Consider the following 72,089-nt stretch of genomic DNA (forward strand, 5'->3'; position numbering starts at 1 on the left):
GTTTCTCATTTCACTTTGTGTGCTATATTGTAATTATTTTCTACAAATTGAATATTTTTTTTTTTCATTTTCCTATTCTTTTTTACTTAATGTACTAATTTTGGTTTTCAGCCTCCACATTCATTTTAAAGTCCTCAAATATGACTTTTTTATAACTTAAATTTTTAAACTCTTCTGAAATACCTTAGGTACTGAGAAACACATATCAAGATCCTTTCGCCATTAACAGTAAAATTGTATTTTAAATCTGTCTAGGCACCTCTTTACTTGTAGTTTTTCATCCAGTCTTCAACTTATCTACATGTTGTGATACAAAGTTTCTTAGTAAGTGCAAATTAGTCACATATCAGGGTCTCCACCCGACCGTGAAACTTCACGTGAATTTAGCTCACCGTGAAAACTTCTGAAATAAGCCGTGAATTTTATGTACAAACCATGAATATGTCTACAACTTGCAATTAAATGGATCAACACGCTTCATCGCAGTGACTCTCTCGTAAGCCCTGGTTCACACGTGAGCGAGGATAGCGCAAGCATAATCGCGACAACTCGCGGCGATCGGTCTTGGCGCTATTTACTAGTGTACCAGATTAGATGGGGCAGTTTACTCGATCGAGCGCGAGCTGGCCGACCGTTGCGTGTAGGAGCGACGATCGCAAACAATTGCTAACACTACTAAATCGCAGCCGACAGCGGCGTGTCGCAGTCCCGGCGACATAGTAGCGTTGGGGGAGCGTTGAACGCTTTTCACTGGCTACTTACTACTGGTCGTTGCAGTCGATCGGTCAACCTCGTGGACGTGCCAATTTTTCTCGAAATATTTATATCGATGGATTTCGTTGGAGAGGAGTCCATCGTTTTTTTTTTATTTGCAATATTTCATGTGATATTTGTAGGCTAACTACTAAATCAGAACTTCGATTTATTTTTATTTGATTTTCTTTTGTCATTTATAATCAGATAAATCGTCTTAGAAAAATATACCCATACTTGTGAATTGTTTTTGTTTACTTGACAATTTATTATTGTTATTTATTTTACAATTATAGTACTTTATAACTGATTTTTTCCCACCAGTAGTATTGCATGACAAGAAAAGTGCATTTGATTTGGTTATTTTACTAAGGGGATCATGTCAACATTACGCCTAAATTTGTATACTAATTCGCGTGATAAAATGTTATGTTTGCTGTTAAAAAATATTACTGAAATATAAACTTCTTCCTTTTCTAGTTTAACATACAAATTAATTAATTAATGCAAAATGCAATTACTTTTTCTGATCAGCTAAAAGAGTAAATTACTTTCCCCTACATCCAATCCGAATCATAATATAGTTTAAATAGTATCTACTAAAGATTTGTAATAATGTCATTTATATTAAAACACTTACATGAATAACCTGTCATTGTCAACGATGAGCCCTACCTTTTTGTTTTTTTTTATAAATGTTTGTTGTTCATTTACCCGTATATATTTTTAGTACAATGTTATGAGATTACAATTGTGCTTAACTGCAAGAGTAATTAATGTAGCTTACTATTTTCTGTATTAAAAATATGGTAATTTTTTTTATTTAGTAGTTTTCTACATTTTAGTGTTGCTAATAACGCAATATATAACATTTCATCCTATATAAAAATAATATAAAAACGAATATTTATTTTAGCGGACAATTAATAAACGTAATAATATTTATTGATACGAAACATTGATAATTGTGATGTCCAAGATGCCAAGAATGCCAAACACACCGGCATTCATATTACAAGAAGAATAGAGTGTCCACCACTATCGGCGATCGACTGGTAGCCTCTCTGAATCCTTCCAATGCTCCCACATATACACTACATCGCTGCTGTCAGCTGCGATCCTGTAGTGGTGGGCGGTTGTTTATGATCGTCGAGTCTGCACGTTACGGTCGGCTGCGATTGGTCAGCTCGCGCTCGCTCGTGTGAACCGCTCCATAATGTGATTTAATACACTGCTTAGGCAGGTCTCATACGGGCCAAAAACGCCGAACTCAGCTTTTCGATCTCTATCGCCGACTGCTCGCCTGTTGGGTTTATGAAGTTGCAAAAAATGGATATGGGCATCGGTGCTTTCACATAGTGTGGCCGATTTCAGTGTTTCAGTACCAAAACGCGCAACGAGCGTATGCAGTGGCCCAGCACTCAGCACTTAGGGCGTTGCCGGTTCCAACGTCTCAACTCAGCTTGAATACAGGTTTGTTTGATATTAACATTTGTTTGTTGTTAAAAATGTGCTACTTAAATTTTGAACGGCTTACAATAAAAGTAGAGTGTAATCCTTTGTTGTGGAATCAAGAAACTAGTTAATATTCCACACTTGTTCGTTTAATAGTTTTTCGGACATTTGGTAATAAGTTTTTTTTTAATTCTGGCGTCTGCTCTAAGCTATAAGTGCATTAAGTAACTCTGACTTGATAAAAACCAGGAACTCAAAGACTGAATAAACTCTAAACTACTTGGTACTTTTAAGTCTCTTCTGTGTCGTCTTAAATCACGGACCAGCGAAGCATTATGAAAAATATTCTTCAATAATGTTTCATCAAGAGACTACTACTGAATGAGGCGGGGAAGAGGAACTTGAGTCGTAGTAGAACGCCGAAACTTGCATTGGCCGTCTAAAGCACGACGCCCACTGCGACCGGCCCAGCCCACTCCGGCCTACCTCCGCCCACTACGAAGGGCCCGGCCCGGCCCACTGCGACCTGCCCGGTCAGCCCTTGTTACGTCATCGCCGTGATATATACTCCATGTGCACCAGCGCAATCAGTAGTCTCTCTCTAACTTCACACTACGTTGATTTATCGTTGTGAAATCACTGTTACTACTTCTAGTCGTGTTTTACTAAACATGTTAAGTTGTGAAGATACAAATACTGACGAAGAAGACATTATGATAGCTGTAGCTTGCTATGAACTAAGCAAAAGAGAACCGAGTAACTGGATTCACGATATCAATCTAAAGAGGGTAGCATGTGGTGAATTTGCTTATGTCTTCCCAGATCTCTTACAAGATTTCGTCTGAATATACGCAACTAACCATTTTCCTAAAGGGATCAATACAACGACCGGCACTGCTGAGGGTACGTTCGGAGAATGGAAAAACTCTAGACAGATAAACACCATGTAGAAGGGGTATCCCAAACCCACCATACCATCACCTCCTTTCCGGCCTTCTCGAAATGTCGAAATGCATGCAATCAAATGGACACCCGCCCACTGCGACCGGCCCGGCTCGATCTCGGTCGGCTCTTGGGGTGACTATGCTGGTGCCGTGTGGGCCGAGTCCGCCCGGACCGCTCGCAGTGGGCGGGTGTCCATTTGATCGTATGCATTTTGACAGAGTATAAGACAGGTCCGGGCTGGGCCGGTCGCAGTAGGCGGGTGTCCATTTGATTGCGTGTATTTTGACTTCACATAAAGGCCCGCTTCACTCCGGCCTACCTTCGCCCACTACGACCGGCCCGGCCCGGCTCTGTCAGCCCTTTCTACGTTACCACCGTGATATCTACTCCCATTAGCTAAGGGTTTAAACAGTTTGGCATTTCAAGAGTAGTAGTGTACTGCAAATATGAATGACAATAATATCAATTATTATATTTCACTATACATCGCATCAGTGTCAAAATCAATCAAACTTGATATCCTTTATATTACATTAACAGTGATATAGGGTATAATTCAATTATTCCTGATGATCAAAATAATTAATATACGCACACACCCAATATTTTGCTGTCTTGATATTGTGAAACAGAATATTTACAAATCTGACGAAAAACAAAGGAGGCGAGCATTGTAAGAATTACTCAATAAGCAATTTCTTCCATGACTATCATTTTCATGATGGAGGTATAAACTTTATAACTACGAGCCGTATAATTTTATTTGAACAAGCATACTTCAAAGTAGGTTAAATAAAAATGAATGAATCAGCCTGGATATGTGTACCAGCACTGGAGAAACGATAACTAGTTCTAGGGTTTAAATATTTGGAACTTACCAGTGGCATTTCGTGAAATTGCTATTTCCTCCCACGATTTTTCTTTCGTTGCCCACGAGTCGTGATAACTTTTATGTGCTGGATTGTATAAATGTATGCAAGGCGCACTGTTTTATAAGTTTTTCGTCTGAACACACGCAACTATCCATTTTTCTCAAAAGGCCAAATACAACAATCTGCATTGTTGTAGGTTCTTTCGGAGAGTGGCAAAAATCTCTGGGCAGGTAAAGGATACCATGTAGAAGGGTTATCTCCCCAACACAACATACATCACCACCCTTCCGGCCTTTCTTGAGATGTCAAAATGCAAACGATCAAATAGACAGCCGACCACTGCGACCGGCCCGGCCTCGGTCGGCTCTTGGTACGACTGCCGGTGCCGCGTGAGCCGAGTCCGCCGGGGCCGGGCCGGGCCTCTCGCAGTGGTCGGCTGTCTATTTGATCGTATGCATTTTGACAGAGTATAAATGGCCGGTCCGGGCTGGGCTGGCCCAAGCCGGTCATCGCAGTGGGCGGATGTCCATAAGATTACGTTTATCTTGACATCCTACAAAATCCTGGCCGGGCCGGGCTGTTCCGTTCGCAGTGGGCGTCCTGTTTAAAAGAGTCCCGCGATATCGCTGCCACAGCCACCGGCTTTTCTGCGTTCCGTCGGCGTTTTGTGGCCCATGTGAAACCTCTCTAAATCGCGCCAGGACCGATCTCCGCGAGTTGCCGTGATTAGGCTTGCGCAATTCTCGCTCGTGTGAACCGCTCCTACGGGCCGATTAATAGTAGGATTTCTGACATGATTCAAGCGGCAAATGTTATCCCTCTGTGCTCATTATTTAGCAAACCATGCCGTTGGACGTATACTGCTCCCTGCTTGTATCGTAGCCAAGAGCGTAAATGAATTCCTCCTTTTTAGATGCATCCGTCCATTTATGCACAAATCGTCGACATTCTTAGTGAAATAGGAAAAGTTTTAAGTTATTATATTATTTCGCCGCGTCTGAGAAACGAAACACACTGGTATTGAAGCTGAGTTGAGACGCGAGACCGGTAACAGACGCCAAAGTGCTGAGGCCTAGGCCACGCACGCAATCGTGGCACGTTTTGGCGTTAGATATTGAAATCGGCTACTCTGTGTGAAAACACTATTTTTTTTTATTTGTATAATGTCATAAAACTATCGACCGTGAAATTATTATTTTTGTACCGTGAGAACCTTGAAAGAGCTTGAATTTGATAATTAAGATTGATTAGGAACCCTGGATGATAATGGAGAATCTTTTTTATTCAATTGTAATATTGATAACTTTTTAGGCCTACTCAAAAAAAGGAGACAACAGGTAGAAACAATTAAACCAGATTGTTCGCTTTAATTACACTTATTTTGATCACAGTAACAATATTTTGAAATTCATATACATATTGTTAAAATATGCAAAAATGCTTCAATTATATCCATTGTATAATTGAAGTACAAAATGGCGTAATCTGTATAAAACATTTTAACAAGAAATGCATTGAATCGGCTGGTCAGATACTTGGCAGAGAAGAGGTAGCCAAAAATATCGCAAGCAGTGGGACCAAGGAACCGATGTAGCCCTGACAGTAGCTGCCTACTCGCCATGCTGTTGTAGTGGTGCTTCGTCCTATCAGTGCTAGGTTATAGTGAAACCCTTCCTAAGATGGCTTCTCGCAGAAGACCTCCCGGTAAATTGTTTTTGTATTCATCCAAGTCAGTATAGTTTCCAGAGCCATTAAATCAAACAATGTACAGTTAAATTGGTTTTATAATTTCTTCTATTTTGTGAGTCTATTTAAAAACTTTTAGTTAGTTTTAGGATTCCGACTAGAAATAATTGATATATACACTATGTATATATAATTCCAACTATTACATAGGCTTTATTATGTAGGATAATGTCTTGTTTTTTTATATATTAAATCATTTATAGGTAACTTATGCTTTCTTAATGTTATAACTTTTATAAACATTTCTATTTTAAAAACTTTCAACATGTCTTTGAAACTTAAGTCTAATTTCACTTAGTCTTCTTAGTAGACTAACAAGTTATGTAATTTATCCATCAGTAACAAACACAATTATCATTATCATAGCTCAGTTCGACATTTGTTAGTACAGAGCACACATATTAATTGTTGATGAGGCTGTGTGGGTAAGGTGTCCATGATCTGTCATGTCCTACTGAAGACAAGTTCATTGATATCTCACTATTGATTTTTGATGGCTATATGTAAAATGTTTCTGTAGTTGTGAAGTTTATATATTAATTATAAACTAAATTCTATATTACATTCTACTTACAAAAATATAAATTTTCTGATTGGAATGCATATATATGAATAAACTGGCTGGGCACTAGACATGTGCATTCCAATCAGAACATTTGAATTTTGTAAGTATAATGTGGAATACGGGGGATCAGTGAATCTTTTTTTGCTTCCAGTTCTTCTCTCCTATTTCCAATTTCTACTATACAAGTAACATTACTTTATCTAAGAAGAAAATTATAATAATTGAGATCAGATTCTTAATATAAACTAAAACTCCATTTACAGTACACCACATTATGGGAGAACCTTAGAAATAAAATTTATAAAAAAATAAAATTATCAACAAAACATTTGCTACAGTCTCTTAGTGTGGACTATATTTTTTGTAATGATTATTATAACATGAAATTAACCCTTTACATAGCATGTATCCGTTTAGCATTTATGTATCCATAGCATGTATCCCCCAAAAAAAATATATATATATACTGCCATGAAAAGAGTTAAAAATTTCCAGGAACTATAATTTATTAATTTTGAAAACTAGATTTTCTTACATAAAATAATGGCAAAGAAATATAATGAAACAAAACATTGAGAATCTGTATATTGTAATTTAAGCAAAAATTAAAAAAGTCAGAACATGCATCAATTATCAAATGAAAACTTGCTGCAATATCGTTAGGATTTTTCATTTGAAGTCTTCAGTATTTTCAATTATAGCTAAAATACAGGTGTAGTGTTTGTTCACTGTGTATTTATTATTTGTTACATAACATAATCATTAAACAAACAAACTTGTAAAACAATGGAATCACTCGTGACAGAGGCCTTGAAGATTTCTAGAGAAATTATCAAAATTCTGTATACTGTATAGAACTACATATGATTCTTTACATGTTAATTGAAATTTGTACATTTCATCTGCTCCAATGCTCACACAACCATGGTTCAGGAGTTAAATAATTTATATGGACTCAACACTCTGCTAAAAGTGATAGTCTTCTTACCGTTTCACTACCAGTCAAACTATTTCCTTTATTTTTATGTAAATGTTGTCATATTAAGACAAATAACTAACATATTTTATGTAATAGTTGTGTAGCTTAAAATTCTGTACTAAATGTTTTAAATAAAATACATTTCAAGTCAGACAAATTGAAAATCTAGCAATATCTTTTCTTAAAGTTTGTCTTTTAAGTCAGGAATCACCTCCTGAAGTTTGTTGTAGTGGCTCCTTATACGCTATTAAATTGTCTGTATTTCAATCATACATAAATACTCATGATCTTTTAGTGTTTATCAACTAGTACTAGTATGATGATACAACACACAAATTTCTTATAATATGTCTTTCAATTTTGTTTTTCAATGTTTTGCTAGTATGGTTAGAATCCAACAGCTTGGTTTTGCCAATTGCATTTGTTGTGTTTATATCAATGTCTATGTGTGTTTAATTAGATATTTTTCTGTTATTTTACAAGCAAAATATTCTCTTTCTATTACAATATATACATAATAAGTGACAACGAATCATTCAAGAGAACTGTAAAATGAATCAGAAGGGAGTTTTTTTTTTTCGGCTAGATGTTAGCCTTGTAATTATCTTTTCAAGATTGGTTTTTTTTAGCTGTAGTGAAATGTGAGGTGCAGTGTTTACTATATTGTAATACACATTTTGTATATTTTAGAACATAACAGTAAAACACTATAGTTTATAATCAACCTCATGAACATGTTTGCAAATTGTCAATTGTATATACATTTTTGATTCCGAGGTATAAAATGTTTACGTTCTTGTTTTATTCCTCTAAAGTAAATATCTTTTGGGGTAAAGGAAAAAATAAACTCAGTATAGTATTGTAGTTATTAGTGTTTATTAAGGTGTTTTGTTATTTTATTAAATTTTGCAAGGTTCAAAAATTAAAAACACATTTTATTTAACTTTGAAACCCGGTTTATGTTTTACAGCATTGTGAAAACTGGAAGATTTGTAAAAAGAAACAGAGATGAAGAGAAATGTACACAAATTTAATTGATTTATAAAAATATTAGTATGGCACTTTTTGCTTTGGCACAAATGTTTAAAGATTTTCTGCACATTTTTATATAAATGTTTAAAATTTGGATTACCTTTATTGATGAAATGATTTCACAGGCCACTTCCAATACGATTGTACTCCAGTATAAGGTGGCTTGGGTGTTTACACAGACGGATGTGGAAAGCACGCTGCCAAATCCAACTGAGAAGTATTGGCCTTCCTCCATCTTTCTATTGTAGCACTTTTGGAATACTTGCCCGGCCGCAATCTCAACTGACTCACTCTCATTTGTCCAATTAAGTCAATCATTAAGCTGACTATACCAGTAAATATGATGCCTCCTCTTCATGTCTTTTAATCAGTTTCAAATTGTTTGAAATAGTCAAACAAAACAAACAGAATAGATTGATATGAGAATATGACCTTAAGTATCTATACATTTTTGAAAGCACCTTACTTTTCATGTTTCACTCGTAATTCATTGATAAATTATTGTATTCGTTAAGAACCCAACAGGACCAATCTTATAATCGTCCATCTATCTGTGTAATAACTCTTGCAAGAAAGGTCCTAGAGACTTGGTATATAGGTCCTCTTGATCCAATTGATAACTCTTTTTGTTTTAGGTAAAGGACAGGCAGTCTGTTCGAAAACTTTTAGTACTTTCTATCAGGTCCTGCTATACTCCATACTTCCATTTTATAGGTTTATTAGCATATGAAAGATCTTAATTATTGCCAAAGATCTGTGTTATAAAATTAGTGTTATCAAGAAATTGTTAATAGAGAAATTTTACTGCTTAGTTTTTACTTTGCTCTTAAGTTAATAATTCATAATTTTTGAAAATAATTTTGATAGCTACCTTTAAATGACAAGAATGACAGAGCTCTCGTGTTGATTAGAATACACACTAAATGTATAATTTATTTTGTCTACTTTTCATCTAAATTCGTTGATTGCAGTTTTATATGGCAGCGAATATATTACAATCACAAGTAGATTTGAACATGATATTACTGTGTAAAAACCAAAACGAATATTAATGTTGTTTGTTTTTTAAAGTGTCATTCACCTCTTGTTAGTTCACCATTGTTCAATCAATGTTTGTTATATATTAGTATGTTTTAAAAATATTGTAATGTTAGTTGTAAAATTGGTCTCTTCTTCTTTTGTAAATTACATTACTATTTTGTAAGTTAAGAATTATATTTAAAAACCAATACAACGTAAATAGCATATAACATATTTTTATTTAGCTTCAAAACAAAAATAAGACATTATGAATTATTTTTTGCTTAAAAATATAAAATGCTATAAAATAAAATAATCTTGAATTCATTCAACAAACAATAGTCAAATTTATTTCATACAAAATTAATAATTTTAACAGAACAAATTTATATAATTTTTGTTCATAAATAAACAACCAAGAACAATTTTTTGCAAAATAAATAGGAATCCTTTATGTAACCTGGATTGCCAGCACAAGTACAAAAAGAAAAAAATAGAACCGCAGATACTTATTATATTCTACCAGGATAAAATAAACATATTTACCTTAATAAAACAGTAAACTCCTATGCGAGTTCAAACATATCCTGATTTTATAAACATGACCATTTGTAAACATCACTACAAACACAACATGGCCATAACACAATTTTTTTAAGAGACCATGAACAAAGTTAAATTATATCTCATTGTAAATTTTTTTTCGTGAGCAACAGTTGTAGTCATAAATAAGTTTATGTGTGTATTCCTATTCACAAGAGTTATTACATAGCATGGTTAACTTTTTTCAGGTGGTTTTAAAGTCAAAATCAAGGAAAAATTGTCCTTTTTAAAATTATGCCACTTTTTGTTTTAGGTGGCAAATTGTTAGAAATGTTATAAATCCCATTTTTATTAAAATTGGTATATATTAAATATCCAAATATGTTTGATTTTTTAAATTGGTCAATTATTTCAAGGCATAGGATTGCTATCTTGATAGCCTTGTCACAAGCAATTAACTTTATTAGCTGTTGCATCCATTACATGTATAATTATCATTATTGTATCAACTAGATAATAATGGTTACTAAGATATGATTTCAACTTTTTAGAAATGTTATTTCAAAATTTTAGTATTCTATATGGTAAATTCCTTCTTAGCTGCCTATAGATCAATTGATCTTTTACCTAATTGTTTATGTTCTTAGAAGTAAGTAATACCCAATTTTAGTTTACCTTAGAGAAATCGTGGAGAAAATTATACTTTTACTCCAATATACTAGTTGATGTAATTGGTTTATCTCAACCAAGTATTTCTTGAATTGCTTTTTATCAACAACTTAAGGATTTTGATATCTAATAAGGCATAGTATTCATATAATGTAGAGATGAGGAATTAATTATTAATTAACTGCCCTACCAATATTTCTGCAGTCCAGCGAAATTCCAAACTCAGGTAAGGTGGGTTAAGGGAGTACATACTTTATTTATTTATTAGTAATTTACTGTATTTGGTTCTCAGTCAGTGTGGATTTTAAACAAAGATTTTGTTGTAACAATATGGTAAACATAAAAATAATTTTAGGAAATAATTATTTTCCAATTCAGATAAATATAAAGCATCCCAGAAAGTGATCATAAAATCCTTACAAATTACAAAATAATAATATTCTAAATCCTCTAAAGATGGCTATGACTTGATTAGAAGTGAATGTTGAATCCGAGACGGATCAATCATATAGATTAAGAAGAATTACGTATGCAAACAGGATAGCACCAGGGGCTTTCACCTGAGTGTGAAGTGATGTAACGCAAACGCAATGGAACTGCTGTGGCAGCAGGGGGAATCAGAGGAGATATTTGAAGGCCGGGCAGGTCATTAGTGAAGGCAGTGCCTGTCTCAGCCATGAGGTCACGGTTAAGTGTAGGTCTTACTCTGCCTGCATGTCTGCCATCTATTGCTCTTGCCACAGTCTGAATTATTATTCTGTGGAAAAACCAAGCAGTTCTATGCTCTTCATCTTGGGAGTTTTTTTTTACTTGTATTTAAGGAAGGGCTGTGTTGTTTTTCCTGAGATTATAGGGCTCAGTTTAAAGAGTAAGCTCTATGGCTAAATAGATTGCCTATTTTACAAAATGTAATCAGATAAAAATAAATAGCATACAACACTAGATACATGTTTAGTAATTAATATTATAAGCAGTGAACACAGGTGACATACAGCTAATAATATTAAAACTAACTACTAACTAGAAGAAATTAAAATGTGATATTAAGAACAAGGTAACAAAAACTTTTCTATAAATGTTGTCAAGATATTTTTGTATTTTTCTTTGAAACAATATTCAAATAATTTTGTATGTGCTCTAAATATTTGTTTAATATTAATTTTAATTAATCTTTTGAACATTCTGGTGATATTTTGCACAGCAAAGACATGTCTAAGCTATTAGTTACATTTTAAAAAACTGTTCCAAGACTGTCCCAAATTCTGCATCACAAAATCATTTCATAAGGGCTAGTACCCTACGCGGTTCTAATACTTTTCTGAGTTTTGAGATTTTTATGATTATATTAATCCTTGCGAAGTCACAGTTGAAACTTTCTGAAATGGCGAGACAGTTTTAGATATTATTTTTGGCATACTTTAGAAATATATTAAAAAAAAAATACTTTATAACTATAAACCTATATGTATTATATATATATATATATATATATATATATATATATATATATATATACCTGTATAATTAGAGTGTATAAACATAACACTATAAATAATAAGTATTTTTCTCCCAGCCAAATAGTTTAATTTTGAATGGTGAGACTTACACCCAAAATAATCATTGCAATAAAAACCTGAGATAGCATAAATATTATATAATTTTAGGAAAATACATAATGTTGTATGTTTTATTGAAGAGAAATTTGATGTTAGTCAGTATATGTACCTACAAAAAGGCTAAGTTTGTTACAACATTTATTTTGAATTATTCACTAAACATTTCCTTTTTACACTACATGTGTGAGTCATAACACAATGGGGGGGATGTCCAAGATAAGATGTAGTACCATAACATGTACCAGAAGTAAACATAATCATGCATATAATTATAATTTCATAGTTAAAAAAAGAATTACAACACTACAATAAATAGCCTAAATTTATACATGCTTACTAATCACATAATTTAAAAGATTGAATCGCTCAGGAATTCACTCCTTAAAAGCTGTGTGTGTGTGTGTGTGTGTGTGTGTGTGTGTGTGTGTGTGTGTGTGTGTGTGTGTGTGTGTGTGTGTGTGCACTCACGCACGCTTGTCGTAGAAAAGCACATATTTCAGTAACTATCTTCACAGTTAAAACTACTCTCTAGCAAGACAATGTTAAACACACAAATAGATAAATGATAGTGTTTCTTTTCACCTATACCTGATCGATGTGTTAACAGTGATAAAAGTATAAAAAATGACACCTATGATCATCATTCCATTAAAAATAAACATTAAGGAAGGCTTACATTAAAGCTCAGTAGTCATGTCATTCATTATAATACAGTTATTAAAACGACTTCAATTTATTTTACATCCGATGGGCATTGTTAGAACAAATTTTTTGTCCGTAAATTCTAGCAAAGCCATTTGCACAATACTTATGACAAAAGTTATATAAGATTTAATAATACATTTGACTATTTTATTATAAACATCGTAAATTAAATATATCAACAGGTGATCAAGTTTTGTCCACAATTCTATTACTTCTAAGAAACATATTCCAACTATCCATTTTTTTGTTCCTTTTGTGATGTTTCGTCAAATATGGTAATATTTGTCAAACTATTCATGAATGATGGTAAATAATGTTGGTAACAACACAAAATGGTATAAACTTAATAAATACAATGTTGAAATCTTTAAACAAATTATTTTTACTAACTTTAGAGCAACGGAAAAGATAGAAGATGAGTAAAGGTATCAGATTAATAGTGTTATGAATCAACTAAACTAACTACTAGGCAAATCAAATATAAACGGTAATTTTCTTAATTATATTTATTGAATAATATTATACAGAAACTATACCTTCAACATTTTCCAATGTAGTCTCCTGCATTATCTACACACTTCTGCCACCGATTTGGAAGCTTGAATATTCCATGTTCATAAAAAGATTGAGGGCGAGTTGTTAACCAATCGCGCAAGTGCTTTTCGACGTCTTCATTGTTTTCAAATCGTTTTCCTCCAAGTGATTCTTTCAGGGGCACAAACAAAAAGTAGTCACAAGGGGACAGGTCTGGACTGTAAGGAGGGTGTTCGAGAGTTTCCCAGCCCATTTCTTCCAATTTATCCCTTGTCAACTATGCGGTGTGAGGCCTTGCGTTGTCATGGAGAAGGATGACATCTCTAATGGGCACACCTCGTCTTTTGTTCCGGTAACTGGTTTTTGCTGACTGTAGCACCTGGCAGTTGTAAGCCGCAATCACTGTTCGTTGATCGTGAAGAAAATCAATGAGTAGAACTCCCCTTGAGTCAACAAAAATTGTTGCAAGAACTTTTCCGGCTGAGAGACGAGTTTTGGCTTTCACTGGGCAGCCTTCATCCTTCCTTCGCCACTCCTTACTTGCCATTTTCGATTCGGGAGTGTAATGGTGGACCCACGTCTCATCACATGTGACGATGCGCCTCAAAAAATCTTCACCTTCTTCTTGAAATCGTTGCAGGAGTCTCCCAGCAATCTCTGACCTGACCTGTTTTTGATTTCCGGTCAACAACTTCGGAACCCAGCGAGCACTAATTTTTCTGAAGCCAAGATGGTCTGTGATTGCAGACTGAACACTCCCGTAGCTGATACTAATTTCCGACGAGATTTCTTGAACAGTTAACTGGTGATCACCTTCAATAAGCTGTCGAACCGCACTAATGTTGTCATCTGTAAGACTTGACCTTGGGCGTCGACCGTGACTTTCGTTTTCAAGCATGTTCTCGGCCATCCCTAAATTCTCTGGCCCACGTATACACTCGATTTTGAGACAGAGTAGTGTCCCCAAACTGTGCCTGCAAACGAGTAAAAATTTCCGAAGGCTTAACACCTTCATTTTTTTTTAATTTTATGACGATGCGTTGCGCAACAGATGGATGTACCTCTTGCTCGGTCATGGCTGTACTGAAGGCAGAACACAACGCTAGTGTGAAGCAAGCAGTTCCCCCCACTCCTATTAAGAAAAAACGACAATCGCCCACAACCGCATCACGTCCACAGTACAGTCAACAGCAAAATTACCGTTTATATTTGATTTGCCCTCGTAGTTTCTCAAGATTTTCCATTTTGAACACTGTACAAGCACATCCCCCTGCGAAGCCACCCGCAATTGTGTGTAACATTCTGAGAATTTGATTGAATAGCTCCTACAATTTCAGTAAGATTTGAACTATGTTAGACTAATGTACATGAACTCCAAAATTGAAGTTCATACCTTTCTTAGTGAAACCACTTATGATGTAATACAATAGGGTCCTATGAAATTTTAAAAAATGGAATTAGTCATCAGGTACCCATTTTTCAGTGTTCATGATTAAAGAGGACCAAAGGTGAAGCAAAATCGTGAGTTATTTTTTATTTTAGGTTTTCTACTTCTATTTCAAATTAATTATATTTAAAATGCAAAATTGGTGTTTTACATTTTGTACCAAGAAACACATATGTACCTATATATAATTTTGTAATTAGGTTGGATTCAAAACCTTACAGTTTTCTAAATTGTACGCATATAGATAGTTATTGAAAACTATAATCAACATCAATAATTATTATACATTTCAATACTTACACTATGACAGTTGTCATCCATATGTAAATATGAAACATGATGCAGTAAAGTTCTTGTCTCCCAAGCCATGTTTGCTATATCATACTATTTCCTTGATCCAGTCTAGGAATTATATCTGTATTTATATACCTAATCAGTATCGTATACCTCTTCAGTGGGAAATGGATGTAATGTTCCCTCGACAATTGTCTGTCATAAAAATTGCGTTTAGTGTCTTGTGTATTGCTTTGTGATTCTGCTTGTTATAATCACGGTCTCACTGCGCTCGCTTGTTTCCTTAAATTGTAGTCACGGAGCGAATGGTTTGTTAAATCATGTAAATGCTCAGTCCCTCCATTTTTATTCCTTCAGCTACTGTAAATAACCGTCTCACAATGTCTAAGGAAACCAAATTCAGTACCTTACATTCACAATTTTGTTCATTAAATAAAATCCAGAATAAATTAATTGGTTTGTCTTGTTACCACGACGTTTAAATAAGATGTGTTTTTACTATCAAACTTACTTTATGCTTTCACTCTATAAATGTGTGAACAAATTAAAAATAGTGGTTTAATTAATTAAACATGTGGTTGTGCTGTCATATTGCAATGTTTACACAGAACAGTTGATTAGATTTAACAGGCTCTTTCAATTAATATTTCACAACTTTAGAGACCAAGATGGGATTTTTAACTGCTTTAGAAACCAGTGGAGCGTAGCCCGGAGATATTTTCAAAATAAGAATAGGCCTGTATTATAGATACCCTAGGAATGTCCATGTAAAATTTCAGTACAATGGGTTAAATCATTTATGTGTGAAAACAAAACAAAAAATCAAAGGAACTTTCACATTTATGACATTAGTGAGATTGGAACATTTTCTATTCTACCACATTCTTAATTCTTTTTATATTTTTGTTAATATAAATATTGCATTCTATTACTAATTATCATCACTACTTAATTACTTATAGCTTACACTACTTATCATTCTTAAGTTTGGTCTTTATTAATATTTGTGGTTCATACACAATGATTATAATTAAAATAATTTATCAAATAGCTAGGAAAACATGAAGGAGGTATTTCAGGTCTTTGTTATCTTTGATAATGTGATTACTGATCTGAATCTGTGATAATGGGCACTGGCCTGTCTCTGCCAGTCTTTAACTGGTTGTTAAACAGGCAGGATAAGGCAAGTTCAACTATTTTCTGATTTAGTGAAACAGAGTTCTATTAGATTATTTTGTTTGTTTAATTGAAATTTTTCAATCATGTTATTCATGGATATTTGTTTAGAAAGATTCATTCAGTTTGCCAAGACTGGCATTTTGGGTAAGTGACCTAATTGACTTATCAATTTGCAATTTTATACTAGAAAATAATGTTTTAGCAATAGATATTTTTTTAATCAGGCATTATTACACTTGTTAAGTTTGGATTCAACAGTTTGATAATTGGAAGTCTATTGAGGTTTTAAAATTTAAAAATCAGGTTTTATATTTTTATTATGATTATCACGAGACTAATTTTATTTCACTGTTTCAACTTTAACAGTGAACTCAGCGAATTGTTCTGGGTGGCTGAAATATTTATAAACACCAGTTGTTCCATTTTTAACTAAAATACAGGCAAATGAATAAGCAAAATACTACAGTTTTTTTAATAATTACATTTATTGTCACTGGTTTTTATCATTATTATAATATTTGTTGTAACTTGCTCTTTTAAATTGATGCCAAGCCTATTGTATTGGCAGTGTTTTTAGTATCAGCTATTAAGTATTTCATTTTCATTTTAAAAATATTTCAGTAGTAGTTGTGTATGTTTAGCTATTTTTCCAGACTTTCCACTTAGAATATTGTTTAAATTGTAGTACACATTGTAACATAGTGTTCCAATTCCATAAGACTCATAAGTTGTAGTGTATTTTAAATAAGAATTCTGGGTTAAAATTTTATAAATAATCAAGAGGAGTACATGCAAAGTTTTAAATCAGCTGTTCATAAGTTTTTATAAGTAGGGAATGGATATGTGCCAAAAGAACTGGAACTAGTTCAATCAGAATGGACCTGGAACAGTTTACTTCTTCGGAACTCGATGTTTTGTCGAAATGGTTAAATAAACGTGTCAAGAAGTTCCGGGTCTGTTTAGCAGATCACACAATATCTCAGCAACAAACTTATCTATAGCCTTAAAGTTTTGCATGAAGCTTCATTTCTATGTAAACAATATCAAGTTTGATAATGGTGCATGTCAGTCAATGGGATTTGGCTGAGCATTAACTAACATTTTTACATTGATCTCATTAGTAAACAAAATTAGTTCAGTTATTTGACGTGTCAACCCCTTTAATTAGGTTACTTTGTTCAACTGGTCGGTACAACTTGCGTTACATTTTGTATCGGTTTATTTATATATATATATATATATATATATATAGACAAAACAGAGATTGATGATGGTGCATGTCTCTCCATGGCTTTGGCTGAGCGTTAACAAGGCATCTTGAAAATTGAACTATAAACTTGAAATTTTATTATTAAAGGTTTTGGTAAAACTTTTCTTCTATCTGTTTGTCCACTTATATATTATGTTTTCCACTGGATGTTGAAATTCTGTACATAACTTAATTGATACTGGCAACATGCCCTTTATTACATTAAAGAAATCCCCTAAAATTAAATTTCTCATAATACAACAAATGTATTGTCATTGAGTGTTTTATTTTGGGCATGGCAGAAGTCCTATGTTTTTGCACAAGTTTAGGATCTTATAGTTCTCAGAGGCTTGGTTTCTGAATACACAATAGGGTTTGTTATTCCCTCTAGAATACACTGGAACTTCCCCTGACATTAGTTTTGAACACCCTGTATTATATTATCAATTTTGAATGTAAGTAAAATACAATTATTACTAAAATAATTTTCACACTATGACAAAATTAATGTTACATGTATCGATAATTATCACTAAATTGTTATATAATGGTATCAAGACCTGAAAGCTTTTAATCTAAAATGATAAGCTAGTGAAGTTGTTAGAAGTGCAGTTTATTGCTCATATTCTCTTGACAAGATAACATATATGTGACATATTTTCTGAATTAATTTCAGACACTTTAGAGCAGTAGAAACATTCTAGATATTAGTTTTGGTTCAAATTAAAACATTTACTTATTTTATTACACATTATATATTGTATGACAATTTAATATTGTTTTGTTCTTATTGCAACAATACAATATGTTCTTTCATCACAAAAATGTAATTACAGAACAGGTTCAAATGTCATAACTTATGCAGGGTGACGCAAACCATCCAGCCGCGATCTATAGCGGCTGAACTGAAGAACCTACCTTTTTCGTTTTAATGAAAACACCCATATTTCAACCTTAAAGTTTCTGATCCCAATTTTTAAACAGTGTTACCAAAGAATTGTTCTTACTTTCTAAAAATGTTACAGGTGTCACTTTTCAGAAAATTTTCAATGTTTTAAATAGTTCAATTTTAAGATATTTAAAACTTATAAAACCTAAAAAATTACAGTAGCAAGTACTACACCTTTCACTTTCATTAAACAGGTCATACCAATGAAAGTCATACCTTGTCATTTGAATTTTTTAGGTTTTGCAAGTTTGAAATGCCCTACAATTTAACTATTTAAAAAAAAAAATAAAATTGCTGAAGTGACAAGTATTTTATATTTTTATAAAAAGTACTGCTTTGGTAACCTTGGATAAAAATTTTGATTTTGGCTTTTTAATCACCCTGTATACCATAAATTAAATAAATTAAAACCTGTTTTTCAAAATGATTAGTGAAAGACATAAAATGCGGTTTGGTCAACCTATCTTTACATTTGAAAACCTTTTAAAAAAATACCCCTGTGCAACTCCCCCCTAAAAGAAAGTTCTATTTTGGGGTAGTTTTAGGTGTTAAAAACTATTTTCATACATTATTTGAGGTCAAAATATAGGGGTTTTTTCGTTAAAACAAAGACGGTAGATTTCTCTGTTCAGCCGCTATACATCACAAACGGGTGGTCTGCCTCCAGTAAGTTTTGTAGTAAGTGTTGACACTTACAAGACTCAAACATAAATAAAAGTATTTTCCTTATATGAATTTACCAATAATAATATTAATAATCGACAGTCCATAGCAGAACATATGGAAAATTTTCATTTATTTATCAAATGTATCCAAATAATGTTTTCACATATACTGTAAAGTAAGAATTCGTTGTTCAGTGGCCATTATAAATCACTGAAACAACTTAAATCAATTAGGCTTATCATACAATCAATGATATTGAATAAACAGAGCTTCAAATTATTCTCAAAGTGAGTAGTAAGATTTCTTTATAAATTTTACTTATGAGAAGTTTTTTATATTAATTAGGTAGATTATTGTAGTTTCAAACCCATATATGAGTATTATGGACTTTTTTAAATTTTAAATTATAAGAGGGTAATTTAAAATTTATTTGATTTTACATTTTATAATTATGATTAAATTTGTTTACATGAAGTTCGAAGCCTCGAGTTAAAATTGTTCTTATTCTCTTGTGTAATAATAAGACAAATGCAATGCATAATTTTACACTATATTTAAAATAGTGTAATTGAGTTTATCAAACCTAAAGTGTAGACTACTTGTATAGGTGCTACTTTTTAAATCCAGAAAGATTTTGATTGATTCTTTAGGTTTAAAATAGTAAATATATTTAGAAAGAGTCCCAAAAATGTGAATTTGTTTTTCTAAAACATTTGATATACGTAAGTTTTATGTTTTTAAGAGGCTAAAGGAATTGATGCAGTTTAGCAGTTGTGTGAAATATTTGGGGCCTCACAGAGCCCTTTCATTTTCTTTTTCCCTATGCAACAGGATATTATAGCTATACATTTTTTTATTATACACATCATTTGAGTTTAAAAAACATGGAAAACATTATATGAAAGTCTTTTTTTTGCGTTTAGTTTTGGCACTATCCACCATTTTCTATTCACACAGTGCCTTCAAAAGGTTTCTAGGCTGTTTTTTCATACTGACACTTACAAGTGATGCAATCTTTCGGAAAGGTTCTGAATTACGTAGCTTAAATTTTTATCTGCGTTCACAATTTTTTTATCTGAATGGAAAGCAGTAAAATTGATCAATCAATTAAATTTATTTGTTTACTACGAGAGTGGTGTCAGTTTTTGTAAAATGGAACAAAGATCTGCAGCTGAGTTTTGTTTTAAATGCAGTAATACTGCATCAGAAACACAAAAGATTATGCATAAAGCATATAGTGAAAAGTCTGAGAATATAGAAAAAACTTTTGAATAGGATTGCATTACTCTCTAAAAATCAATGACTCAGCATTAAATTAATAGCTAAGCAGGTTGGTAGTGCCCTCAATAATGTACGTAGTGTTTTGGGGAAAGAGGAAATCGTGTGTAAAATTTGTTCCATATTTTTTTATGTAAGAGCAGAAGGAGTAGATAGTTTAGGATTCAAGTAACTTTGAAGAATGGTGCTGATACAAATCCAGAATTTTAAAAAATTAATTGTAATTGGTGATGAATTGTGTATTCAGTACGATTGATCAACTAAACTGGAGGGATCCATGTGAGAGATGTGCTTGCTGTGAAGTCAAAGGTAAAAAACTATGCTGATATCATTTTTTGAGGAATAAGGAGTTATTCACCCGGTTTTAATTAAATAAAAACAAAAATCAACTATCTGTAAAAATTTTAATTAATAAAAAATGTTAGCTACACCAAAAACTTTTAGGAATACAAATCCCCATTGTTTTTTCTAATATCCTGTATTACCCCTTTGCTGCAATAACAGCCAAGGATAGCCTCCTCTGCATCCTTTTGATCAGGTATTGGATGTCTTCCTGTGACAAGTTTTACCATTTTTCATGTACAGCTATTTCCAGCTCAGCAATGTTTTCTGCAAGCTCTATTGAGGTTGTCGCAGATGTGTTAAATCAGATTTAGATCCTGGCTCCTAGGTGGCCAATCCAATGCTTCAATACCTTCATTTCGTGGAGGTCTGCCACTGAAGCTGCAGAGTACCAGGCATTATAATCCATTAAGGTGAAATCTGGATCTATGAAGGGTGCAAAGGGTTCCACATTAACTTTCAAGGTCGTCTGTTCATAGCTCTATACGATCTTCAAAATTAACACCTGCCCAAATCATGAAATATCCATAACAAAAGTCACTTTAGAAGAAATGCAGATTAGAGCATACCTCTCATTTCGCCTTCTCCAAACTAATTGGTATCCATCTGAGGTATTTAGACTTATTCTTGTTTCGTCTGTGAAGAGAACTTATGGTTTTTGTATAACATGGCTTGTGGAAACTATAATCTCAAATAAAGCCCAAACAAGTTGAAACGGTACAAAAACCGATCTTGTTAAATGTTTCAGTTAAGTTTGTTTGCCATCTTGGTATTCCATTTTGTTTTAAACGTGACGTTTGATCAAACTTTAAAATTTCACAACTCCATTATTTGTGAACTTATAAAGAGTTCTTTTAATGCTTATAACATATAAACATTTTGTTATTAACCCTACATCGGGCGCTAAACGGAGTTTTCCTCCGTGTATTTTTTATTAAAAATAGTACTACTTTTCTGATGTTGGCAGACGTTTCCCGCAGTGTAATTCACGAGCATTTTTCAGGGAAGCGAAACAATAGCCTCCCGCTTATCTTTATCAAAATCTGTCAGTGTGAGGTCTACTTCCGTGCGAGACTGGACGATTCCTCCGTGAGCGCCCGATGTTGTGTTTGTAGTGCTTGGACGAAATCTCCGTGAGCGCCTTATTGTGTTTAGTTTTTATGGAGTAATAATCCGTGTGCGCCTAAATGTGTGACCTGTGATAGTTTCTTTTTAAGTTTTACAATATATTTTATTTGAATTTTGTGAAATGGAGAATGAAGACGAGAGACTTGTCAGTACAGTACCAGTGCGCTAGGGAATATTTCAGTACTGTTTATGGAGTGAACATTTTCGTTATAAGAACCAGAAGGAAAATGTTTTGAAACTTTGTGTAGTGTTTAAAAAAATTTTAGTAAAGAATACATTTTTTTTTTTTTTTTTTTTTGTCAGAGTAATAAGTGTCATTACAATTGTATAATATCTCAAAAATTGAAGTAAGTTATTTTTGTAAGAAGTTAAAAACTAAATTAATTTCCATTATTACAGTAGGTTAAATATTTTTAAAATTAATTGCATTATTCCTTAAATTAAATCATGTTGTTATAATACAATAACATTTTTTAAGATTTTGAATTTCTTATTTGGAAAATTCATTACATAAAAGAGTAATTTTTATTTAATTTCTAAAAATGAATATATTACATTGTAATTAAATCCGTATGAATTTTTAAACAAATAAAAACAGTTTAAACGACTATGATATCCATTATTCGCTAACCTGGAGGAAACCTCCGTGAGCGCCTGATGGTGTTTCTAATTTTAAGCGCCTGATGGAGGGTTAACAATTTGTTGGTATCTTGGAACAGTTTTCAAGATATTAATAAATGAAACTTTTTCTATCGCCAAGAACTGGTAAGCAAAGAGGAAAGTGTGTGCCATATTTTGCACTTCATATTTTCTTGATTGTTTACTTCAAATAAAATATTGATGTATTAAAAAAAATTGGATGTGATAAATCTCACTGGAATAAGTGACATTTACTTAGAGACTAATTATTTTCTTTAAAATGTCACTAATTTAATTTTCATAAATACAAATATTTGATTGATGAGTTATAATGAGAAAAATTTGAAGAACTGTTGGAGGTTATTTCTGGAAATTATAATGTATGTATTGTAAAAAATCAATCATTACGTAATGACTTGTATTAAACATAAATTTAATTACATTATGGTATTAAAAGTATAAATTTACCATAAATATTGCATTTTCTCAAGTTTTTTTCTTTTTCTCAATTATTTTTTTTATTTAGTGGTGATTACTACCTCTGTTGTTGTTACAGAAAGACCTAGGCGCAGACCGAGGGATAAGTCGCCAGCGATTGGCCTCACTACAACACTCCCACTTCTGGACGAAGATCTGGACGACATCCCACCTAACTTGATTGATGACCAGGTTGAAAAGGTGGTACAAAGACCGGTACGTAGGAAATCACTGAACAAACTGGCACCTGATGTTGTTGAGGCACAGTTGAAAAAAGAGATAACGAAGGCAGAAGAGTCTGATGACAGTGAGGGCGAACCATTGAAGGCTACTTTTCAGGTGTTTGTAAAGGACGTAGAGATAACAAAGGTGCCACTTAAAGAAGTCCTCAAAGCTGAATCGCAGACAAAAATAGATTCAGAACTTCATAAATTCGCCCAGAAAGATTTGGAAGTAGGAAGTCTTTTTCGTCTGAATAAAAAAGAATTAGAATCGGTACCTCAAAAGGTAGAGGCGAATAAAGTGATCCTAAAGACGGACGAGGTGAAACAATATCCACCAAAGAAATCAATACTGAAGACTTCTCAACCCAAAGTGGTTGAGGAAAAGAAACAATTTGAGAAGTTAGAAACAAAATATATAATAGAACCGGAAAAGATAGTTGACAACGACGTGACGATGGTGGGAGACGACCAGACTCTGTCAGAACCCGTTCAGGTGGTGTTGGCCAAACCCAAACATCAGTTTGAGCTCGATGAAGTGGCCTTGTCAAGAGTACTCTTGCATCCAGAGGTGAAAGACAAACATGTAGTTGTGGTATCTGTTGCTGGTGCCTTCCGCAAGGGCAAGTCATTTTTGCTTGACTTCTTTCTGCGCTACATGAAAGCAAAGGTTAGCATATTTTGGTTTAGTTATTAGGGGAAAAATAAATGGAAATAAAATAAATCAAAATAAAATTCACCCAAACATTTCAAAATATAATGTTTTAGTTTCAAATAAATGTTATAAAACGCTATATTTTTTATATACGCTATAAGTTTTTAATGAATTTTAATTTTATATTTAATTTTAAAACCATCACTTTTGTAAGTAATGCTGTTTATTTGACTTATATTGGTATTTTGAAGCAATCAGAATCTACTTTCAAAGAATAACTAAAAACTGTATTTGATTTTTATTGAGATGGTTTTAAAATGTTTTAACATAATAAGATTTTGATGTGCAGATCAACAATGTGTTCCTTGTATTTGTTTATTAATTTTATTTGGTGTATACTGTCAGATTGTAGTTTTTATTTCCACACTATAAGTCTATTGTAGAACTTATAGCTAAATAAAACAGTAAGATAATTGTGCAAAGGTTATTTATTACACCAAAATTTGTTGTTTAATCTGTTTTATAAAATGTATAAGTACCTACAATTTTTATTATTATAACACGTAAATATTGTGTGTACTTAAAAAAAACCTTTGCATAGGTATCAATAAATGTATAAATTATGAACAGGTTAATTTATTGTGTTAAAAAGCTGTGCAGCTCTTAGTAATTTAAGAAAAAATGTTTGTGTTTAATTTTTAACAATTAGTATTTCTTGTTTTAATGTGACAGTATACATCAGTGAGCGTAGGGAAAAGTGGAGGGGACTGGTTGGGGGCGGACGATGCCCCACTTGAAGGCTTTGCCTGGCGTGGAGGCTCTGACCGAGAGACAACAGGGATTCTCATGTGGTCAGAAGCATTCATAGCAACTCTGCCGTCTGGTGAGAAGGTTGGTTCTATACCTTACACTTTAACTAGCCTGATCATATATTTTGTTATCGTTTGTAGTAGATTTCAGTCAAATATTATTACTAGTTTACTCCTAAGTGTATTATTGAAAACTCTATAACGTAAAGTTAATATTAAATTGATCAATCCTAAAATTCAAAACATACTTTCCACTGCTGCCATGGTTTAGCGTGAAAGTCACATTTCAGTATTTCTAAGCTATCTTGACTTCAGTTGGAAAAAAAACTATTTCAAGTATTTTTATGTTCCATTAGATTAGTTGTTATATTGCAATACTATTTGTTTGTTATCTGTTAGGTGGCAGTGGTGTTAATGGACACACAAGGTGCATTCGATCAAGAGAGCACTGTGAAGGATTGCGCCACAGTCTTCGCCCTAAGCACAATGGTCAGCTCTGTGCAGATATACAACTTGTCACAGAACATACAGGAGGATGACCTAATGAACCTACAGGTGAGTGGGAATCATTGTATCACCAACAAGATGTGCTGCTTTGTGTGTGTTTCTGTTTCTGTGTGTACTCTGTGCACCTAATATTAATTAGGAATTTCATAGTAAAGCATCTGATAATTGGAGTTCTCTTCATTCTTCCTCACCTTATTACAGTAGTTTGATAATTAACTATAAATGATTATGGTCTGAATAGTCACATTACTCTAAGACTGTGAGATCAGTTTCTTATTTCCAGAGCAATCAAGGCATGATCCAGTATTGTTGTTAGCTGAGCGTTATATTTCAAAAACAAATTGCCTCATGGACTTGAGATTTTTAATAAATCTTAATTTCTATATAATCTATACTAAATGTGATGATGGTACTGTCACTCCAAGTGATTTGGCGTAGTGTTAGCAATTTAATATTTTTACATTGGTGTACAGCACCTTTAATATCTACAGATAAAATATTTCTTAAGATATCTTGCCACATGTTACATTAACAGTTTTGTTCATTGATTTAAGTTTTATACCAGTGTTTAACCCTTTGAATGCCACAAGGCAAAAAATTTAGTAAAAAAGAAATGCACTAGCAATTGTATTGCAAGTCATATGCGAAAAAATGCCAGGGAATTATAAGAAGTATTACCGGGCTTCAGGAAAAAGAATATATTTTTTTTTATTTTTCTTACTATCTGTATGAAACAGGTATCAAAATGTTTGTAAAAAATTGTATTACAATAAAATGTTACAAAACAAACGAAACAACATAAAATAATATTAGTTTTGGCATGTCAAAACCAAAAAATGTATAAAGCAATTTTTATTTTTTAGTTTTTATTTTTTTTTGACAAATTAATAAAAAAAATTTTACTATGGGAAGAATTTTTTAAATATTCTTTATAACATTGTTAATGTGAAAAAAATAATGGTTCACTTTTTTATATAATTACTATAGTTACAAAACAATGCTTCAAATTATGTACATAATGAAAAAATCATTTTTCAGTACCGGTAACACAACACTAAAACAAAATTAATTAATGCATTACTAACATTTATCCTTTGGTTCTAAAGTATATCTAATATTATATGGTCTTCATATTTTCCAAAAAAATATGCGCACACACACACACACACACACACGCGCACGCACAGGAGATATCAATTTAACAAAATCATTTTAGAGATCCTAACCTCAAAACGATGTTAACACAACCATGTAACCGAACAGACTGCTATACGTAGCGAGTTGTTTACGCGCCAATGATGCCCCGGTTGATCACCGCCAGCTGTTTTGCTTCTATTATTCTGTGTTTTTTTTTATCTTCACTAATATAAAGTACTATGTGAACTATTATTTATCTATTGCAGGATAGTTAACAAATAAAACAAAATTGGTTGTGAAAAGAATTCATGAAAAATAAAGCATTAAAAATTACGATAACAGACGGCGACGACGGATCGTCGCCTGGCACTTTTCGCACAGTTAGTCGGCGACGATTTATCGTCGCCGTGGCACGCAAAGGGTTAAATAATAAACTTTCGGTTGAGGTAGGAAGGATACTACACATTGCATGGGTGTGTTAAAATCAACTCTTGTTAAACATTGATTATCCATTTTAATGTTTTTTTTACTGTATGAATAAGATGCATGACATGCATAATGTGATATATTAACACATTGTGTTAATATATCACATATTAAAATCTCATATGATTGTACCCAGATTACAAATTTATTTATCTGTTTTTCCATTGGCATTATGTTTGCCAAAACCAAAATTTTCTTATTTATAGGAGCTCTGGTCATAATTAATTATAATAATGAACAAATCTTGGTATTTTACTTTACACTTTATTATACTTCAGAAACAATGTACAAATTTCAAGAATATATAAACTTGGGAGATTGATTATTTTTACTGAAAAGAATAATGGTTTGTAATAGTACATAGGTTTTTTTTATATTATTCGTAAAACTCTCTTTTGTGTGATAAATATTCTATTTAAATGTTGCAAATTTGTGCTACCCCCAAACAATAAACTATAGTTCGTAACATTTTGAAAATTAGAGAAATATACTGTTCTTATGACGTTCAATGATGCAATATTGGCCAGATTGCTAAACGTAAAACAAACTGAATTTTTTTGCAAGTATTTACTTTGGGAAGAAAAGCTCAGTTTTGAGTCAACAAAAAGCCAGAGAAACTTGGCAGAAGACACCACCGAAACATTGTTTTCCACAATGGGTAGATTAAATTTACCTAAATTAACTAATTCAGATTTTGATTCTTTGATCTTCAAGCCATTGATAAGGAACCAGTTATTCAACTCATCGAAGCACTCAGAAACAAAAGAATTCAGAGATTGTTGAGTCTAGCTCCAGTTCACTTTTCACTTAGTGCACCTTATGAAACCATGAGAATATCTCTTTACTTGGATTACACCTAATTTTGTAGTCTAGGTGACTCTGATTTCTAAACGATGCAAAGAGTTCATGATGAGCTTCTTCATCACTGACTTTTCTTTGGACCTCTTCAGACCGACACTTAGACTCCAGATTCCAGGAGTCGTTTGAAACAGTGTCAAATTTCAGACACTGCACTAAGCGTAAGGTGAACTGAAGCTAAACTCAGCAATCATATTGACTTAACACTTCCCACCATAGCTATGTTATGTGTAGAATGCAGAGATTGCAAATCCTTCCCCATGACCACAGCCAATGTGTCATATGCATATTGTTGTATGTCACAGCTTGTTGTGTTAACATTGGAGGGAAGATTAAACATAAATATAAGGAATAGAATTGGGTCCAGAATAGAGCCTTTAGGGTATCCAATCCCACTTATTTTGCAATCAGTGTGTGATGTGTTACCAAACTCTTCTATTTTTACTCTTTGGAATCTTCGATTAAAGTAGGATTAAAAAAGACTCCAGGCAAACCTGTAACCCCATATCATTTTGTTTGTTAAGAAGGATATCTCTATTCATTCTATAAAAAGCCTTTGATAAGTCACAAAATATGGCTGCAGATAGCATTTAATTTTTAATTCTGTTGTGTTGATCCTGTAAATTTTACAACTACATGTACGAGGGGGTACCCAAAAAAAACCGGAATTATTTTATAAAAATTATATATTATCAAATTCTTTACAATACGACCTTATCTCCTTCAAAATAATCTCCATTACAACTAATACACTTGTCCCAACGGTATTTCCATTGGTCAAAACATTTTTTGTAGTCATCTTTAGAAATGGCTGCAAGCTCGAGCTTCGTTTTTTTCTTAACCTCTTCAACGCTGTCAAATCGTTGACCTTTCAAGCCTCTTTTCATGTGTGGAAATAAAAAAAAGTCGCATGGAGCGAGGTCAGGCGAGTAAGGTGCGTGGGGCAGCGGAACCATGCCGTTTTTGGCTAAAAAACTGCCTAACTGAGATGGCTGTGTGTGCCGGTGCGTTGTCGTGGTGGAAGAACCAGTCTCCAGTCTGCCACAAATCGGGTCTTTTCTGGCGAACACTGTTGCGCAATCTTCTTAAAATCTCCAAATAAAATGTTTGGTTGACAGTCTGACCTGGAGGAACAAACTCAGAATGAACAATGCCTTTAGCATCAAAAAAGCAAATCAACATGGTTTTGATGTTTGATTTGACTTGCCGACATTTTTTTGGACGAGGTGAAGATGGCGACTTCCATTGGCTTGACTGTTGCTTCGTTTCTGGGTCATAACCATAGCACCATGACTCATCACCAGTAATTACCTTTTCCAGAAAATCGGGATCATTTTCGAGATGTTCTTTCAGAAGGCGGCAAGTTTCAACTCGATGTGCCTTTTGATGGTCAGTCAGAAGTCGAGGAACAAATTTGGCAGCAACCCTTTTCAGTCCTAAATCTCCTGTTAAAATTCGCTGAACCGAGCTCCAAGTTAACCCACTACTCTCTGATAGTTCCTCAATTGTCTGTCGACGGTCGGTGAGCACAAGTTCACGAATTTTCTCAACATTTTCGTCCGTTCGAGAGGTTGATGGACGTCCAGAACGAGGTTTGTCTTCAATCGACATGTCGCCATTTTTAAATCGAGCGAACCACTCGTAGACCTGAGTTTTCCCCATAGCATCATCTTTGTAAGCTGTATTCAACATTAAAATAGTTTCTGCAGCATTTTTACCAAGTAAAAAAACAAAATTTCACAGCTGCACGTTGTTCACTTAAACTTGCCATGACAAAAAACAAAACAAGAACGAAACAGGGTTAGCGAAAACAATCACTACGAACGAACAGAATGCACTAGGACAACGGAACTGGGGTCACTGAGCTCGCAATGGGTTGCGCGACACACGCCTGGCGGCAGGAATGTGTACTACACGCTGCCGGCTGCCAGCAATACAATTCCGGTTACTTTTGGGTACCCCCTCGTATTGTGTTTCCGACACATCCTATTGCTTGTATTGAGCTTCTACTAGATCAGCTTGCATGCTGCATTGGTTCCGTACTGTTGAAACTTGTTGTTTTGAGTGTTACGCTGTAGATGGTATCTTGTATTGTTGAAAGGTTGATTGGTTGTGGAGGCAGTACTTAATGAATACATTTTCAAGTTAAGGTATGATTAAGTCTGTTAACCTCACCCATGTGCCACAACTAGTGTGATTTCCACCCCAAAAGTCATCACAGCTCAAAAGAATTTCACCAATAAAGTTACTTTAATAATTCATGTATTTTTATTCCTTTAAATGTATGAAAAAATTCTGGTTATTCTGGACCTAACTAATTAGAATTATAATTGTGTCAAAAACTATTTGAAAATATGTGAGATATGTAGGCAGTGTTATCAAAGAAATAATCTCATAATCATATTAAGAATGGTGGAGGACAAATATTGTAACCAGGTGGGGTGAACAGTTGTTCACAGAGTACGGCAAGCTGGCACTGGAGGACTCTGGAAACAAACCGTTCCAAAAACTGATGTTCCTGGTTAGAGACTGGAGCTACCCGTATGAGGCCAGTTATGGGGAGAAGGGAGGCAGCAAGCTGTTGGCCAAGCGACTGAGAGTGAGTTTACCTAGACCTACATTTGGTGTTGAGAATTAACTATTGAAATTCACTTCTTCTTTGAACTCTTCAAGATTCTACTATTCTATACCTTAGCATTCATTTTTAACAAGTATAAACTAACTTGGATATTTGGAGAAAATTATTGGAATTTTTGTTAAGTTTTTATTTATACTTACTTCTTACTAATCCTCCCATTTACCAACCACTTTGACTCTCAAAATAATCAAATATCAGAAGGAGTCCTGAACCTAAAGGGTACTTCTAAATTGTAATTCTAGTACTGGTTGTAAACTTTTCATTTTAAAAATTCGCATTATCACATTTCCTTGTATAAATGTATAAGAATCAGCCAAATTAGTGTATGAAAATCTTAATATCTTTGAAAACAGATTTTGCCATGGTTATGGTGCATGTAATATAATTTAATTTAAAAAAATTGAAACATCATCTATGCACAGTGTAAGGAGATAAGGGTGTGCTTATAAAGGGTGCTAATTTACGCTACACAAAAACTAGTCAGCGGTGTGCATAACGTTCTTCAGTTACCAACGACACGCTGATTCCCTTCTAAACGTAATGATAGGCATCTTTTTGTAAACCAGTAACTTACTTTTCTGTCTCAGTTATTAACACATTGACTGTCATGTGTGTCATATATGATACACAAGTGGATTGCCACTGGAGCCATGTGTATCATTTCTGATACACATGCAATGTTTTGGTCTAGGCCATGTGTATCTAAAACGCACACATATAAATGGGATTTAGCATTTAAAACACATTGTTGTGGCCTGGACCAACACAAAAATACTTGCTGAATTTTGGCCCCAGCCGTATAATTTGAGCTAAAAGAAGCTAAAAAAAGTACTACATTTTTAGGCTGTAAATAAACTTGAAGAATATTTTGTCATGTATAAACTTTATTACTACAATCTAAAATTACTGGCTATACAGATTGTATAATGTTACTAAATATGTCAAAACAATACTATAAAATAAAATGAACTCAATTGTCATTTTTATGTGGTTTTGTTATCCACAAAACAACAAAAAATGCTTACACATGATTGTTAAAGCAAGTCCGGCACATAAATGGTCTACCTTCACAGGTATCACAAATCGTAGAGACCTGCTTTGCCTTTGATATTTTCCCATCAGGGCCCTGTACACCTGATCTTCCTTTGGCCACGTAGCAGCTTTGGCACCTCCTCCTCGTTTTAATAAACAAGAAAAAGTTTTTCATGCCATTTTGATTAACTAATAAATTTTTTAATTACAGTAGATTTCGTATAGTTCGGCCACCTCAGAACCGGACCCTCTAACAGAGTAAAAAACAGCCAGGTTAACCGGCAGTATTTTATTAATAACCTACTGTATATAATGAAATGAGAACTAAATGTCAACTTTAAGATTGTTTTAATAATTAAGTACACATACTCACCTAAACAGTGTCATGGCGGTCCAGCCGCATAAAATATTGATACATCAGACAACAGGAATAAATTTGTCATAAATAAACCTCATCATGAACTCTGACTTAAGAAATTAATTTTGTAATCAACACACATCGTTGACTCTTTAAACTGGTATAAATAAATAATTAACATGGCCAGTGAACTTAACATGATAAGTGAAATAATCAAACAATACTAAAAGAAATCTGTTATTATTTTCTTTTACTTGTCCACTGTTTAATCACACCACTTCTTCATAAACACTACGTCAACAGCTGATGTGACGGCCTGTTGCTCGATGTAGGTCGTTACGCACTCCAGCGCTGCCATTCCCTCTTCATGGCTTAAAATTACCCCGCCGTTTTCTTTTATGCTAATTTCAGCTTCCTCTTCCAATTCTTTTTCTTGAGTTACTGCTTCGACTATGTCATAGTGATTGAGTATCTCATTCCTAAGTTTATCATTGTTGTGTGAAATTATTCCACAACATCATTCTCAATCAGCTCTCCAGAATTAGACAGCAGTAGTAGATCATTCAACATGGACTGACTAGTTATCGTCCAGTTCAGAGACATGGTTTCCTCCTTTCCCCAGGACTTGGTGAATGTAGACGATGGTATCTCATCATAAGACTTAGCCACCATATAAATAACGTCCATAGTGTTAATTGTCTTACGGGTCTGAATAAGATGTGTGCTGCTATCACCATTTGTTTTACCCAGGATTACAGAAAGAAGCTTTTAGCAATAACCTTATTCGATGATGCCTTGGTCCATTGGTTGAGAGAGATACTTGTACATTAGGTGGCATATACTGTACAATAGTTTCATGTCACTGTAAACATCAAATTCAAGGTCCTCAACGGGATGTGTAGGCGCATTATCAAGCACAAGAAAATTGGCAACACTGTCAAGTGTTCTTTAAATTTTTGCACGAATTCGGTCACGAACCACTCTTTTAACAAATGTGTCCGTCCAGGCAGACTTTGAGCTCTGTAGTACACTGGAAGAGAAGGCATATTTAAGTTCATTCTTAAATGCTCCTTGTTTAGCCACCTTCCCAATAACAAACAGAGTTGCCTTGTGTGAACTGGTTGCATTCAAGCGTAACGTGACTGTGATTCTTTCTTTATTTATCTTAAATCCTGACGCTGAAGTTTCTTGAGACGATAGTAAAGGTTTTCTGAGGCAAAAGTTTGTAGTTTAAACCCATCTCGTCAATATTGTAAACTTGTTTAGGGCTCAGTTTTTCACAAGCAATTCACACTTCATTTTTTCTGAAAGTTCACTGAAAACTGCTGATCTGCTGAGTGCTTCTCTCCACTCACTCCTAGGAAATGTACTGCAAGGGGTTTTTTTCATTGTCTCAGCCAACCATCACTAGCCCGAAAATCTTCCTTTGCACCAAGTTTTGTGGGAAGAAAATTGCCTTTAAAGCAGGTCCATTTATTGGAGTGTTTCTTCTACGCTCTTGCATTAACTACAGCCACAATGCATCATCAACCAGTTTGTGTTTTATTTTTTTAAGTAAATCTAGTCGTCAGGACTTTTTCTGTTTCAATTTGCATACAAAAAGCCTCAATATATTTTCTGTTACGAAGCCAGTCATTAGGCGCTGTAAAATATTAAGTCCATCCCGCATTTTCAACAATGTATTTTTATGTTTAATGCTCATTTTCGAAACATGTTTTCCTGCAGACATTTAACATTGTTAAACACGAAACATATTAGACACGTAACAAACAAAATTGATCCTCAACTGAACTGAGATGATTTGTTTACGTGTTGTCCAAAAACATAATAAACTAGTTGAATGGTGTTGATTTCTGCTGTGAAAAACTGTCCCATGAGCGGTTTATCGTTTCCACGAAAATGTCTAGTTTATCCAGTGACCGAACCAGAGGGCAATCCATCTACTGTAATAATCTTTTATAAATGCATGGTTATCTTTAATGTATTGAGCATATCTGTATCGTGTATTAGAGTCATTCTGGAAAATAAATCTATACACAATAAATAAGAATTTAAAATTTGTATGTTTCTGTAACATTAATGTAATATTTAATCTAATCTGTAGTGAGAAGAAGTTTAATGACTGAAGAAAGCAAAAGTGAGTTTATAACAAGGAAGGACAAAACTTGTAATAAATCAGCAAATATCAGGTTAAACCCTCTATAACTTGTAGTCTGTTACATCCCATCAGTGTTAAGGAATTTATTTCCTTTGTTTAAAGTTCATTATCAACTGTGGATGATTTGAAAGAATAATTAGATTACGAACATTTGCCATGATTATATGTTTCAACAGAAATTTATTATTTTCTCTGGGATCTGGTATCTGCCTTCTACTTCAGACAACATTACCCTTTATAACTTTGTTTTGACCCTTCAACTTTCCTCCAAATCATTTGACAAGAGTAAAAACCTTTAACTAAATTTCCAATAAAGAATGATTACATTGGACAGATTAAAAGGTACCATTGCTGTGTTTCTAACAACAGTAACCACCCAACAAAAACTAAAAATTAAGTAATACTTATAAATAATGGGCTTGACATTTTAGTTTGTTATCTTAATTCACTGTTTAATTACAGATAAAAGAGGACCAAGACCCACAGCACCAGACTATTCGGAGACATATTAAAGAGTGCTTTACAGACATAACTTGCTTTTTGCTACCTCATCCGGGCTTCAAAGTAGCAACCAATCCAGAATTTGATGGCAGATTAAAAGGTATGTTAAGACTCTATGCAGCTTCAAAAATTGTTGATAACCAGTGTTAAGAAATATACCTAAGAAAGATGTTATTATGTACAATATAGATTATTTGATTTTCCTTTAGGAAATCTTTTTATTTAAAATAAAATAAATATAAATAAAGATAAAATATAACTACAGTTAAAAACTAAAGATTACAGAGATGTTATTCCTATAATTAAGATTAATTGTTCATTTAAAATTTTTAGTTTATATATTTGTCCAAAAGAGGTATTGTGGCATGATTTATGTTTCATTTACTGTTTTGGATGTCACAATGTGATGAGCCAAATTGGACAATCCTCACAAGAAATGGAATCATTCCGAATGTCTGAACTCAGTGAGTGTGTAAAATGGTACGACGTGACGTGAAGCCTTACGTATTAGTAAAATTGATAGATATATTGATAATGACCAATATATTTAAAATAACTCTGACTATGTTTATAGTGAAGTATGTTCTAATGATATCCCCCCCCACCCCCCCCCCCCCCCACCCCCCCCCCCCCCCACCCCCCCCCCCCCCCACCCCCCCCCCCCCCCACCCCCCCCCCCCCCCACCCCCCCCCCCCAAATGTTAATATCAAACAAACCTGTATTCAAGCTGAGTTGAGACGTTGGAACCGTCAACGCCCTAAGTGCTGAGTGCTGGGCCACTGCATACGCTCGTTGCGCGTTTTGGTACTGAAACACTGAAATCGGCCACACTATGTGAAAGCACCGATGCCCATATCCATTTTTTGCAACTTCATAAACCCAACAGGCGAGCAGTCGGCGATAGAGATCGAAAAGCTGAGTTCGGCGTTTTTTGCCCGTATGAGACCTGTCTAAGCGGTTCACACGAGCGAGCGCGAGCTGACCAATCGCAGCCGACCGTAACGTGCAGACTCGACGATCATAAACAACCGCCCACCACTACAGGATCGCAGCTGACAGCAGCGATGTAGTGTATATGTGGGAGCATTGGAAGGATTCAGAGAGGCTACCAGTCGATCGCCGATAGTGGTGGACACTCTATTCTTCTTGTAATATGAATGCCGGTGTGTTTGGCATTCTTGGCATCTTGGACATCACAATTATCAATGTTTCGTATCAATAAATATTATTACGTTTATTAATTGTCCGCTAAAATAAATATTCGTTTTTATATTATTTTTATATAGGATGAAATGTTATATATTGCGTTATTAGCAACACTAAAATGTAGAAAACTACTAAATAAAAAAAATTACCATATTTTTAATACAGAAAATAGTAAGCTACATTAATTACTCTTGCAGTTAAGCACAATTGTAATCTCATAACATTGTACTAAAAATATATACGGGTAAATGAACAACAAACATTCATAAAAAAAAACAAAAAGGTAGGGCTCATCGTTGACAATGACAGGTTATTCATGTAAGTGTTTTAATATAAATGACATTATTACAAATCTTTAGTAGATACTATTTAAACTATATTATGATTCGGATTGGATGTAGGGGAAAAGTAATTTACTCTTTTAGCTGATCAGAAAAAGTAATTGCATTTTGCATTAATTAATTAATTTGTATGTTAAACTAGAAAAGGAAGAAGTTTATATTTCAGTAATATTTTTTAACAGCAAACATAACATTTTATCACGCGAATTAGTATACAAATTTAGGCGTAATGTTGACATGATCCCCTTAGTAAAATAACCAAATCAAATGCACTTTTCTTGTCATGCAATACTACTGGTGGGAAAAAATCAGTTATAAAGTACTATAATTGTAAAATAAATAACAATAATAAATTGTCAAGTAAACAAAAACAATTCACAAGTATGGGTATATTTTTCTAAGACGATTTATCTGATTATAAATGACAAAAGAAAATCAAATAAAAATAAATCGAAGTTCTGATTTAGTAGTTAGCCTACAAATATCACATGAAATATTGCAAATAAAAAAAAAAAACGATGGACTCCTCTCCAACGAAATCCATCGATATAAATATTTCGAGAAAAATTGGCACGTCCACGAGGTTGACCGATCGACTGCAACGACCAGTAGTAAGTAGCCAGTGAAAAGCGTTCAACGCTCCCCCAACGCTACTATGTCGCCGGGACTGCGACACGCCGCTGTCGGCTGCGATTTAGTAGTGTTAGCAATTGTTTGCGATCGTCGCTCCTACACGCAACGGTCGGCCAGCTCGCGCTCGATCGAGTAAACTGCCCCATCTAATCTGGTACACTAGTAAATAGCGCCAAGACCGATCGCCGCGAGTTGTCGCGATTATGCTTGCGCTATCCTCGCTCACGTGTGAACCAGGGCTTACGAGAGAGTCACTGCGATGAAGCGTGTTGATCCATTTAATTGCAAGTTGTAGACATATTCATGGTTTGTACATAAAATTCACGGCTTATTTCAGAAGTTTTCACGGTGAGCTAAATTCACGTGAAGTTTCACGGTCGGGTGGAGACCCTGATATGTGACTAATTTGCACTTACTAAGAAACTTTGTATCACAACATGTAGATAAGTTGAAGACTGGATGAAAAACTACAAGTAAAGAGGTGCCTAGACAGATTTAAAATACAATTTTACTGTTAATGGCGAAAGGATCTTGATATGTGTTTCTCAGTACCTAAGGTATTTCAGAAGAGTTTAAAAATTTAAGTTATAAAAAAGTCATATTTGAGGACTTTAAAATGAATGTGGAGGCTGAAAACCAAAATTAGTACATTAAGTAAAAAAGAATAGGAAAATGAAAAAAAAAAAAAATATTCAATTTGTAGAAAATAATTACAATATAGCACACAAAGTGAAATGAGAAACAATATCTACATTCACGTTTCTCAGAAAAAAGTTATGTTTAAAAAAATAAAAATCTACTACTAGCAATATCTCTTATTTTATGGTGTATGATGTTAAAAATCTGTAATTAATTGCCTTTCTGCAGGCCAGAGAAAGAATGTGTTCTATGTGCATAAATAAGTTCAAAGCAACAAACTTGTTGACAACAAAGAAGATATTATGTGTATGTTTTTATTTGCAACACATCTTCTGTGAAATGTAACAGGATTATCTTATATATTTGCCACTGTTCAGTGATATAAAACGTCAGTAACTCCAATAAACGTTAAAATAAATAAATCATACCAATGAGTTGTGATCACCATTTAATATTGGCAAGTATACAGTAGTGGATAGTTATATTAGTGTTTGTTTTATCAAACGCATGTCTTAAGATAGTGAGTATGGAGTTGACACTCAGCATGTTTGTTGCGATTCCTGTCTTAAAGAAGCATATAACAACGCTTCTTAGGTATGATTTGTTTATTTTGACCTATGTCATGTTAATATGTTATGTTAATTATTCACCTGACGGAGGGATCAGACTTCATATTTCTGAAGGTTTGGTTAGGTTAGGTTAGGTTTTCTTCCTAAACGGTCTTCCACGACTAATCTAATGGAATTTTCTTTTAATATTTCTTCTGAACTCAATGTTGGGGGTAGGCTGGATGTAATATATACAGATTTTTCTAAGGCATTTGACAAAGTTAACCATGATATTCTGTTAAATAAATTATTAAATTTGGGGTTCTCAATGAGGGCTTGCAGTTTGATGGCTTCATATCTAAAAAATCGACCTCAGTATGTCTCAATTTCTGGTACTAGATCTTCAATATTTCACAGTTCCTCGGGTGTGCCCCAGGGCTCAAATTTGGGGCCTCTTCTTTTCTTAATTTTTATTAATGATCTACCAGACTGCTTCTCTGACTGCAAGTGTTTGTTGTTTGCTGATGATTTAAAAATATTCAAACCAATAAACAGTACATTAGATACACAACTGTTACAAATCTCAATTGATCAACTTAGTTCCTGGTGTTTATTTAATAAATTATATCTCAATGTCCAGAAATGTTTTGCTATGTCATACTCTCGGAGAAATGTTTCTATCAATAATTTATATCATATTGGAAGTACTCCGTTAAAGTCAGTCAATACAATAAAGGACTTGGGCATAATCTTTGATTCCACTCTTACTTTTAATGATCACGTATATAGCTTGATAGCTGAATCTTATAAGCTGTTAGGGTTTGTTAAAAGAAATACTAGGTCTTTCCAAGATACAGAAGCCATAATAAGGTTGTACCAAACTTTAATCAGAAGCAAATTGGAATACTGTGCGGTAGTGTGGGATTCAATAACCAAGTCTGATTGTGATAAAATAGAAATTCTCCAGAACAAATTTCTAAGATATTTATATTTCAAAAGATTTTCTCGTTCATGTCCCTTTGATTTTCCTACTTCCGATTTGAGAAACATTTTTGCTGCCCCTAAACTGTCTCTGAGAAGAAAACTTTCATTAGCATCCTTAACACACAAAGTTTTAAATGGTTCTATCGATAGCAGGTTTTTATTAGAGAACATTCATTTATATGTACCTGGACGAAGTGTAAGAACATTTAATTTGTTTTCCTTACCAAGGTGTAAAACACTGTCACATTTTAACTTTCCTTTATACAAAATATTGAGATTATTAAATTGTTATGCTTCCGATCTAGATGTTTTTAATGATAAGTTAAGTGTATTTTTAATGAAATGTAGCAACCTTTTTGATTTAGATTAGTTATATTGATATTCCTGTTTAGTTTAACTAATTGAGTTTAGAGTTATTCATAGAATTAGTTTAAGTTTAGATAAAAATATGCTTTTGGTTATTTTTTAACGTGACTGTCAGAATATTATTTTCATTATAACTTGTACATTACTATTTATGTCTATATATTGTAACTTAGTTAAGATAGCTGTTTTGGAACATGTTTCTGTAGCTGTCATGTAAAATTGTTTGAATAAATAAAATAAATAAATAAATATTTCAAAACTTATTGTTACTGAGATTATCAGTGTCAGAAAAAAACCTGTTTCTGCACAACCCTTCCAGCCTCAAAAATAAACTTTGAACAAAGAATGTCTATTCTATATTTATCTTGAATGAGGGTACTGTTTTTTACAAAACAACATTTGAAAATATTTTTTTCAAAGTAGTAATTACGGAAAGTTAGGGGTAGTTAAGGTTGATTGGATCGGTAGTCGTTTCCACCCTAATTTTCAAAAACATAAAGGTGAAGACCTGATCGGACTGTGTTGTGCGGCATTCCTTTTTTGTACAGTCTTCACTGCTGCCGAGGTTGGCAATCATACAGGAATCTTTGGTGGCCGCTTTAGTATTGGATCTCGTGAAAGATTACCTTAGTAAAGATGAAATTCTGTATACAGCCGAATTTTACATATCTGTGGATCTTAAAACATTCTATTAGAAAGAGAAACCCATCTTGTCGGAGAGTAACAGCCAATAGGGCCTGGTTTTCTCATGAAAAATGCAAAATTGAAAGAGAGAAGCTGGAAAGAATTGAGATGATCTGCTTAGAGTATTAAAATGGCATTGTTGACACTAACTGGATGGATTTAGGGATAGTTAGAATGATGTCAACTAAGCAACTTGTAGAATTTGCATATATCGGCAAACCTAAAAGAGATAGAAGTGACTCCATCCTCTCATGGTACATGATTATAATAAGGCCAAAAACAGTCTCGATGTGTCTGACCAATTGTCCTCTTATAGTACGGCTGAGTGCAAGACTATATGTTTCCACAATTCAGCCGAGGAAATGCTTCTGGGTACGACAGTACTAAATACCTGTTAGCCTACAAAGAAATACAGGAAAAACCACCAGGAAACTTTACTCCATCACATTGTTCTAAGAAAAACTTTATTATGGTTTAATAATCATCCAAGATAACACCCTACTCTGCAAAATTGTTAGGCCACCACTACCTGGCTGAATCAGAGGAGTATGTAGGTGAGGGTAAAAACAGACATAGACTAAGAAAAACTGTAAAATGTGCTACCAAAAAGTAGTGGTCAATGAGGGTCTTCCAGAAGCCAAAAACCTCAAGAAAGTGCTAACTTTTTCATTATCATAAAAATCCATATTTTTTAAGTTTTTTTATATTTTAAATTACACAAATAACATGTAATTCTATCTTAAATTACATGTAATATAACAATAATTTATCTAATTTTGTACACATATATTCAGTAAACCGCATTATAATACACTATATGTATAATATAGATACATTAGTTGTCTTTACATTAATAATTCAAAACAAGTTTTGGCTGCAGTATAATAAGCGGACACCATGAAAATCAAATTTTTTGTGCAATTCAAAACTTGTTTTTAAAAAATTGTTGAATTGGTGTTTTTTTAATTTAAAAAATTATATGTTTATATCCATGACATTCGGGTACAGCATCAGAATTTCAGAGTGGGACCATGATGAGATCAGGAGATATGTTAGAAATATATATACTAACAACATAATACAGGGTGGTTATAAATTATTGTACACATTTTAAGATTGAATAAATAAATAACCAATCAACTTAAAAACATGGAAATTGTTTTATTAAATAGCAAATTTAAAACAGTTTTATTACCAATGAAGGACAAAAAGATTACTGTTACTCATACTTTTACAAGGAAACTAAACTAATTCCACGTGCTCTCCGAGGTTTGCACGCAAAGTTTGTAGTCTAAATTCAACCTCACACCATGTGTTTCTGAGCATTGCTGGAGTTATGCTTCCAATAACCTCTCGAACTCTATTCTTGAGTTCCTCAATATCTTGAATTTTTTTGGCGAAGACTCTGTCCTTGACATAGCCCCACAAAAAAAAGTCTAAGGGTGTAATGTCTGGGGAACGTGGAGGCCAAGGAATTGGACCATCCCGTCCAATCCAACGACCAGGAAACGTGTCATTTAGGTAGTCACGTACTATCTTACCCCAGTGTGAGGGGCACCATCTTGCTGCCAGTAAACATTTGGTTGTCTATGCTCAATTTGCGGTATTGCAAAAAGTTCAAGCATGTCGAGGTATACCTCTTTAGTGACTGTCGGTTCTGCGAAGAAAAAGGGTCCTATCACTTCATCTATAGCCAATGCACACCAAACGTTTATTTTAGGGTAACTGTCTCTTTCTTGTTCTCGAACATTATGAGGATTTTCAGTACCCCAAATCCTACAATTGTGTCTATTCACCTTACCAGAAACATGAAATGTTGCTTCATCAGAAAAAATTACTTTTTTCAAGAAATTGCTTTCTCCAATGTTTATTGTTTGTTCTTCAAGGTCAAGTAATCTAACAGCAAAATCGTAGCGTCGAGGTTTATCGTTAGGTTTTAGTTCATGTAATAACTGAATTTTGTATGGATGGAGCTTAAGGTGTTTGTGCAAAATTTTTAAGACTGTTGATCGAGGTAATCCTAATTCCAAACTTGCACGCCGAGTAGACTTACCAGGGCTCCTCGTAAACAATTCTTTTACTTGATCAACAATAGCTTCAGAAACTGGAGGTCTACCAGCACCTTTTCTATGTTGGACACTTCCCGTCTGTTCAAACTGCCTATACCAGCGTTTTATAGAATTGTTACTCGGAGGATTGCGGCCATACTCTAAACGAAACCTTCTTTGAACAGTTATTACAGATCTGCTTTCATGAAACCAAAGAACACACCTTGCTTTTTCTTGCACACTAGCCATTTTGATACTGAGGTTAGTTTAGTGTTTGTTTAGTCAACTGTAATTAACAGCTGGTGTGGAAAGATCCATTGTTGACCAGCTGACTATGTCACAACACAACTCATTAAGAAGAATCATACCTTACACCCACACTTTAAGTGACATTTTTACTTTCTTTTTATAACTACTTTTTATAATTATTGTAATGTGTACAATTATTAATTTTCAGTCAGTATATAAAACTGTTTTAAATTTACAATTTAATAAAACAATTCCCATGTTTTTAAGTTGATTGGTTATTTATTTATTCAATCTTAAAATGTGTACAATAATTTATAACCACCCTGTATAATCAATCAATATAATTAATTTATAACAACATTTGACTTATATATTCATAATTAATAATTGCTAACTGTTTTTGTTTTACAGAATAACAATATTGTTTAAAATTAATTTAATTCAAACTCAGTAAAATCACTTGCACAGTGAGTAATGACATCAGCATGAACAATGGCGATGAACATGCGCTTTTTGTGTAAAAATCTATTAAACATACATTGAACAACGTTAATGATCTTGTTATTTTAAATCCAAAGTGTCCAGTTTGTAGTGAGGAGATGAAAACTAGAATTAAAAGTTGAAATCAAATAGTATTTCTTTGCAAGAAAAGCCAAAGCAAATGACCACATAACAATAATTAAACAACCTAATAAAATATTTAACGCAACTTATTTTCGTCTAACTCAACACAAAATTTAAAAACCATACTTTAACTCAGAAGACAAATCTTGTACTATATAAGTTGAAACCAACTTACTTTAAAAGAATGTAATGTTTATGGCACTAGTACACGCAGAAATACCATTGCAGATTGGCTACCTTTTGTAGAGAGTTTTTTTTTAAAATGGTTAGATGGCAAGTTTGAAAATGAAGGTACTTTGGTATTATCCAGATGCAACTCTGCCCTTATCTATTAATTGTATTATGCAATACAAGTAGGTTTAGATTGGTTATCATAAATATGTTACTAGTAGTACCAAAGTTAAAATTAACCTTTTGTTTTATTTAACCATTATTTTTTTATACACTAAAAAAGAAAGTGGAGCTGACAAAAGTGTTTGTACTTATAATTATATCTTAAAAGCAGACAACAGAATGCTATACCAATAACGCTGAAGATTTTTTGACACTACTGATGTATTTTTAACATATCTCCTGATCTCATCATGGTCCCACTCTGAAATTCTGATGCTGTACCCGAATGTCATGGATATAAACATATAATTTTTTAAATTAAAAAAACACCAATTCAACAATTTTTTAAAAACAAGTTTTGAGTTGCACAAAAAATTATTTTTTTCAAATTGTTCAAGTTAGGTATCAAATTAAAGCCCATGATACCATCTTTAAAATGATATATCTAACCTCTTTAGCACTAATAGAACTATAGTGATAGCAGATTTTAAATTTAAGCCCATGTTAAAAAACACAGCATTATTGTGTTTAAAACAAATTTATAACTAAAAGTCTATGAGGGATAGAATTTAAAATATATATTTGAGTTTCAGGATGTCAGAAAGTATAAATAGGCTACACAAAGTTTCAACCAAATATGAAATGGTAAGGTTGAGTGCTAAATTGTTTGTCATGGAATGACCCAAAGATATAGGCCTACATTAAGCTAATCTAAACATAAAAAAACTTTAATAATTTTAGTGCAATTAAAAGGTTTTTAGTTATCCAAAAATTCTTGTTTGAAATTAAACAAATAACCTATTATTTGAAGAAGTTACTAAAAAGTGGTTTTAAATTGTTTGAGGTTTGGCTAAACTAAACATTATCAGTACTTTGTATTTATTAATGCCTATTTTTTTCAATCTGAAAGGATATTGAGTACAATAAAGTTTAGAACTCTTCTTAGTTCTCAATTTTAACAAGGTCTAGGACTAGGCTTTGAGCTGTGGCGACACTTTAATAAGCGGCCTACATTTGTTATTTATTCATCACGATTTGATATTACCTAACTTCGATATTATATAATAATCGTATAACAGCAATTGTTATACATTAAAATATGAATAACACATTACAAAAAAAAATAACTTAACAGTAGGCTAGCATTAAAAATAACAAAACCAACTTTAACTTGGATCATATGTTAGAAATACTTCAAAGCTTGCTAGGATAGCTGTGAGCAACCACATTTGTGAAATGGAGGAAAGGATTCTTACCTGACAAGTGCATTTCTCTGCGGGGGTACGGTACGATAAGCGGACCCGGTTTTTTTTATATCGAAATTGGCAAACGATATTACTTAATCATAACCATCGATACTGATTAATTATTTTGAACTATTAACTTAAATAATCTATATCAAGAGCTGTAAACACTCTAAAATAATAAACGTAGGACAATATTTCAATTTTACATAAGTAATTATGATTATTAAAAATTACAGTCAATTTTAGAAAACTACACGATGTTGCTTTTTCGTGGCTTCAACATGTTGGACTCGTACTGAAAAACCCATTATGTGAAATTTGTGGGAAAGAAACAACTGTAACTGTGAGAGGAGTAAATATGGTCGTCTTCTGTTTTCCTAATTTTGTTTATAATAATTTGTTTGATCACTGTAAATATTAAATTCATATTTTAATTTAAAACATATGATTGTTATTGAGGACTATAGGTACTTTAATATTGATTGATAGTCTAAGATTTGAGATGCAAATATTAGGTATTGATGACTGTATTCTTCGATATAAAAAACCGGGTCCGCTTATCGTACCCTACCCCTCTGCGGTACAACAACTACAAAGATAGTGTGCTAGACAGTCTGCCAGTATTCCACTCCTGAACTTCTCTGATCGCTCGCCAAGAACTTTCAATCTCATATACTCATCGCCATTTTTGAAAAATCTCCAAAAACAGATATTACTTGTTTATTTTTTGTGTTAGACAATATTATAATTTATCAATATGTTGAGGTCATACGTTAAGTGAGTGAAATAAATTGTAAAATCGAATTATTAATTTAATAAAAGAATTCAATAGATTTGATAAAAACAACTAAAAAATGAGTGTAGGCCACTTATTTAAGTCTACCCTGAGATGTTAGTCTATGACAATTATTGTACATGTGGTAGGCTAAATACCATAAGACTAATATTGCAACCAAGATTTCTGTATTTAAATGTTTCCGATATGTCCAGCCTAACCTGGTTCAAGAAGCTTACCCTCATCTTAAGTTCAGAAAGAAACTGCCTTAACAAAAGACAATTTGAACTTGGAAAGAAAATTAAAAGATACAAGTTAATGTTAAGAATATGTAAACAATGACCAATACATTTTAATTCAATAAAAAGGTGTCATTTTGTGGTTCAAGCCATATGTGTGTGTATATTGTATGGGAACATTGCAAATTATACAGGTTATGAAACCTAATATGTATGATTACAAACAAACAAGAATAACCCATTTGATTGGTATAAAGTTGTAAGGAAACCAAATATCGAACGCAAATAGCTTAATTGTTAAATGTAAAAACCATCAGAAGTGATGACTGACAAAGAAATAAATGGTCACATTCCTGAACAAAAAATATCTGGATTATTAGTGTTAATTCACCAGCCATTTACGATTCTATAGACACGAAAGATATTTTAAAAATACAATACTAATAGTTATTACTTTAAACATAATACAATAATTGTCAGAGTGTATTACCTACCTTATAAAAATTTTGTCTTGCTATTTAATGTTTACAACACAACCTACATACTTCACTAGGTAATTTTCACGTCTGTTAAAACTGGAAATAAAGAGAAATAATCAGGAATTGGAATGTAAGGTATACATGGACACACAAAGGCCACAAAACACACAAACTGCTATGCAAAGCTTCTGTCAACGGTACTATAAAAAGTCATTTGAAATAAATCTTTTAATGAAGACTTTATTTTGTTTTCCTTAAACCTGTTAAAAGTTTACCATTAAAGTACGCATGGAATTAAACAATATTATACATTCATATATAAAAAAAACACACAGGGTGTTTAAAAAGTAATGCCGTGATTGTAATTGGTGCACTTATTCCATTTTATTTACAACTAATTATTATAAAAAATACACCAAAAGAAAGAGCACCTCGATCAGATGTTGCTTTCCTACAACCTTTCAATGTAACTACCACATTACAAATGAAGATAAGAAAATCTTTTTCCATCTTTATCAAAGTTTCTGACGTAATTTATTGTTGCAACTATTGTTTTAATCCTGTTTCTTAAGTTGGGTAGGTAAGCTGGTAGTACACACACGATTAATGAGAGTCCAAAAGTAAATTCACATGAAGTCGGAGATCGAGTGAATTTAGAGGCCATGCAAAACCAGATATACTGCGATTCGTTTAACCAACCGCATATACGTTATGCCAGTGAGGCAGAGAACTATATTCTGCATAATGGAGTTCCCTGGTTTATCTTACGGTTGATAAGTCATAATTGTGTAGAAAGTGGATCACCATAAGAATGTCTAGTTACAGTAACTTAACTTAAAAACGGTCAAACCATTATTTTCCACCAGTGCATGGCACAAAAAATTCAGTTTTGAGGAGTATATTTGCAACTATATACCACATAGCTGACCTCCAAGTGAATACCTTTTTATTGTCAAAATTTCCACTTAGAACAAAATTAATTCATCACAGAAGAGAACTCTCCATCAAGATCTTATATTACGGTACAGTAACATTTGTAACATTGTTTTAGTTGACAGATTAAGCATATTCTGTATGCTGAAGATTGTAACAACTTGTAGGTATATAAGTAGTTGTAAGCGTCTTTTTGAGCTCTCCAGACGTCACTGAAATTGCTTGCGACTGGCGTTGCGAAAACATTTCATTGAACGACAAGACACGTAAAACGATTTACTAACCTACAACATTTTTCAGTAACCGTTGGTCGTCCTGTATTCTTCTCTTTGGTGTATTCTAATTTGAAGGATTATTAACTTAATTGGCTGAGTATAAGCGAAGCTTATCATTCGTGGAGAGGGGGAAGTTAGAAAAATGTTATTTCTGTACTGTCTCTCAGCCCACACTATATATGAAATACTAATTAATTAAGACATGGACTTAAAATGTTGCATGCAATGAAATAAAGTTCTATATTGTAATATCGATATCGATGATGATGCATGTCCTTCCATTGGATTTAGGGAGTGTAAGTGAAATCCAATTTTCCGCGGGATATCTTACCTGATCTATTTTGCTACTACTCAATGGGGTAGTACTGTAACCGAATATAGATATTCAAGATCGTGTTAGATGATGACACATGCCCCTTTACTGGAAGTCCCTCATCTGGCCAGGACGACATCAAGGAAACGCCAATTGCCTTTAAAACATCGGGGGAGGAGGTCTGGGGGAAAGCTGCCCTCTTGGCATGATAAAATAAGTAAGTTGTAATATGTTTTGGTGTTAGTTAGGTCGAAGCAGACTTTTGGACAACGCAACAAACCATACCCCACCAGAATGTCGATAAGATATCACTTATTGCATCGAAATTTAACACAGCCTGGTACGTGACACATGGTTTAGTCTATATCTGCTTGATAAAGTATCATACGTATAATGGAACGAAAATTCTAATATACACTATACAAAATGTTATTACGTACCGTACTTGTGCTTTCTGATCCATGGACGTGTGCAGAGGTGTGAAACTGAGTTGACATTTCATTAGAGGCTTGTAGCTATAGCCTAAGTCAAATTTTAGATATACTAAAAAGCCTTTATCTCGATATTCATTCTGAAGTTATATAAATGTGATAAAAGTGAGGTTAAATATAAATTCAATTATTTCGTCGTTCAGACCCTATACTATTCTAATACACGTTTACCTCTAAAACCTTGAGCGGCGAGAAAGTCCTCTATTCTGAATTCTAAACCCAGAAACCAATCTTTAAACAGCTTTGAAATGGTATTATTAAAATCAAGGAGTACATACCAACAATAACAAGTAGCTTACATGAACAATGCATTGCATTATAGATCAGTACAAAATATAGGAAATGAGTAATACACGGGAAAATGTCAAGGATTCTCGAGCCGTAACATGTCAAAAGGGATAGGCCTGTCCCTGGCAACGGTTAACCATTTTTTCTAACAATGTTTTCTAAGCCAAGGCGGATCTTAAGTTTTCTAACACATCCTTTTCACGGTTGAATAGCTGGCAATTTAAACTTGATTTAATATTTGGTTGTCAATCAAAATTTGTGGTTTTTTTATGCAGAAGCGATACTATGTTGATGGATATGATTTTAACGTTGTTTGATAATTTTGCATGTTATAATTAGTAACAACATAAACGACCAGCCATAGTGTGTATCCCTGGAGGCAATTTTGAAATATGTGTTTAAATGTTTTATATTATACTGAAAATATGTAACTATAAAATAAAACAATATGCGTACAGGTTTAAGTTTACAACAATATATGAAAGACTTCAGTTGTCCGAAAGTGTCCTAGTTACGAAACCTCTAACACAAAATTATCACGGTATTTTTCACCTTATACCAAAAAGTAATGCATATGTCACGCATTTGGAAACTTAGATTGAACAAGTTAAAAAGAACAGGTAATATATTTACTATCTTACTTATGGAAACTAAAGGTACAGTACGTATCATGGACGAAACCTTATTACATGTTTATGATCAACTATGAAAATAACATGCATACTGGATTATCAAATAGTTAGTCTACATAAAAACGTGCTAGACCAATGGTATTACCCTTGACTGTATACGAAAAAGTATATAATTAAGGTTGTTTTGTATTGGAACCATAAACATATTGATCGATACTCACCGACAAAATGAAAATGGAAAGCACAATGGCTTAAGAACCATTATAAAATACTTACTCCCAACCTACTCTCAAGCCAAACAGTATATCTCACCGAAACTGAAGTAGTAAAAATTAAAAACTAAATAGTAGATCTGTAATAAAAGGAGTTGCATTAAAGAGCCGTGTTGTTTCAGCAGTCTAGATTTGTGCGTTCAAACGAGCATGCGTCGGGTTAACTTACCATTTTAGCTTTTATTCTTGGACGGACGGCCCAAAACATTTGGCTTTGGTCACGCTATGGAGCTCTTAACGTCATTATATTGGTTGTATAATTTTGTAAACCACTACTTGAACGGTTTAATTTTTAACACAGATTTAATTGAGGAGGATTAACCTCCAGCCAAGTCCAAGAATAAAAGATAAAATGGTAAGTTAATATTAATTATATATAATTATAAACTTACATACCCAAAACATTACACTTGTACCTATCCGGTTAAAAACCTTGATCTTAATCACATCACAAGTTTCTGAATTATGCGTGTTCAAATTTGCAGTTCGGTTGAAAAGTGCCAAAAACCAGCACCTTTCTTCGTTTTTATCGGAAAAATATCTGAAAGGTATTGTTTGTAAAGTATTAATTATATATTTTATATATTACGCAGTAATAAGTAAGGTAAAATTAAATATAGCTCCCGTTACTGTAGTTCTATTAGTTAGTTTGCAGTGCACTTTCAGACGGAGTATCTGTACTTTTTGATCCCAGAGTAAAATATAAGGTCAAGCGGTATAGTTTACACTATAAATTAATGAATTTAATGAATTAACAGGACAAAGCAGCAGAAAATATTTATCTTGAGAGATAATCCCTTTATTGATGTGTTGATTAACTAATTTAAATGCAACACAAAAAAATAACTTGTGCTGATTAAACTAATATCGCCAAAACTCCTGCGCAAAATAGTCACTTCTTTACCTGAAAGAGCAATCAAATTCCGTAAAAGCATTAGTCACATGTAGATTCAGACCTATCCAGCCGAATGTCACGTTATCAACTAAAGAAGAATAAAGTAATTTTTCTAAATAAATTTATCTTCCGGCATAGTCGGTAATTCAGTGTATTTCATGTGTAAGTGTGATCTTAAGTTAATATGAATTTGAATACGTATTAGTGGTTTTTATTCATGTTATTATCACTTCCTGCCTCATTAAAATATAGGATGAGGGAGGCCAAAACCCTTAAATGGCATAACCTCAAATTAAAGGACTTTATGAGAGAAAACACGACGTGATTAACAAAACTAATTCCTGATCACCCTGTCCGAAATGTATACAGTTTGAACAAAGTCAAATTTCTAACTTCAACTGGACGGTATCTGGAAGTGAAGTGAATCAATTTCTAGACGTCTAAATTATACCATCATGAATCTTATATACAAATATTTAAAGTCAAATTTAACACTTTGAATTTGTCAGTAAAAAAAAAAAAAAAAAAAAAAAAAAAAAAAAAAAAAAAAAAAAAAAAAAAAAAAAAAAAAAAAAACACGGGAATCGTTTGACACCTAATTTTTGAGGTCTAAGGTAGGTTAAAGTAGGATAATGGTGATACAATTTAGAGATCTCTAAGTAGTTTCCATACAAAATAACGTTAATTGAATTTAGAATAACCTTTGTTTGAACGAAATCAATTTTGAATCAAGGTGACAATAGTTTGAAAATTATTTTGCTGGTTATATTTCAATAATTATTTATAAGTATTATTCCATGGACAAAGTTATACGTTTTAAGTTACTTTAATTTTGGGAAAGAGAGAGATAATTTAAAGTTCCATCGAAAATGTCCTCAGAATATGTTTTATCTTCAAACGAAATATAAAAATTATTAACTGTTCAAAAGTGTAGGATCTTAAGGGCTGTGACTTGAAGCTTTTGACAAACTGGCATTTTTTACTGTTAATTTACTAATAATATTATATATATATAGTTATAAAATTATAATGCATACACATTCAAGAATAGTTTTCAATTCTGATCTTACTTAGATTGGACAAAACAAGTAACTGGATTTTGTAATAATTAATTGACTTGTTGGCTGAACAGTGCTGCAAAATGTAACTCTAAACAGTTGAGGACGTAGATCCGCTTAACAGAGCTCGCGTCCGGACAATTTCAGGATCAAAGGACTCACAGTCCAGACGGGCAGGAATGCCTAATTGGACCAGTGAACTGTTTAATGTAGTGGGCAACATAAACGGAGCGCACCACTTCAATTATCAAAGGTGTATAATATCGTAAATTGCCTCAATTAGATTATTTCAATGTAAGTAGTTTAATACGTTGGATAAAGCATATAGTCACAAACGTTTTATTGCAATTAAGTTGTTATTTAATAATTTTTACTGTTATTCAATGTGACAACTAGATATTGAAATTTGTATTTAAATAATTGTAGCATATGATGATTTTCACATTAACCCTCGATACTCTATTATAGACAACAGAAATATTCTTCTGACATACCTTATCGTTATGTGAGCTATATAAGGACTAATAGCATTATAATACAGTAATGTACGTTTTGTAGCAAAAATTGTGATTAAATTCAATGCATGGTTCAATTAATATAAAAATACTTTAAATAAAAGTGTATTCTACCAATTATGTTTGGCCTATAGTAAGTGATCCAAACGCATTATGAGTATTGTAACATTAATTTGTAAAATAATAAAATGACTTTTTTTAAAATGTAATAAAACACGTTTTGGTGCTCTAGAAATGTCAATGCTGAAAATTATCTGTCCAAGTACAGGCAAAATATTGGGGATTAATTTTTAATTGTAATTGTTATCTATCGTAAACGAAGCAATGTTTCTGTTATACTGAAAAGAAAGATAAGAAAGATCATTTTAATATATCGCCAGAAAGTTGTCTGTATACAATGTTCAAGGTGGAAATTAGATTTCATATATTGGCATCAAAGTGTTTTGGACAAATGAGTATCACAATGGTGAATTGAACATCATATCAATATGGTCTTTAACTAATGAAGCTGAGATTTCAGAGGAGTTCCTTACTGAGGGTGTATCAAAATTATAGAGTATTTAAAAAATAAGATTTTGGGCAGAGAACAGCAGTTGACATTGAGAAGACCTACTCTTTTCAAGAAACCATGCGTACACTACTTCTGTATATACAGATTAACGCAAGAAACAATTCACTTATCAAACTATACTGGCGCGACAGGCATACAAAAAAGTTGAGTACAGAAAACGTACATTGGCCTAAGTGTCACTTAAGCAACTACTCACAGCCCGATTTGACGTCCGCGCCAAGTACTGCCACTAATGGGAATGAGTAAAGTAATAAAGAATTCTATTACATGATCTTAATACAGTCAAAAAACTTCAGTGAACAGTCTCGGATTGTTTTATTGTTTTACTGTTTTTTATGCCATGATATGAACAAAATTTGTGTGTTTTATATAAACATAAATAAGCATGTTTTTTTACAATACCTTTTACACAGGAATTAAAAAAATATGGATTAAAACATTTGAAAATTGGTTAAAAATAATTGTTCTTTAATCATGACATATATATTGCAGGATTTGCATACCGGCCATTGCCATTTTATTTAAAATTCATAGTATTAGGCAAAATATTAAAACTAGAGTTTTCATTTTGTATAATATTTTTCAAAATTTTGTATATTTTTAATACAAAAAATGATTTCTCATGTTCCTGTATTAAAAATAGTACTCTTTCTAGATCGGTTGTTCAACTTTGAGAAATGTAACCCAACGTTCAGTTTCAACCCTATCTCCGTAATAAAAATTGGTTCAGAAAACCAACTAAGACCCACAGATTTTGTTCGGCTTTGGGTTTTTGATGGACCTTGAATAGTCCATTGGAAATTCAGCTTCAAGTTGTCACCAAACCCAGTTGAGATTACAGTTTAATCTTTGTTGGAGAAAACCTTTAGACACTTTATGCCAAAAAGATTAGTAGCGTGCTTCTAGTACATTTACGTTTTGAACAACATTTTTAGTTTCTTAACATTTTACATTTATGAGAACATAATTTTTAGTTATTTTAAAATTAATTGAAATATTCTACGTGTTATCCAAACAATTAAAATCTGTTTCTCAGTTATTTGCCTGTAGCTTTTCAATGCAAGAATGATACATATTTATTTTTTGGCGTTGTTATACCTCCTGACATTTATTTGCTAGTTTGGCAGTTGTGAAACATCAAAATTTCAAATCAATTATATGATATATATATATATATAAATTATATATAAAAATTGGACAAAACTTATGTGAAACAACTAACTGGATTTTGTAATAACTAGTTGACTTGCTGGCTGTACAGTGCTGTAAACTTTAACTCTAAACAGTTAAGGACGTAGATCCGCTTAACGGAGCTCGCGTCCGGACAATTTTAGGATCAAAGGACTCGCAGTCCAGACGGACAGGAATGCCTAATTGGACCAGTGAACTGTTTAATGTAGTGGGCAACATAAACGGAGCGCACCACTTCAATTATCAAAGGTGGACAAGCATCGGAAATTGTCTCAGTTTAGTTCCGTGTGAGTAGTTGAAATTATATATATATATATATATTACTGAAATTAAAATGATACACATATCAATATGTATTCTCTTCATGTAGAAATAAGTTTTGAAGTGAAAACTTCTTTAGGCGCGTTGAGCGTTTTGGTAGAGGGTAAAATCCTCGGTTCGCGTCACCGACATGCTAATGATACTAACCTGCATGAAAAAGTCAGTCTCGCTGTGTTTTTTAACCGTAGACTTGGCCGCGGACTACTAACCTGCATGAAAAAGTCAGTCTCGCTGTGTTAAAACTGTCCCGGCGGAGTATGAAAACAGACTGCGAAAACCAGTGACCTTTACGGCTTCCTCTCGCGATTTAAAAGTGAAGCCAATGTCGTACAATTCTGTAAGATGCGTCAAATTAAAGCTCTGAATATTGGAAATCTATTGGTTACATTTTTAAATATTAAAAAAATTTCGAAATAATTTTGATTATTGTTTACATTTTACATAGCGTTTACAATGACAAGAAAAAAGTAGTAAGCGAGGATTTTTTTTATTTTTTGGTCAGACAAAATTTGTCAGCGAGAAAGTTGTGTGAAAATAGATGAATATTTTTTTTGTAATTTATCATTTTTTTATTGGAAGTTTAGTTTAGCCTGTAGTAGCGTATGAAGTGATGAGTGAACGTTTCTGCCGGAACTGTAGTTGGCGCATTGGTTCACTGATACCGTATTAACTCAATAAATTAGTTTATTGTGCAATAAAAATACCTTTACGAAAGAACCAAGTTAATTTAACTAATTTATTAGTTTTAAAAATATTGTGGGTTTAATTGTTATTGCAATTATATACTTTATCCGTAGCAATATCTGTATTATTTACAACGGTGTTCAACTCACTGTTGTTCACTCGGTGTTTACTCACTTGTATTCTATGTTTAACTAACTATTAATATTGAGCAATTACAACATATTTTTATACAGATAAATGAATAATGAAAACAACGAATATATTTTTAAACATTTTTAATATTTGTACGAATATTTGTATTTAAAATTTAGCATTATTCATTTTAATTATGTTTTTAATATTTAACCTCTTCATAATGAAATGAGTATTATTACGGTATAAGATTTATCTTACTAGCGTGGTAAAATAGATTTCTAGTTATTTGATAATATTTTTTCGTGGATTTTAAAATTGGAAAATTAAAAACGCGTCACATTTACAATTACAGATGTACTGCTACTATAACGTATTGTTAATTACTCTCAACTTAATAGTTCCGTTTTCACTTCTATCGGCAGTACCACGACTGCTACTGTTTTTTTTATTCTTATTTCTACTGAACAATATATATATATATATATATATATATATATATATATATATAGTCAATATATACCCTATATGAAATTATGTAAATCTTCATGCCAATCATAAAAAATATATTTTTTAAGCCAATGATTTGGGTACCAGCTATTGAATTATTCTTTCTCCTCCTATTTACACCTATTGAACTTTTGTCTTTATTAGGACAAGCTATAACCAATTATATTGCGCCCGAAAAGCATATTCCTCTAGAATACTATTAGTCCGTTTGGTTTATTTCATTTTAAGAAGGGTAGAGAATCTAACAAAATATTTCAATTGTCCTAAAAAATGTGATACTCTTCCACGACATCGACTTTACAATTGTTGCTTATATTTCTCAGTCTGCTTATAAGTTTCTTTCTGAATCAAGCAATATTTTTAGATTCCTGCTGTAGCTTCATTGAATATAAAAAAATGTTATAAAGTTGAAGCGAGTAACAAATAATTGTACAAGGAATACCAATCGGATGGGCGGTCGTGTGTTTCGAGATAGAGCTGTAATCCGACGTTTGCTGTAGAGCTTTGGCGATCGCCGTAAATTACAACTTAAACAATAACAACGGTATGAAATATCGGATAACAATAACTCAGAAATAACTCCGCTGGAACTGCTTTTCCAGTCCATTTGCCGCAGATAACTGCTCTCCGCTCCACCCAGATACATTAACACCTCTGACCAATCGACGCTTCTTGCAGTTCAGGTCACCAGAGGCAACTTGATTAGTACTTCTAGTTCGATGAGCTGATTGCTAACATCGTTTCCACCCGAATACTGAAATGCTTCAACTGATGTGCATATTAGACGAAAACATATTCCAAGAGTATATTAATCAAACACTCAATAATTATTTTATTACTTTTACGATTTTACCTTTAATTAAAACATAGTAAATCTCACCTTGGATATTTGGGAGTTTACTTATCTTATCCGTAGTTTAACAATTAATTTTATAGTATTAATTTTAGCCAACATTCAGGTGAAGGTTTTAGGCCATTCGTTCTAATTTAAAGGTGAATTGAGAGACTTTACTATAATAAATGGATGATTAATCTCCTGGCTACTAGTTAAAACTGATTTTTTAACAGAACACTATACAACTTCAATATTGGCTACAAAAGGAGTGAGACTAAGACCCACAGATTTTGTTCGGCTTTGGGTTTTTGATGGACCTTGAATAGTCCATTGGAAATTCAGCTTCAAGTTGTCACCAAACCCAGTTGAGATTACAGTTTAATCTTTGTTGGAGAAAACCTTTAGACACTTTGTGCCAAAAAGATTAGTAGCGTGCTTCTAGTACATTTACGTTTTGAACAACATTTTTAGTTTCTTAACATTGTACATTTATGAGAACATAATTTTTAGTACAGTAAACAAAATACATCTTAAACGAATAGTATGACATGGAATACTGCTTAGAGCTGACTGTACTGGAGACAATATTGGTTCTAGCACCATATAACAATGTTATTCTAAAACACTTTTACGTCCTACTGAGGGGCCCTGAAGTCGGAGAGTGGAACAGTTTTATAACAATAATATACCTTGTATTCACCTACAACATTATATATTTTATTGAATTGTTCCGAGAAGTTTAGTAACGCAAACTAGGGAAATCGTAAAATCTTAATTATTGTGTAAATTATATAAATTGCGACTAAAGTATTAATTAATCGTTTATAGCTTTTAGTTTACTAAACGTAGTCGAAAGCCTACTTTTGACCGAAGTAGGTTTTCGAGACCTATATGCACAGGCATATATTTTCATGATCAGGACAAAAAGACAAACCTATTATGTCGGATATATAACGTAATTCGTTAAATAGGGAAATTCTCCTGCACGCCCAAAACCTAATATAAAAGCCAGTCACAATTTTTCTTAACCCCTGATGATCCAATAAACATCAAAATAGTATTGTACCTGATATTTACCTGATTCCGTTTAAAAATGTCATAGGGCTCTATCATATCATAGTAAGTGCTTTCACTGAGAAGGCTACGGACTTTGATTTTGAAAATTGCGTGCGAAGCCATGATTAACTGGAAGTCTAAAATTAAAGTAAATGTAAAACATATACGAGTATCTCTTAAAAACATTAATGGAACAGTCGAGACCCGGCAAACGGCTTTACATAAGCATTCCGATTCTTGCTTGCACTCGAATATGTTCAATATTGTCTCCATCTCCATTGTACAGGGAACAGTCTATTTCTATTTCATTCTCGAGTGGGAACTATACACGACAATACTGTTCTACGAACTATTTTATTTTACAAATATAACAGTGAGAATTGTTGTTACCTGACATCACAGAGGTAATGCCTTTGTCATACATACTTCATGTTCACAGACATACGTGGAAACCTCGATAGACAATCGTTATTTGCGTCCAATACAAGTTAGTGCTCCCTTGTTTCTCTCCACCATCCATCCAAATTGAAAATCACACTCAATCATCTTTATTTATACACGCTACATAATCTCGTAAAATAATAGAAGCATCGTGACTTTGTCAGCTACAAGATACAAACTCAGCAATCTATATTGCACTTACATGTATTAGTTGTACACTGGATGGGTCAGAAAGAATCCAGTTTTGTGTGAACGAATTTAATGGTAATCCACTTACTACATATCTCATAACTAGAAGTGAGAGACTGGAATGCCATAAGAAATACTTAAATGATCAGTAACGTCTAGTATATAGTGTTATCTAGAATTATTCTATTGTTGTGAAAACTGCTCCCAGATTATTCAAAACTGTTTTCACATAACTTGGTAAGTTACAGTTTACCGATAATCTCAAAGCAAGCACGGGGAGGCGAGAGCAGATGTCGTGAGGAAACTTTAGCCATAACTGTAAATTTCGGCGTGAACAGTTCCGAGAGGCCCTCCATCAACAGGGTGTAATATAGGCGCTGTAATTAATTTTCAGCAACAGTTTTATCTTCATTGGCCTATTATTACCTTAGTTATGGAATAAAAACTTTTGAGTGCAATAGTGCTTCAATATCTGAAAATATAGAGTATTAATAAATTCTTTTTTGCACTACAAACGAACAGTTCGCAAATTTAAGTCTACGTTTTGCCACTAGTTACTTATTTACATACATATATGGGACAACATACTTTTTTTAATTCTATTTTTAAGCCTCAGCTCTTGACTATTCTCGCTTGTCACTTTGGCTCTTATTCCTATAATGATTGGACCTCCCCGGGATTTGAACCCGTGATCTCTCAGTTAGAGAGCCGTGACTGTATCCACTAGTCTACGAAGAACGACAACATACGTTGTAATTTAGCAGAAATAAAAATTGAATTACATATGTTATATTAAAAGTATTAGTTATAATCTAACAAATGCTACTTCTACGTAAGTAAAAAATTATACATTACATTAAATAAAATTATCGGTTACTTCATTTTATTCGAGTATTACTTTTGAAATTGAAAATTTCAGTTCTGTAAGTAGTACCAAGTCTGATACTTTATGTTTGGTTACATGCAGTCAGTGTAAAGCCAGGTTTTCATATTTAACATAATCTATACTAAGAACAGAGATATACATAGTTTTAGTCTAATATATATACAACCGCATGTGTAACTGACTGACTCACTCACGTATACTAATTCTAACCTACTTCCAGATGAGTTAGAGACTTGAAATTTGGTACACAGATAGCTTTCCACGTGTAACCACCAGGAAAATCCCGAAAAGTGAGAATTTTTCATTTTCAACCCCTCAAAAAAATTCCCAAAAAATCGCGCATTCTTCACCCCTGCAGGCATTTTTTGTAAGCCCGATAGCGGGCGAACCGTTGGAGCTAGCTCGGATCTGACGGAAAATTCATGGTCAGGAATGAAGTGAACTACAAAAAAGGTCTAATGACTTTTTGCTCTATCTTCCATGGTTAAGCGACAAAACGCTCGAACATTTGAAATTCCAGAGATTTTTTCGATAAAAATAATGTTTCAAGCCCGATAGCGGCCGAACCGTTGGTCGTAGCTCAAATCTGATTGACCCATCAAATTAGCAAATTGCGCGATCTACAGAAAAGGTCCAGTAATCTTTTGCCCTATCTCGATTGGTTTGGCCGAAAAACGTGATTATGTACAATTTTGTTGTAACTTTTACGCGAAACTTTTGTTTTTGGGGTCGATAGCGACGAAACCATTGGTCGGAGGTCAAAATAAGACTAACGTTTTATTTAGGAAATAAGATGACCTACAAAAAAGGTCCAGTGACTTTTTACTATATTTCCCTTAGTTTGACCGCAAAACGCGATTAAGTGAAAATATTGGACATTTTCGCCTAAAAATTTACATTCCGGGCTTGATAGCGGCTAAACGGTTGGTCGTAACTCAAAACAAATTTTAAACGGGATTTAGGAAATCACGTGATCTACAGAAAAGGTTCAGTGACTTCGGGAGTTGGCTGAGCGTTAGCTAAGCGTCAATAGTAGATAGGGACAGAGGAATATTTATTATGTTCACAGACACAATACCCTCTAAAAAAAGGCCCAAGTGTGTCATTAACCCCCGGTAATATTAACCCCCCCCCCGGGGATTTCCTGGTATGACCTGATAACCTCCTGTACATTCAACCCCCTGATGTGTTAACCCCCCTGGTAACATTAAACCCCCCCAGGGAATTTCCTGCCATGACCTCATGTCCGAATTTTACCAGTCACCAAATCTCTTAACCCCCCCCCCCTGGGAAGATCCTGGTATGACCAGATAACCCCCTGGAGACTTATCCCCCGGTAACGTTAACCCCCCCTGGGAATTTGTTCATATGACCAGACAATATCCTGACGAAATTAAACCCCCTCTTGTCTTAACCTCCTTAACATTAATCACCCACCCAGGGAATTTCTCGCCTTGACTAGATAGTCTCCTGGTGATATTAAACCCCCTGTTCGACTTAAAATACTGCCTTGAGGTCGGTTTTTATTATGTTTATACTAAACAATTCAAGATAGCTGACCCGTGCAGACTTTTCTCCCGAGCTCATTTCTGGCTAAACCATAGGTCGTAGATCAGATCTGAGGGCACAATCGAAAGACAAAATTAAATTTCCAACAAGAAAGGTCCAGTCACTTTTTGTCGTATCTCTAACGGTTTAACCGCAAAATGCCCTCAAAGTCAAAAGTTTTTACGAATCCGGAAAAAAATCTATGAAAAAGGTCAATTTTTAAATCCCTTGTCATTTACTTAATGTCCGGACTTAACCAGTCACCGAATTCCGCTTATCCCCGAATTTGCAAGCGTTTACTTTGGGGGCCTGGGGGCGTAGCCCCCAGCGAGCCGAAGGCGAGTTGTATTATAACATTTTAACATTTACTCAAAATAACTGCCTATAGAAATGCGAAACTTCACATAATCTTGATAGAGGCAAAACATCTATATCCTCTAACTTCTCAATTTTGTATTCCTAGAAAAAGTTTAATAATGTTATAATATTCATACAAGTACTAAGAATATTTTTATAATTAATTAGTTTTTATAACCTCCTAAGTTTTCCCCGGACGAGGTGTTATATACTTAAAATAAACTACCTATTTATTGTATTAAACACAAAAGACGTTTTGAAGATATTTTCATACCTTAAAAATGCTATATATTGAGAGGGTTAATTAAGTATTTTTAATAGAATATAGTTGTGTTAGTGTGAAGTTAAAGATGCTAAATACACCAACCACCGTTAACTTAAGGTGGGCCCTCCCACCGGCTTTACCACAGACCAGTGACTTGCATAACTATACCAGACCGCAAAAATCTCTAACAACGCAGGAATCGAATCCGCGACACCAAGGCTAACTCCCGCGTCCGAGAATAGTGCCTTAGACCGCACAGCTATCCTGACTTGAGTGTGTCGATAGCTCACGTAGTCGGAAAGCGACTTGCCGTGCATTTACACGGAATGGTTGTGGTGCGTACAGGCAGACTAGCCATCGAGATTGGCCGACGGCTTGAGCCCATGAGATGCTTTTCTTCCGACTGACGGATGACGTTATCGGAAGGCAGTGGTTAGGAGACGCCTTGCTTGTTCCAAACTGTGACCACAGGCATGATTTTGAGTATGCAAGTAATGCGGGAGTTGATCTGATCAAATTTGAATAGGTAATGTAAACTCTGGTTATGGCTACAATGACTTGAATGTAGTAAGCGGTGATGATGAAAGCCCCAAGGATCTAGTTGAGACAGGCTCTTCTGAGTTAGTCGATCTCGAAGAAACATGCGGTTATGTGCAGGTAGTTTCGCGAAGGAAAAAGACGAAGCAGACAGATACTGCGACATGGGCGAAGGTCCTGTACGGCTGGAAGCAGCGTGCAGCATTGTATTGAGGAGGGAATCAACGCATCGTAGCTGCGTGACGTCATGCGCGCGGCCAGCTAGTTGTCGTCCAGCGAACGAGCACACCCTTGTTAAGTTATAAATGTTAGTCAATATTGTTTGATTTAAGTTAAAATTTTAAATATAGTAATATTTTAAAACTAATGATTGTTTGAATCTAAAAGTATTCAGCCCTCTCCAACCAAGTTAGAGAAATTTCACGTTTTTAATGGGTTCTACCGATAAGAAAACAGAATAACTAATTGGTTTGGAACTCATTATTATAATATAATTGAAGTAACTGTTATTTATTCTTCTCATCACTGTGTATTTCAAACAACATTCGTGTTGGTTCAGGAACAAAACAATTAACAGATACTGGCTAGCTGATAAATCAAAATGGAACGCTCCAAGCGACCTCTAAAATCAAATTATGCAAATCCGAGGACATTCTACGGACATCCCGGACTGGGGCTAATGTAATCCTGATGTTGTGGGCCAAACTTGCACAGAGCTATTCAAAGGCCAAATACAAAGTATCTTTATTGCTACAACAATGAAATTTCAAGTCTAAACCTTATTCAGATACGTAGTAAACGTGTAGAAAGCATAGAGTAATTCATTTTTAAATATCGTGAACAGCCATAGTCCACAAGTAAAAATAAAATTTATTAATTTATCCCCGTAATAAAGACCAATTTATAATTCTACAATTTTAAAAGTTTTATGAAGAACGGAACATATATGCTAGTGACAAACTGGTTTATAAAAAACACCTTTTCGGGTTTATTCAAAAGTTAAAAATTTGAATTGATGATACATCGGTAACAAATACTGGGAAATAAGTTGTACGTGTTTTTTTTTAACTAGTGAAAGATAACTAATGAGCAATCACTGAATTGTGTTTCTGATGACATTAGCCTGTTTCTTCAAAATGTTTTACTGTTTTTGAGTAGCAGATTTTGTTAGGGTTTATATCGGGAAATGTTCCATTAAATAAATATCTCCTTTGATCGTATGATAGAATTCTATCACTATATCCACGCATCATAACAGTGTAATACGTTCCTTTTCACTTAACTCCATGATGAAGGTAAAGAACAATGTGACTAGAGTCAGTATGACAAGGCATTGATGGGATTGAAGCTAATAAGCCTCTGATAACACTGTAAACACAACTGATTACACTGGACAAAGTGGAATGTAGTTCTCCTGCTGTTAGGAATTCTTTTAACTTTTGTTATTTGCTAGATTTGATTTTTCTCCATTTAATACATTAAAAAGGGGAAGTCACTGAGTAGTAGTTCAGTTTTACAATTTTCAACTGCTACAAAAGGTTACTTATGTCTAGGTTGTTAATAGTTAATTATGACTTACAAAACTATCAGTTGGCTGCCATTCCGTACTGAGATATAATAGATACCTCTAGTTTTCGTTGTTAGCGTAATGAAAATTAAAACCCAGTTAACAGAATAAAGGAGCTTAATCATCTCAAAACAAAGCATAGAAAATAAATACATTTGGACAATACAGCATAATAAAATAAGTTTGAAAAAAACACATGTGATGTAAACATATGATACTTTGTTTTAATTAATTATTCACCACATTCACCCTTCCTTGATAGGAAATAGTCTTCATATTTTGGTAGATAAATCTATTTCTTGTAGTTCGTCTTAAAGGCGGTTAGTCAGAATTATGAATTTGTTTATTTGGTTGAGTAGAATCAATGTTATATGACGGAGCGTATGAATTACTTGGTTTAGATGAATGAGGATGTGGTGCTAGATGTTCATATCCAGCGGAGTTCTACTTGTCACATCCATCATAGATATATCCCGATTTGATATTTGTGATTCTTCAGAGATATTACTGTCCGGTTGGTCCACTACCAAAACAGATTGAATTTTGTTATCTTTTGAGAGTACAGTGGCACTGTCTCCTTTTCGAGCTAGCTTTTTAGGAAAGCTGTCTTCTCATCTCCGTTATTGTGACGTATAGTCGCATAATTGGGATTTACATCTATTAGTTCGACTTCGTCTACCAGCGGATCGTACTTTCTCTGTCTTACATGAGTCTTCAAGAACACTTTTTCAGATTTATGTAGCCAGGTTGGAAAATATTGGCCGTTTGAAGATTTTCTGGAATAAATAAACAACCGTTCAAGATATGTCACATTTGTAGCAGTGCATAGTAAGGACCTAATAAAATCTAAGAAATCATTTAAGACATACTCCCATTGATTTAATATTAAATTGCGACGTTTTAGCGACAGTGTAATAACCGTCCAGAAAATGCCGTTGTAACGTTCGATCTAGTCACTGCCTTGAGAATTATATGGTGTAGTTCTACTTGTCGTTATGCCTTTGAACTTAAGAAAGTCTTTTCACATGAAAGAAGACCCCTGTCAATTTGAATACGATAGTTTGTATTAATTAATTATTGACCACAGTTAGTTATCCTTTATCAAGGTCTTAAAATGAGGGGTCTTGTTTGATAGGGCTTATCATTTCAAATTTTTGAATTGGGTGAGTTTGTGAACGAATGAAGTAATATAAATTATGCCAAAAAAGTACCCCATAACATGGCATAAAAGTGTGCAGAGATTAGATTTTTTGTTTGAGAATTACAATATTAACAGGGGTCTCCTGTTTTATTAATTTGTATTTATATTTTTTTAAATTTAAATTTGTTTATTAATTATGTATAATAGTCGAGATTTAATTTACTCTGTATAATCAATCACACAACTGTTTATTTTTTACATCGATAGTGAGATTTTATCTGAAGAGAGATAAAAATAGTCAGCCACCCTAATTTTATTTGTGTTCGAAATGGGAGAGTATCAAAAGGTAAAAATGACAAATGTTAAATTTTTCTCAGATTTAATTTAGCTTGAGAAACCTAAAACATTGCCAGACAAATAAATAAAAGATAAATGAACGGCTCATTTTGTGATGTAAAAATTTGGCATTGTGGCTTGCTGTCAAGAAAAAACAGAAAGCACACACAGCTTTCAATAGCTAACTGAAAATGTGTTCTACTATATAGGCAAGCATTGGTACTGATTCACTATCCCAGGCATGGACGTGAATGTCACAACAAGCCATTTATGTATATAAATACTAGCATTTACCCACAGCTTCACCCACAATTTGTCTGCATTACATTGCATCTAACATTCCATATATTTGATTGAATAGTTCTAGCGATTACAGTAACACTACAACTATTTTAAATCAATGTAAAGAAACCCTAAAGTCGAAATTCTTATTTTTCTTATTGAAAGCATTTATTATATAATACGATGGAGGGAAAATAAACGAAATATGCTCAAAAAGTTTATGTTGTTCAAAAATAGCATTTAATGTCTGGTGTATTGCTTTGTGATTCCATTTGCAGTTACCCGCTTCCCCGTTGTGCTGTCATAAAACACCGTTTACATAGAACAGTTAATTATATTTAACAGGCTCTTTCAATTAATATTCCGCTACTTCAGAGACCAGTGGGATGTAAACCTGTGGGATTTAAGAATAGCATTCATACCAGGGATCTTCAGAATGTTCATGAGAATGTCAATACAATCAGTTGATTAGTTTATATGTGAAAACAAAACAGAATAACCACTTTCACATCTATTATAATATTAGAATATCTAACTCAGTTCGTTTATTTACTCAATTTTAAAATTATATTATAAAATATAATTATTAAAATAACCTACTTTTTCAAAACAATAACTGAAATTTAAAAATATTCAATGCATAAAACCCGGCATAAAATAGGTACAATGGGAGTGAAAAAATTATATTAACTTATTTATGGTTATACTCGTATATTAGGCGTAAATTAAGGTAAGTAATTTGCATTTATTTATTTGTGTAAGAGCCAGGAGTAGGATAGTTGTTTTAACGCTGTGAATTCAATCCAGAATAAATACTTAACAGGTTTCAAGAATTGTGGAGACGATAAAATCACCTTATTTCTTCTTATCCTCGAAGCGGGCTGCTTTATATAGTCCCAATCACCAAAGCGCCTCAAGAAGAGTTTCTTCTCCACTTGTGTTTATCTCCCAAAATAAACATTCACTTGCAGCTTTCCCTTACTTCAAAGAGAGAGGATCCGAAGGCGGCAGTAATGATTTCCCCACTGCACGTCTCGGCACGGCTTATTTCTGCAGGTTTTGTGGATTTTACAGTCTTCTCTAAATACATACAAGTATCAGAAATATAGATGGGCTATTTTGAATTATTTCTTCCATACGGTTTTTTCATGTTTTATAGATTTCAAGATATCATTTTTATCTGTACATAAACAAAATAACCTTCTGTTAAGTTAAGTTAGGAATCTCTGGGTATTCAAAGACCCAGAGAGTAATCTTTTTAATACATGTGGTTTGAAACATTACATCCCACCAAAACAAACAAACACAATAGAAAATACGAATAATACATTGTTTATCTATGACATTTTAACTGTTTTTTAAAATTAGTATATAATTGTTAATAGAATCAGACTACACACAAAATAGCAATCTGTATAGACAATGAGAATATAATCTCTTCACTTAGATTATATTGTATTTTGTAGTCTAGGTGTCTCTGATGTTGAAACAATGTAATGAGTTGATTTTGAGCTTCTTCGTCGCCAGAAATTTTCGGATTTCTTCAGATGAACATGACTCAGATTTCAGGAGTCAAGTCTGTGACAGCGTCATGTTCCAGACGCTGTACTAAGAAGAAGGTGAACAGGAACTAAACTCAACATTCAAAGAAATAGACTGATACTTCAAGGAAAACTTCCTGTTGGGGTTGTGGCCATAACGAAACCTCTGAAACATTCTTTTATGTCTTTAATTTAATATCGTAATTCCTGATTATAAATTAGCAGTTAAATCACCTCAAGCAGGTGGCTGAAGAAGAAGGTGGTGAGGAGAATAGGATGTCGTATGTTTTGAAAACGTCATAGCTAAGCTAAATTGAGCTACATAATAAAACGGTGGATAACTACAAGCTTCTCAATGCAAAATTGAAAATCAACAGACCAAAGAAAGAAATATACTAGCGTTCTCAAATAACGGCCATTACAGAATTCTAAGCAGAACCACGCCTCCTTATTGGTGATAATATGGAAACAATGTACATACGCTTAATTTTAATAGGATGTGTTATACTAACACTGTCGTAAAGCATAGTTACAGTCTTAGTAAATTTTAAAATGTTGTAATTTTGTACGGAAATTATTTGGTAAGCATTTTAGAAAGTCTAGTTTGCTTTTCTTTCTTATTAGAATAAATAATAAACACATAACAAAGTACAAAACGCCAAAAAAGTCCTTCTGTGATAAAGCTTTTGGTTATTTGGTTGTTCAGGTGGTTTTAGTCTGGGGGAATGTTGTTGGAAGAGACCTGAAAAAAATTGTGTTCTTCATATTTTTTTTCTTTGTAAACTGTGAACCTTGGCTAAACAGTAGATCTGAGGGAAGTGGACCGTCCGTCGCCATGCTTGAGTCCGGCGCCCGGGCCACACGCCGCGTCGCAGCGTTGTAAGTCTTTTAAATTGTTATCAAACTAGCCCATGTATTCCGCAGTGACCTATTTTGTTACGTATTTGTCAATTAAAATAAAGATAAAATCTGTAAACACTTATTAATTATTATTAATACCGCCGGTACCACCGGCCGGTACTAAAATAGGCCTGTTACAGATGAAACAAATATTACAGTGTTAATATATTGTATTTGCATGGTGTACGAGTTATTTTAATAAAAACAAAGAAACTTATATTTTACTAAATTTAATGAAGCAATACATTAAAAATAAATAAAACAAATTGTTGTTATTATTTTTCAAATGAAAATGTTGAGGTGTAATAGCATTTTGAAATATTTTGCAGTAGTGAAATGATTGAAATAATGAGTCTCGATGCTCGTCAGTTTGCGTTTCCTCCCCATTCCTCATGCATGAAACCGCTCTGACCTAACTTCACTGCCGCTCGCCTATGTCTAATTTATTATTTATTTTGTCTGTGTGAAAACAACCCGCCATTGCTCATTAGCGGATATGGACATAGCACGAATAGCGAATAGTGGTTGGGATTTAAAATCAAAATTTTAATGATATGTATGGTATTGGTGAACATCATAATAGGCACTAAAAATTATGATTGCCTGTAAAGTCGGTTTTACGGGCGAAGATTTTACGTGACAACGTCTTTTTCTCGGTAGAATATTTATTGATATGAATATTATTAAATTGCACAATAGGAACAAGGAATTGAATGAAAATAAGAACTGCACAAATTTTAACTATAGAAATATATTTTGTTTACTAAAACATTGTACATAATTTGAAATTAATTAAAATTTGTTATTGTAAATGGTAAAGTTGAATAAAATATTTACTAAAATTGGAATTTGAAATTCTTGCTAGACACAGTTAAATTCTAATTTCGCGCGTGGTGATTGGTCGGTTTAGTTCGTTTGTTTGGTCGCACTGTTATGACAGGTTAGAGGTTATAATTTGTTATTTTAAATGTTTGACTAGCAATACGCGCTGTTTCTTCTCAATCGACTGAATTACGATTGATTGCAGAGTGATTTAAACTAATAATTTACTTAACACTATCAACATTTGTCAATAGTATGACATAACCTATAAACTCAGTTTCTCAACTTTTGTGTCAATCTAACAATTAATCAATCAATCATAGTTTACGATAATGAAATATCAGTGTACAATTATTTACCTTTATTGTTGTAGTTGTTGTAAATGACGAATCTAAGCACTCCACATTTTCACGAATAAACATAGTTATCTGCTTTATCCCGTGCGGCGGACCCACAGTTATCTGCTTTATCCCGTGCGGATCCCGTGCGGCGGACTCACTGGACGGGCATCGTAACGTTACCGGGCGTTACACTTTTTCATGAGTGACTCCGAGCCGCAACCTATTTTAAGACGTTGTCACGTCAAAAACGTCGCAGGTTATTTTAGATTCAATAAAACATAATCATTTATGGAACAATTTTATTTATTTATCTAACGTATCTACTATTTTCCTATGAATACAGCATTAAATTAATACATTGTAATTAGCTTTCATTCTTCATTGCGAAAGTAATTCTTGAAATACAATTGCAGAAAAATATATTTGATTTAAATAAAAATTAATTAATTTTATCTTTACATACAAACAAAACGTTTAAGTGAGTGTTGTCATTGCATAATTCCTATGGCACATTACGAAAGAGTATTTGATTATAAGAATATATAAAGATGAAACATCATTTATAAACTGAACAACAATATTAAGGACCGTCATCCTATCCAAGTATTATTTTAGATTTAGTGTCGGTTTAATTATAAAATATAATTTTAAACATGATCTCTTTACATATAATAATACATCTTGTGATTCTTGTGATTATTAGTAAATAATTATTTATTCCTAGAAAAAAATAAATAAATATGCAAAACTGAAGAAACAAGCTTGAACCAGGGACGACGCGATGGCAGTGATTGCGTTCTTGAAATGGATAAATAAGACAGGTACAGATGTACTCGTATATATTGTGTTAAGAGTTAGCTAGCGAGCAAACTTAGATTACAGAGGTAGTTTATAGCTGAGACGCCAAAAGCCAATACAAGTTGGAAGTTGGCGCGGGCTGACTGTCAGTGATACCAACTTTCCCTGTCTAAACACCGAGCAAGTCGATGTTCGTCCCCGCGCCCCCGCGCTCGCTCACCCCTCATCAACCCGAGTTGTAACATAATTGAACAGAGAGCATCCTTTGTCATTTCGCTTACAGCATCATCAGACTTTCATACTTTTTATCGCATTACCTTAACAAAAATAAGCTATTGAAGTTTGTAGGTCTTCAAAATTGTGAATTTCGCCTATTCACCAGTTAGTCTATATTCGGAGTCGTACCACTATAATTTATTTATTTATTTTAAGATTAACTGCATGTATATATTGTACAAGAACTCGTGGCACTAAATTACGATTTGTCAATTTAAAGACGGTTCATGCAAGTTGCGTTATGTTATAATTAACGTTAATTATTATATACGATATAAGTTATTCGTGTCCCAATTCGCAGTGTTCCGTTATTTATATTCAACACAATAAACATTCTGTAACCATGGGGCATCAACCCAAAAAATGTGTGTATTTTTGTCAAATTACATAACCATCCATCAACATTAGTTACCAAACAATTTGGTTCATAACGGTTTATTAGAATACTTTGTATCAACATAAAATATTACTAAAAAATGTCAGTGTTGACTTAAACTTCAGTATAAGAACAGAGCATCAATGCATAAATAATATTGAACCAACAAATACATTTCCTAACCGTATTTATATGTTTAAACCCTTCTTCAATGTAAATATATCAGAGTGTTTCTTATTTTCTGAGGGGTTTCTTTAAAAGTGTAGGTCTACTGAGTAATAAAAGTAAAAATAAAAATAAAATAATATTATGTCAAAGAAAACTTCATGTTTTCTACTTCATACTATGTTTCTAATAACGGTGACAAGGGTGGGGCTAAGACATCAGCCAATGAAATAGCCTACTCGTAGTAAAGCAACAATCAACAGTAGAAAAACATTTCAAAAATGAAATATTAAGATAATACATTTTTTTAATACGAATTAGCTAATCATTGTTTAAAAGGTGATCAAATGAAATGAGAAGTAATCATATATTATAAGTTTTCCATAAAATCCTACCCGCACTCTAATTTTGAAAAGAAGAAAATTGAACTACTTTTTGGTATCGTTTTATGGCCACATAGGGCGCGTGCTGATTTCTTGTTTTATTTTTTTCCGTTATGCAGTTAAGTGAAACAGAATATCTTAAGAACCATTCGTATACTGACAAGTCCTTGACTTGTGTTACTGAAGAGCAATGTTAAATCTTGAACCAATGCACTTTTTTATTTCTGGTAGTCACTTGCTGTTTTAATTTAATTGTGCATCTTCATCAGATGCTCTTAAGTATGTTAGAATGTTTAGTAGGGTTTCATATGTGAGTGCTATAAACATATTTTCCATCTAAAATGAGGTATTTAGAAAGATACAAAGAGAGAAAGTTACTCGTATTTGCACGTTTGACTTCTACATGGAGCGTTAGCTACTGAAATTCAAATCCTACATCATTCCTGTTGTGCACAATCTCTTACTTAGTACAGTGACGAGTCTCTTCGAAACCACACAGAGAGCTGAATCTCTGTTTCAACAGCCCAACTGAGAAGATCCTAGTAGGCATCAGCTCAGTGACATTCACCGGTGACCTGCGCTCGACAACTGCTCGCACACTTCATCTGGGCGCTGCTTTGGTGACCTTTCAACTTCATCAATCTACTCGTTCAATTTTTTCAGCGAGTATCCCTTCAAATTGGCTCTAGCTATGGCCTCTCTCTGGAAACAAATATTCGTGTTAATTATACAACACCACGCCAACCCAGTCAACTATATTAAAGACAAATATTCAAAATAACTATATGTAACATCATTTTACTTTTAAAAGCTAACTTGTTTGTAAATTTATAACGCAACTATTGTGGTAAGCGCCATACTTTTCGCACACAGCTTTGCGCAATAGTTGGTTTTGAACTATTTTACAGTTGCATTACTGAAATATGTTAATCGCACTTACTGAAATAGGTAAGGCATATTTTGTGACTAATAATGCCACACCAAAAATTCGATTGCTGTCTGCGTCACAAATGTTGAAATATTTTCCGAATTCACAATAATCAACCTCTCTCCCAGCAGTCCATTATGTTGGTTTTATTAATCTAACAATTTCTTACAAATAGACCATATTTTAATTTAGTATTTAATATTCTGTAAACAAATGTTTTTAAACTTATTTATTATGACATAAATGAAATGCGTAACTAAAATAAATATATTTTATTTCTAAATTTTTATATTTTTTTCTAAACTAGTGAAGTATGTTAGACTTTTTTATTCTCTTAGAACGGTATGCTATACAGGATTGCTTAAACAAGTTTATTTTGCCTTTATAAATTCTAAAATTGAATACGGTTTAGAAATTTGGGGAGGAACTTATATTACAACCCTCAAACCAATTATTACTCTGCAAAGACATTTCATAAGAATAATAAAATTTAAGAATAAAATGGAGAGTTCAGCTCCAATTTTTAGAGATTTAAATGTGTTACCGATAAAAAATCTGTATATCTATAAAGTATTAAAATCATTTTATAATCAAAGCAGCAGTTTTTACAATGCAAATTCACATTATAGTCAGAGAAGAATAAACGTTCAAGTTCCGAGACCCCATCTAACCTTGTTTAAAAAATTCTATCTTTTTTTAGGACCAATGTTTTTTAATTGTTTACCAGAATATTTAAGAAAATGTAAAATCAAAAATAAGTTTGTTAAAATGCTACGGCATTTTTTTGTTATTAGAAGAAGATGTAGACAGGTTTTACAACACTATAGTATGATCATTACACTTTTAAATTGTAACCTTATGTATATTATAATTTACCTGAAAATCTGATCAACATTTCACGTATATTCCCTTTTATGTTACTTTTTTTAGAAGTTAATCTAGTTATAGTTGTTTTAGAGTGTATCATTACGAGGATCTGGTAGGGCAGTCCTTTTATTCGAGTTGCTGTTTCTCTCTGTGTACTAGTGTAATTCCCGAACAGGTATTTTGTTACCTCGGGCTTTATTGTTGAGTTTAGTTTAAGATCTACTGTATGTAAAATGTGCAACTGACAACAATAAAGAAATTTTTCATTCATTCATTCATATTACGAGACTGTATACTTCTCGCATTAGTTTAACATTTTATTCATTCTGTATC

General features: G+C 33.3%; 1 protein-coding gene across 3 annotated transcripts; it reads left to right on the forward strand.

Annotated features, from left to right (window-relative positions):
• Positions 1 to 1,982: 1,982 nt before the first annotated feature.
• LOC124352710 (atlastin-like) lies at positions 1,983 to 34,607 on the forward strand. Of its 3 annotated transcripts, none has more exons than XM_046802334.1 (6): positions 1,983 to 2,226; positions 23,162 to 23,973; positions 24,691 to 24,849; positions 25,167 to 25,322; positions 30,205 to 30,354; positions 34,404 to 34,607. In XM_046802334.1, exons 2-6 carry the CDS (start codon positions 23,761 to 23,763, stop codon positions 34,590 to 34,592), a joined length of 867 nt encoding a protein of 288 aa, XP_046658290.1. In that variant the 5' UTR covers positions 1,983 to 2,226; positions 23,162 to 23,760; the 3' UTR covers positions 34,593 to 34,607. The 3 variants fall into 3 exon arrangements, with proteins under 3 accessions (XP_046658290.1, XP_046658289.1, XP_046658288.1); XM_046802333.1 differs by lacking the exon at positions 1,983 to 2,226 and adding an exon at positions 5,590 to 5,729; XM_046802332.1 differs by lacking the exon at positions 1,983 to 2,226 and adding an exon at positions 16,328 to 16,498.
• The last annotated feature ends 37,482 nt before the right edge of the window (positions 34,608 to 72,089 follow it).

The sequence above is a fragment of the Homalodisca vitripennis genome, chromosome 1 (genome assembly GCF_021130785.1).
Source record: "Homalodisca vitripennis isolate AUS2020 chromosome 1, UT_GWSS_2.1, whole genome shotgun sequence".
In the NCBI taxonomy this organism is placed as follows: Eukaryota; Metazoa; Arthropoda; class Insecta; order Hemiptera; family Cicadellidae; genus Homalodisca; species Homalodisca vitripennis.

Bases quoted from the DNA above. Each gene is read 5' to 3' on its own strand.
- LOC124352710 (XM_046802332.1), top strand. From the start codon at position 16,438: ATGTTATTCATGGATATTTGTTTAGAAAGATTCATTCAGTTTGCCAAG. The intron at 16,499-23,161 runs GTAAGTGACCTA...TTGTTGTTACAG, and splicing joins TGCCAAGACTGGCATTTTGG to AAAGACCTAGGCGCAGACCG. The intron at 23,974-24,690 runs GTTAGCATATTT...TTAATGTGACAG, and splicing joins TGCGCTACATGAAAGCAAAG to TATACATCAGTGAGCGTAGG.